General features: G+C 45.9%; 2 protein-coding genes and 1 non-coding gene across 3 annotated transcripts in view; 1 reads left to right on the forward strand and 2 right to left on the reverse strand.

The window, feature by feature from the left end:
• The first annotated feature begins 5,768 nt into the window (after positions 1-5,768).
• On the forward strand, positions 5,769-43,479 carry LOC115895235 (RNA polymerase I-specific transcription initiation factor RRN3-like). The gene is given in 19 exon segments (XM_030925060.1): positions 5,769-5,857; positions 7,813-7,918; positions 9,404-9,460; positions 16,580-16,669; positions 16,771-16,900; positions 17,365-17,424; positions 18,665-18,686; positions 18,688-18,726; positions 20,422-20,491; positions 23,794-23,892; positions 26,952-27,044; positions 29,996-30,134; positions 31,767-31,897; positions 33,556-33,686; positions 34,554-34,738; positions 36,504-36,612; positions 39,413-39,565; positions 41,184-41,271; positions 42,563-43,479. Coding segments are annotated over 19 exon segments (1,953 nt in total). The 3' UTR covers positions 42,725-43,479.
• A 16,465-nt stretch (positions 43,480-59,944) lies between these two features.
• Positions 59,945-60,047, reverse strand: LOC115895415. The gene has a single exon (XR_004055609.1). It is a non-coding gene; the product is annotated as a U6 spliceosomal RNA (small nuclear RNA).
• Positions 60,048-62,583: 2,536 nt separating this feature from the next.
• Positions 62,584-71,128, reverse strand: part of LOC104682161 (nuclear pore complex-interacting protein family member B13-like) — a 9,135-nt gene continuing 590 nt past the window's right edge. The window contains 3 exon segments of the mRNA XM_030924497.1: positions 62,584-65,517; positions 67,273-67,343; positions 70,579-70,666. Coding sequence (XP_030780357.1) covers positions 63,955-65,517; positions 67,273-67,343; positions 70,579-70,666 — 1,722 coding nt within the window. The 3' untranslated portion in view covers positions 62,584-63,954.

Below are 71,128 nucleotides of genomic sequence, written 5' to 3' on the forward strand. Positions count from 1 at the left end.
TGGCAGTGTCTGATAGGAGGACTTCAAATTTGACCATTTACAATAAGGTATGTTGAGGCAGATCCTAGCCCTGGATCTTCCAGGCCAATGGACTGCTCACTTCTGAAATAGTCCAGCATTCAGGTTTTGATCATGTCTTTGTCTTCTTGTATCTGAGGGGAAGAATGGTTTTTTCTGGATGTTATCAGAGGTCAAAGCTTTTTCTTTTTTTGTTTTTTGAGACGGAGTCTGATTCTGTCACCCAGACTGGAGTACAGTGGCGAGATCTCGGCACACTGCAACCTCTGCCTCTCGGGTTCCAGCGATTCTCCTGCCTCAGCCTCCCAAGTAGCTGGGATTACAGGTGCCCGCCACCACGCCTGGCTAATTTTTGTATTTGTAGTTAGAGACAGGGTTTCACCATGTTGGCCAGACTGGTCTCGAACTCCTGACCTCAGGTGATCTGCCTGCCTCGGCCTCCCAAAGTGCTGGGATTACAGGTGTAAGCCACCGTGCCTGGCCCAAAGCTTTTTCGAATGTGCATGCCCAGGCATATGACTTGAAGTTTTTGGTTATGTTACACCTAAGAATTAACTGGACATTTTTTTATCAACAGAGAAGGTCCAGGTTGGGCTAATCCCATGGTTACAAGTTCATTTTTAGGGAACCTTTAGAGGGTGGAGGAAAAGTTTTCTTTTGGCCCCTACAGTAGCAGAGCAGAAAGAGAAAGAACTTGAGCACCTGATAGCATCAATGAGCTGCCACGCCCGCCGCGAGATGCCTTACTAGTAAAAACGCCCTGTGGTTAAGCTGGGTATTCTCTTAATTGCAAATGAAAACATTCCTAATACAAACTTCTTAGAAGAATTTATTTATTTTATTTTTTTGAGATGAAGTCTTGCTCTTGTTGCTCAGGCTGGAGTGCAGTGGCACGATCTTGGCTCACTGCAACCTCTGCCTCACAGGTTCAAGCGATTCTCCTGCCTCAGCCTCCCAAGTAGCTGGGACTACAGGCACGCGCCACCACGCCCGGCCAATTTTTTAATATTTTTAATAGATACAGGGTTTCACCATGTTAGCCAGGATGGTCTCGATCTCCTGACTTGGCGATCTGCCTGCCTCGGCCTCCCAAAGTCCTGGGATTACAGATGTGAGCCACCATGCCCGGTCAATTTATTCTTATAGACATACTAGCACTCACACAGATGTCTTCTCCTCATGCGGTAACATATATGGGAAAATTCTAGAATCCTTTATGAAAATGTCTCCCAAACGTGATTAAAAATGTGAACACAGGATGGGAGTGGTGGCTTATGCTTGTAATAGCAGCATTTTGGGAGGTAGAAGCAGAAGGATTGATGGAACCCTGAAGCTTGAGACCAGCCTGGGCAACAAATTAAGACCCTGTGTCTACAGAATTTTTTTCCTTTCCTCGATTTCCTGACCTCGAGATCTACCCGCCTTGGCCTCCCAAAGTGCTGGGATTTTTTTTTTTTAGCCCCACCCCTGATCCCTGGAGAGGGGAGACAGGCTGGAAGTTTAGTTCAATTACCAATGGCCAGTGAATTTAACCAGTTGTGCCTACATAATGGAAGCGCCATAAAAACCCTAAACTATTTGAAGAGCTCCTGGATTAGTGAGCACACGGAGGTGTTGCAGGGGTGCCTAGAGAGGGCATGGAAGGTCCACGCCCCTTCCCCATACCTTGGCCTATGCCTCTCTTCCTCCCGCTGCTCATTTGTACCCTTCATAACAAACCAGTAAACGTAATTCAAGTGTTTCCCTGAGCTCTGTGAGCTGTTTTAGCAAATTATCAAGCCTGAAGAGAGGGTCATGGGAACCTCCAATTTGTAGCCGCGTCAGTCAGAAGCACTGGAGGCGTAGGCTCACTGCAACCTCTGCCTCCCAGGTTCAAGTGAGTCTCATGCCTCAGCCTCCTGTGTAGTTGGAATAACAGACATGCTAATTTTTGTATTTTTAGTAGAGATGTGGTTTCACCATGTTGACCAGGCTGGTCTTGAACTCCTGACCTCAGGCGATCCGCCCGCCTTGGCTTCCCAAAGTGCTGGGATTACAGGCTGAGCCACTGTGCCTGGCTTGAGATCTGGTTGTTTAAAAGTGTGTGGCACCTTCCCATTCTCTGCCTCTTCCTCCCGCTCCAGCCATGTGAGACATCTCATTCCCCTCTTGCCTTCTGCCTTGATTGTAAGTTTCCTAAGACCTCCTCTGCCATGCTTCCTGTACAACCTGCAGAATCGTGAGCCAATGCAACCTCTTTTCTTTATAAATTACCCCATCTCAGGTATTTCTTTATAGATAGGCGAGGATGGACTAATACAGTTGGTGTGAGGAAAAAACCCACACACACATTTGGTGTCAGAAGTGTTGTGAGAGGAACCGATCGTTTCCTTTGGTGTGTCCAGTACCCTCTCCTTTGGTCCATTTTGCAATCCCACAATGATTTTTTTTTTTTTTTTTTTTTTTTTTTTTGAGACAGAGTTTTGCTCTTGTCACCCAGGCTGGAATGCAATGGCGTGATCTCGGCTCACTGCAACCTCCGTCTCCTGGGTTCAAGTGATTCTCCTGCCTCAGCCTCTCAAGTAGCTGGGACTATAGGCACGTGCCATCACTCCTGGCTAATTTTTTTGTATTCTTCGTAGAGATAGGGTTTTACCGTGTTAGCCAGGATGGTCTCCATCTCCTGAACTAATCATCCGCCCACCTCGGCCTCTCAAAGTGCTGGGATTACAGGTGTGACTTTTTTTAAGTGAAAGAATGGGGGTGTAGGTGGGGAGACACACTTTGGGGGGCCAAGGCGGGAGGATTACTTAGGCCAGGAGTTCGAGATCAGCCTGGGCAACAAAGTGAGATCTTGTATTTATCAAAAATACAAAAAATTAGCTGGCCTTGGTGGTGTGGGTTTGGGAGGCTGAGATGAGAGGATTGCTTAAGCTGTAGGAGCCTGAGGCTGCAGTGAGCTGCGATCGCGTCATTGCACTCTAACTTGGGCGAGACAATGAGATCCTGTCTCAAACCAAACCAGATAATTGTCAAATTGCTGTTTTGCTGTTGTTGTTTTTTGTTTTTGCTTTGCTTTGGAATTGAAGAAGAGATTCTCATTGAAACAGCTATCTTGAAGTATCTTTGTGAGCTAGTGTGCAATTATTTCCCCTGTCCTTGAGACACAGATGATTCCTGTCCAACATTCCCAAGAAACTCAGTAAGGACCAAACAGAGACTCAGGAAAGACAGTCACTGATTTTACACTGTTGCAAAACAGAGCTATGGTTTATGTTTAACAAATTGCTGGCGGGGTGTGGTGGCTCATGCCTGTAATCTCAGCACTTTGGGATGCAGGTGGATCACTTGAGGTCAAGAATTCGAGACCAGCCTGGCCAACATGGTGAAACCCCATCTCTACTAAAAATACATACAAAAATAGCTGGGCATGGTGGTGCGTGCCTGTAATCCTAGCTACTGGGAAGGCTGAGGCACAAGAATCACTGGAACCTGGGAAGCGGAGGTTGCAGTGAGCCGAGATCACGACACTGTACTCCAGCCTGGGTGATAGAGCGAGACTGTGTCTCAAAAAACCAAACAAAAAAAACCCCAAATTGCTGTATTTTATTTTGTGAAATAGGGTCTAGCTCTGTCGCCCAGGCTGGAGTGCAGTGGTGCAATCACAGCTCACTGCAGCCATGACCTACAGGGTTCAAGCGATCCTCTCACCTCAGTTTCCAAGTAGCTGGGACTACAGGTATGCACCATCTTATGTTGCCCAGGCTGGTCTTGAACTCCTGGAGAGAGATACATATAAACACACACACACACACACACACACACACACACACACACACACACACACACACACACCTTTTTTTTTTTTCTTTTGAGACACAGTTTCGCTCTTGTTGCCCAGGCTAGAGTGCAATGGCACGATCTTGGCTCACTGCAACCTCTGCCTCCCGGGTTCAAGCGGTTCTCCTCCTGCCTCAGCCTCCCAAGTAGCTGGGATTACAGGCACCACCACCATGCCCAGCTAATTTTGTATTTTTAGTAGAGACAGGGTTTCGTCATGGCCAGGCTGGTCTCAAACTCCTGGCCTCAGGTGATCCACCTGCCTCAGCCTTCCAAAGTGTTGGGATAACAGGCGTGAGCCCATACATGTGAGCCTATACGTGTGCTCGGCCCATACATATGCATTTTTAAAAATTTATTTATTTATTTCGAGACAGGGTCTCGCTCTGTTGCCCAAGTGGGAGTGCAGTGATGCCATCTCCCCAGCTCAAGCAATCCTCAGTCTCATGAGTAGCTGGGACTACAGGTGTGTGCCACCACACCCAGATAATTTTTATTGTTTTTATTTTTTAAAATTTTTTGTAGAGATGGGGTTTCACCGTGTCACCCAGCCTGGATATTTTTGTATTTTTGATAGGCCTGTACAGTTTCCAAAGTTGCAACCTTTTCCCCTCCCTGAGGGTAGGCGCAGCCTCTGCTCTCCCTCTACATCCCCCACAGTCCCGAGGTTTTGGCCTCTGCTGTTTCCTGTTTCCTATGCTTGGATCACCAGTCGCTCTTTTGTTGGTCTGGCTGACTCCTGTTCCTCTTTTAAAAATTTAAGTTTGGCCAGGCACGGTGGCTCACGCTTGTAATCCCAGCACTTTGGGAGGCCGAGGCGGGTGGATGGCCTGAGGTCAGGAGTTCGAGACCAGTTTGGCCAACATAGTGCAACCCCGTCTCTACTAAAAATACAAAAATTAGCCGGGTGTGGTGGCATGCGCCTGTAATCCCAGCTACTTGGGAGGCTGAGGCACAAGAATTGTTTTAACCCAGGAGGCAGAGGTTGCGGTGAGCTGAGATCACGCCACTGCACTCCACCTGGGCAACAGAGACGGAGGTTGCAGTGAGCTGAGATCACGCCACTGCACTCCACCTGGACAACAGAGACGGAGGTTGCAGTGAGCTGAGATCACGCCACTGCACTCCACCTGGGCAACAGAGACGGAGGTTGCAGTGAGCTGAGATCACGCCACTGCACTCCACCTGGACAACAGAGACGGAGGTTGCAGTGAGCTGAGATCACGCCACTGCACTCCACCTGGGCAACAGAGACGGAGATTGCAGTGAGCTCAGATCACGCCACTGCACTCCAGCCTGGGCAACAGGGCAAGACTAGGTCTCAAAAGAAAAAAAAAAAGTCAAGGTGGTAACACCTCTTGGAAACTCTCCTGCTGTTTCTCATTCCAGCATCATCACAGCCTTGAGGCTCTGGGGTAGATCACTTCGTCGAGCTCGTTTACGTGAGGATAACGTTATCTTGGTGGTCTGTAAGAATGTTGCGTTGAGTACAGAGCCCAGGCTCCTGGGTCAGCCGGATTCAAATCCCCTTTCCTCCGTGAGGATCTGGGTCAATCACAGTGCTTCAGTTTCTTTGATTTAACTGAGGGAGGCTTTGACTCCAAAAAATTAACACTCGAGTGTACCCGGCCACAGCTTAGCACATCCAGGGTATTTCCACCCTTTCTTTGGGATCCCTGGGCCTGGATGGAGCAGGACCTTCCTAACTCTCCTTACTCTCGCATTCGCGCTGAGTGGAACAAGCGGTCCAAGTAGAATGAGGGGCGGGGTTTGGCGGCGCTCTCGCTCGCGGAGAGCACAAGCTGTCCCCACGCGGGGTCCCTGATTGGCTGAAGGTTGCGCCGGCAAGCGCAACTTCCGGGACAGAGGGCTGAGGCTGGAAGGAGCAGGGCATCCGGCCTGAGGCGCAGCGGTCGTGTTAGTTCGGCCCAATGGCGGCACCGCTGCGTCACACGCGGTTGCCGGGAGATGCGGCTGCTTCGGCCTCTGCAGTCAAGACGCTGGGCGCGTCGAGGACTGGGTAAGATTCAGGCCGCTTCCTTCTGCGCGTCGGAGACCAAAGCTCAGGACTGCGCTTAGGGGAGCGGATTGAAAGGGTCTGGGACAAAGCTAATGGCGTGTGGTAGGAGCACGGGGTCGAGGGTCATCTCATGTTGGCAGGAATGAGCTCATTCCTCCTAACTGGGTAATAGATGTTTGGACGAACGGAGGCAAGATGGCACAGTTCCGGGTTCTTCACCGTCAACTTTCCCCGCACCCGGGAAAGACACGGGTCGACTGCGCAGGCGCAACCCGACTTCCTACGGAACCCGCCTAGCCACGCCTACCGCCCCGCCCCCGACCCGCCTATGTCCCGCCCACTGCCCTCCGACTCCCGGGCCCAGGACATAAAAGCCGCTCCCGGCGGGCGCGCGGAGCGAACTTCCTTGGCCCCTCCTCGTGCGCGGGACCCAGGAATCTCGTCGGAGAACGCCGGAGCGACTTCGTCAGCCTGCACCGCTGGAGACCGGTGAACCTCGCTCCCTCCTTCACATTGGCTTGTAAATAAAGTTTTTTTTTTGCCTTGCCTACTTGCCTTTTCTCTGGCATTTGCTCTGGGGGTCGCATTAAAGCAAATCAATAGACATGGGTGGGGCCCGGAAAAGTGAGTATATTCTCTGTTCTGGAGGCCCCCTTTCCCGACTGTGTTTCTTCGTGATTTCCCAGGCCTCGGTACTGCCTTCTGCGCCTTGACTCTTCTTCCTTCCCGCTTTTTCGTCCAAATTTGGAAGGTATTCCCTGGGCTATTTGGTTTATCAGCCGCATGTTGTCACTCATGGCAAATTGAATATTACATTTTTTTTGTTTGAAATTTGTTTCGACACACGTATTTGTTTAACAGTCTTTATTTTGCTCCACTTTTAAATGCCTAACCCCCATAGCACACTTGGCGTTTAACCTTCAGAGTCATTAGGATGCATGTTTTTTCATTAATTTACTCTGTGTAAGTGAAGCAGACCTTGTAAAACAATTAGCATAATATGATTCATAATATTTATCGAGCTCCTGCTTACTGTGTTAAACACTGGGGACAGTAGTGTATCCAAAGACACTAATGTCCCTGCTTTCTACAGAGCTTACAGCCTAGGGGGGAAAGGCAGTACATAGGCCAATAAATTACGATGATTTCAGTTATACAACAGGGTAATGGGGGAGGGAGAAGGGAGAGAAGGAGTTCTTGAGATTTCTCGTGGGGAAGACATCTGACATTTGAGCTTCCACTTGAATGAAGACAAAAATCTAGGCCGGGAGTAATTGCTCACGCCTGTAATCACAGCACTTTGGGATGCCGAGGTGGGCGGATCACCTGAAGTCAGGAGATCGAGACCAGCCTGGCCAACATGCGGAAACCCCATCTCTACTAAAAATACAAAAATTAGCTGAGCGTGGTGGCGGGTGCCTGTAATCCCAGCTACTCAGGAGGCTGAGGCAGGAGAATTGTTTGAACCCGGGAGATGGAGGTTGCAGTTAAGTCGAGATCACACCACTGCACTCCAGCCTGGGCAGCAGAGCAAGACTCCATCTCAAAAAAAAAAGAAAAACCAGCCACGTAGAGATTTGGGAAAAGAGTATTTCCAATAGAGTGAACAGTAAGAGAAATGAGAACCAGCTTGGCATGTCGAAGAGCAGAAAACACATTATGGCTGTAGTAAAACAAGGTGTTGGAGATGAGGTGAGAGAGGTAGGCAGGGGCCAGATTAATGTAGGATCTTAAATACCACACTGAGAGATTTGAATTTTTACTGTAAGTGCAGTGGGAAGAGAGTTTTCAGTTGCTGAGCAAAGGAGGGATTGTTGGTTAGGAGTGGAAGCAGGGAGACCAGTAAAGAGGCTGTAACAATAGTCCCACTGAATGATGTTGGTTCAATAAATGTTGGCTATTACAATTTTTAATATTTTCATGAACTTAATAGCTTGTTAATTTTGGTTCCACAGGGTTTGAAATATGCGTGCATTAGAGAATGATTTTTTCAATTCTCCCCCAAGAAAAACTGTTGGGTTTGGTGGAACTGTGACAGAAGTCTTGCTGAAGTATAAAAAGGTAAGAGGAGATAATGTATGAGGTTTGCTTTTGGTCAGGTCAGAATACAACTATTGCTGTTATACTAAAGACCGATAGAAATAGCAAGCTTAATTAAGATACCAGTTGAAATCAAATATTTAATAAAAGCATGATGCCGTCAGTGCAAAATTAGAGTAATAGTGTCCTTTTTTTCCCGCACCTTGGCCCGTTTCACAGGTAATAATGAGAGAGTAATAATGTCTTTACTGAGGTTTCACCTCTTCACATGCTTTATTTACAAAGCATCTTTTAGCTTTAGCAAGTGCTAGAATTAAAAACAATTACAGAGTTTTATTTACATATTTATTTTTATTTTTTTAATTTTGTGAGCTGGAATCTTACTCTGTTGCCCAGGCTGGAGTGCAGTGGCATGATCTCAGCTCATGGCATCCTTCACCTCCCAGGTTGAAGCAATTCTCCTGCCTCAGTCTCCTGAATAGCTGGGATTACAGACACGCACCGCCACACCTGGCTAATTTTTTTTTTTTTTTTTTTTTTTTTTTTTTTTTTTTTGAGACGGAGTCTTGCTCTGTCACCCAGGCTGGAGTCCTATGGCCGGATCTCAGCTCACTGTAAGCTCCGCCTCCCGGGTTCACGCCATTCTCCTGTCTCAGCCTCCCGGGTAGCTGGGACTACAGGCGCCGCCACGTCGCCTGGCTAGTTTTTTGTATTTTTTAGTAGAGACGGGGTTTCACGGTGTTAGCCAGGATGGTCTCGATCTCCTGACCTCGTGATCCACCCGTCTCGGCCTCCCAAAGTGCTGGGATTACAGGCTTGAGCCACCGCGCCCGGCCACACCTGGCTAATTTTTTTAAATTTTTTTAGTAGAGATGGGGTTTCGCCATGTTGGCCAGGCTGGTCTGGAACTCCTGACCTTGTGATCCACCCACCTCGGCCTCCAAAAGTGCTGGGATTACAGGCGTGAGCCACTGTGCCTGGCCTACAGCATTTTATTTGTTGAGGAACTTACCTAAGCATTACTTTGGGAGAGTAAACCATCATCTGACTAGAGATTTTTGTTTTTGTGGTAGTTCAGAAGCATCTCCACTATATCTCAGGAGTAGAGGGAAAATGTTAAGTAACCGTATGTTTATATGTAATATCCGTTTGTATCCATATTTGCGTGAATACTTTTTTAGATCCTCCTGAATAGATCATTATAGCTGGCTGTTTTTTTCCCTCATGCTTTTTGAGAATTCGCAGGAGTATCAATTGTTATATTCAAATGTCAATATAGAAGTATAGCCAAATGTAGTGTATCATTTTCCTTTTTTCAAGCCCTCTGGCTGCATTAACATGAGTGTTTAAATTTTTGTAGTCATGATTTTATAATCCGCAATTGACATGTGAAAGTTAGTGTTCCTTTTATAATTTCATCTGATGTGAAGGTATGGTTAAAAGTCTTGCTGTTGCTACTAAACAGGAAACAAAAGCATAACTTAATTCTTTCCCCTTCTTGTTAAGGGTGAAACAAGTGACTTTGAGTTGTTGAAGAACCAGCTGTTAGATCCAGACGTAAAGGTAATTAATTTTGTGTTTGATCATTAGCAAAATTATTGCCACTTTATACAGACATAGTTTGTTCTTTGTCTCCCGGTCTGTCCTCCAGAACTTGCTGTCTCCATGGTCCTCCCTTACTTTAATCTGGTGGTTCTCAACCAGGGACAGTTTTACTCCCTAGGAGACATTTGGTAATGGCTGCAGATATTTTTGTTTGTCACAATTGGGAGGAAGGGGTGCTACTGGCATCTAGTGGGTGAATGACAGAGATACTGCTAAACATCTCACAGTGCACAGGGCAACCTCCCATAACCCAGAGTGATCCAGCCCCAAATGACAACAGTGTTGAGGCTGGGAAACCCTGTTCTAATGCTTCCTTTCTATTAGATTACTACGTCTTTCCTCCCTGCTGCATGCAACTCTCTTGTCTCTTTAAAGCTGTTTTAGCCAAAAAACAACCACTGATTCAGCATTTCCAGGTTCGAGATACACCTATCATGTAGTAAAACCTTGATACATTGTGTTTCACCATTCTTCCTTTATTGCCCAATTTTGAAGAGAATGGTTTATTACCATGGCAACAGTAGTTAGATTGCCTGGAATAAAATTCCAATTTTATTATCCAGTGCGTGATCTTGAGCAAATTGTTTTAACCTCTCTGCCTCTATTTTTCACTGTGTAAAACCAAGAAAACAATAGAGAGTTCAAAAATATGGAGTGTTTTGTTTTTTAAGAGATGAGGTCTTGCTGTGTTGCCCCGGCTATTCACAGGTGTCATCATAGCACACCACAGCCTTGAATTTCTGGCCTCAAATGATCCTTTCTCTTCAGCCTCCTAAGAAGCTGGGACTATAGGTGCATGCCACTGTGCCTGGCTTTCAACATGGAAATATTTAACAAGGATTCAATGAGCTAATATGCAGGAAGCACTTAGAACAGTCTCTGATTCAAAATAAGGGCAGTAATTGTCATCTGTCGGTTTTGTTCCAGCTGACTTCGCTGTATCATTTCTCACTCACATTTAAGTCCACTGTTCTTATCACTGTAGTAATGAGAGGTGACAGCGTGCTGGCAGCCCTCGCAGCCCTCGCTCACTCTCGCTCACTCCTTGGCCTCGGCGCCCACTCTGGCCGCTTCAGCCCGCCGCTGCACTGTGGGAGCCCTTCTCTGGGCTGACCAAGGCCGGAGCCGGCTCCTTCTGGGGAGGTGTGGAGGGAGAGGCGCAGGAGGGAACCGGGGCTGCAAGCAGAGCTCGCTGGCCAGCGCGAGTTCCTGGTGGGCGTGGGCTCGTCTTGGCTGGCCCCCGCACTTGGAGCGGCCGGCTGGAGTGAGAGGCTTATTAGCATCCGGGCTAGCAGCTGCAGAGGGTGCGCCGGGTCCCCAGCAGTGCCGGCCCGCTGGTGCTGCACTCGAATTCTCACAGGGCCTCAGCTGCCTCCCCGCGTGGCAGGGCTGGAGACCTACAGCCCACCATGCCGGAGCCCCCCTCCCCCCAGGGTGGACTCCTGCGCAGCCCAAGCCTCCGACGGCACCGCCCCCTGCTCCGTGGCGCCCGGTCCCATCGACTGCCCAAGGGCTGAGGAGTGCAGGTGTGGCGTGGACTGGAGGGCTGCTCTGCCCGCGGCCCTAGCACAGGATTCAGTAGGTGAAGCCAGCTGGGCTCCTGAGTCTAGTGGGGACTTGGAGAACCTTTATGTCTAGCTAAGGGATTGTAAATACACCAATCAGTACCCTGTATCTAGCTCAAGGTTTGTAAATACACCAATCAGTACTCTGTGTCTACCTGATCTAGTGAAGACTTGGAGAACTTTTCTGCCTAGCACTGTGTGTCTAGCTAAAAGTATTGTAAATGCACCAGTCAGCACTCTGTCGAAACGGATGAATCAGCTGTCTGTAAAATGGACCAATCAGCAGGATGTGGGTGGGGTCAGATAAGTGAATAAAGGCAGGCTGCCGGAGCGCCAGTGGCAACCCGCTGGGGTCAGCTTCCACACTGTGGGTGGTTTGTTCTTTCACTCTTTACAATAAATCTTGCTGCTGCCCACTCTTTGGGTCCCCGCCGCCTTCACCGCAAAGGTCTGCAGCTTCACTTCTGAAGCCAGGGAGATCAGGAACCCACCAGAAGGAAGAAACTCCGAACATCAGAAGGAACAACTCCAGATGCGCCGCCTTTAAGAGCTGTAACACTTTCCGTGTTGGTCTGCAGCTTCATTCTTGAAGTCAGTGAGACCAAGAACCCACCAATTCCAGACACAGTAATTACCCTGACAGGTTACCCATTGTTTTTAGATGTTGATTTCAGTGGACTCTTTTTGAGACAAAGTCTCAATTCTTGTGGCCCACGCTGGAGTGCAGTGGTGCGATCTGGGCTCACTGCAACTTTTGCCTCCCGGGTTCAGGCAGTTCTCCTGCCTCAGCCTCCCAAATAGCTGGGATTACAGGCACCGGCCACCATGCCTGGTTGATTTTTTTATTATTAGTAGAGACAGGGTTTCACCATGTTGGCCAGGCTAGTCTCAAACTCCTGACCTCAGGTGACCTGCCCGCCTCGGCCTCCCAAAGTGCTGAGATTACAAGTGTGAGCCACTGAGCCCAGCCTCAGTGTACTTATTTTTTTAAGCCTTGAATCAGCCGACACTGTTGGCCACCCACTTCTTAAAACAGTGTTTCTGGGCTGGGCGCGGTGGCTCACGCCAGTAATCCCAGCACTTTGGGAGGCTGAGGCGGGTGGATCGTGAGGTCAGGAGATCAAGACCATCCTGGCTAACAGTGAAACTCCATCTCTACTAAACATAGGAAAAAATTAGCCGGGTGTGGTGATGGGCGCCTGTAGTCCCAGCTGCTTGGGAGGCTGACAGCAGAATGACGTGAACCTGGGAGGCAGAGCTTGCAGTGAGCCGAGATCGCGCCACTGCACTGCAGCCTGGGTGACAGAGTGAGGCTCCGCCTCAAAATAAATAAATAAATAAATAAAACAGTGTTTCTGATCCTCCTGTCTTGTGATCCTTTAATCTCTAATCTCTCTCCATAGGTTCTTGATCTTAAATTTGTTGTTGATTGGGCTTCAAAACTCGACTGTTTCCTCACTCTGTAGATTCTTCTGTGTGATCTCTTCATCTCCCTTCATGGCTTTGAAATCTACCTGTGTCCTAATATATTTGTGTCTGTAGCCAAGATTGCTCTTGTGGGCTCCAGACTTGTTTCATTTTCGTTTTTGGGGGCAGGGGCAGACCAGAGTCTTGCTCTATAACCTAGGCTGTAGTGTAGTGGGATGATCTTGGCTCACTGCAACCTCTGCCTCCTGGGTTCAAGCCATCCTCCCTCCTCAGCCTCCTCAGTAGCTATGCTGCCACGCCCAGCTAATTTTTTTGTTTTTTCAGTAGATTTGGGATTTCACCATGCTCGCCAGGCTGGTCTTGAACTCCTGACCTCAAGTGATCCACCCACCTCAGCCTCCCACAGTGCTGGGATTATAGGCATGAGCCACTGCACCCGGCCTAGACTTGTTTCTTAACTGTCTGTTATATGCATTTACCCAGAATCATCATAGGTGCTCCAAACTTAGCACGTCTTAAAATAAACTCTTGGCCGGGTGTGGTGGCTTGCGCCTATAATTCCAGCACTTTGGGAGGCCGAGGCGGGAGGATCACGAGGTCAGGAGATCAAGACCATCCTGGCTAACACAGTGAAATGCTGTCTCTACTAAAAATACAAAAAAATTAGCTGGGCGAGGTGGCGGGCGCCTGTAGTCCCAGCTACCCAGGAGACTGAGGCAGGAGAATGGCGTGAACCCCGGAGGCAGAGCTTGCAGTGAGCTGAGATCGCATCACTGCACTCCAGCCTGGGCGACAGAGCAAGACTCCACCTCAAATAAATAAATAAATAAATAAATAAATAAATAAATAAATAAACTCTTAACCTTTCTCTCACACCTACCACTTCTGCACACTTCTTGATGTGCTTAACTGTTTATTACTTCCCTCATTATTGAGCTAGCAACCTTGGGATCTTTAGTACCCCTCAAATCCGTTCACTGATCAAGCCCTTAGGGAGAAAAGAAAATCTTTCAAGCCTTCCTGTTTTGTTGGTTCTCTCTTGTATGGATTCCGGTAACCTCTTTAGCGGGTCTCTATGTTCCCAGTCCTCCTCTATCTCATACCTGTGTGGCCCCCACAACCACCATTTATCCTCAACAGTGTAGCCTAAATTATCTCTGGAAAGCACGTGTCTAGGCATGTCATTCCCCTACTAAAAAACTTCATGCCTATGGAAAATGAAGATCAGTGTGGCCTGCAACCTTTTTTATGTTTCGTCTTGCTAGATACTTTATTCCTGGAATTTGCCACTTTGCATCTTTATGCCTTTGCCTGTGCCTTTTTTCCCTGGCTGGAGGAGGTCCCTGTATGTACTTTATTTGCTACCTATTTGAGCACCGGCTATAGTTACATTGCCTCCCTTCTTGCCAGCTGTGTGACCAGGGACAAGTTGCTGCGCTTCTGTTCAGTGTCCTCATCTGTAAAATGGGAATCGGTAGTAGTACCTACTTCATGGAGTAAGGATGACATGAGTTACTGTATGTTAAAGTCTTAGAGCAGTGCTTGGCATACAGTAAGTGCTATATTAGTGTTTACTGTTGTTATTACTGTAGTTTAAAAAGCTCCTGCTCACCGTTTAAACTGAGTTGAAGTGTCTTTAATGGAGCTTTCCCTGGTTCTCTAAGCACATGGTTGCTCCTTCATTGAGTCCGTTTCCCACACTTCCAGATCTCTCTAATTACAGACCTGGTTTACAAGGCCCTCCATGATCTATTTGGTGCTTCTTTGTTCCCCAGATTTATTATCTGTTAGCTTGCTCACTATACATGCCAGCCATACTGAACGCCTTTCAGTTTTCTGAAAACATACTTTTCCTTCTGTAAGAAGTAGAACTTCCAGAAAAGACTCAACTGTGTTACTGCTTAAAGACCGCCCTGCCTTCTTTCCCAGTTACAAAGAGACATCTTCTTGGTGTTCCACTGTATTTTGTATCAGCAGTTCTCATTCTTGGTATTTGAACATACCAAGAATTGCACTAGTTGTGTGGAGTGTTGCAAGTAGAACTTTTTTCATCTTGAGACAGGGTTGTGCTCTGTCACCCAGGCTGGAGTGTAGTGGGCCCGATCATGGCTCACTGCAGCCTCAACCTCCCAGGCTCAAGCAGTCTTCCCACCTCAGGCTCGCGAGCACCTGGGATCACAGGCATGTACTACCATGCCAGGCTAATTTTTCTAGAGACTGGGTCTCCCTGTGTTGCCCAGGCTGGTCTCAAATTCCTGGGCTCAAGCAGTCTCCTCCTGCCTTGGCCTCTCAAAAGTGCTGGGATTACAGGCATGAGCCACTGTTCCTGGCTGCTAGTAGAAATAATAATAGTTCAGTACTAACGCATCAAAGCCTGCGACTGATTTACTTTTTTTTTTTTTTTTCCTTTTCGAGACGGAGTTTTGCTCTTGTTGCCCAGGCTGGAGTGCAATGGCATGATCTTGGCTCACTGCAATCTCCGCCTCTGGGGTTCAAGCGATTTTCCTGCCTCAGCGTCCCTAGTAGCTGGGATTACGGGAATGCACTACCACACCCGGCTGATTTTGTATTTTTAGTAGAGACAAGATTTCTCCACGTTGGTCAGGCTGGTCTTGAACTCTCAACCTCAGGTGGTCCACCCACCTTGGCCTCTCAAAGTGTTGGGATTACAGGCGTGAGCCACCACGCCTGGCCTGATTTACTTTTAAAAATGGTACAGTTTAAATGTTATCCTTATAGTTTTGTTGCAGTCTTTTTAGTGGAAAAGAGATGGGATAGATTTTTTTATTTGCACACTAACTTAGCTTGCTTTCTAGGTGCCTTTGGCCTTAGCGAGCTACCATTAATGTTATCCTTAACAGTTGTGGATGTTATGAAATTACCATAGTACACATGAGTTATGGTTTTACTTTATTTTACTGCCAGGCTACTTGGGATTTCATCAGAAAATGGTTGATCTGTGGGAGTTTGTCACATGGCATATTAAGCACTCAGTAGCTGAATTACGGTGGGGAAAAGGTGACAGCTCCTTCTCCACATACAGGGAGGCGTGTGGGACAGTGGATGGAGGATAACCTTGACTGAGACAGACAGGTTTGGACCTGCTTCTTTACTGGCTTCTTGGTTGGGCAGATTGCTTATTAATCTCTCTTAGTCTCAGCTTCCTGAACAGCAAAATGGGAATAACTAAACATCTTGCAGAGTTTTTAGGATTAGAAGAAGATATGTATGTAGAGTGTCAGACACCGTGCCTGGCATATGGTGTGTTCTCACTAAATGATAACTCCCTATGAATATCCCTGTAGGTATGACCTTGTGTTCCTTTTATTTATATGTCTAACCCTTCCACAAATTAGGGGCTTTTTCTTAATGTTTGTATGTATGTATATATGCATGAATATAATTAATACAGTAATATTTTACATAATTGACACTGTATTTTATACATTGCCTTTCAAATTTAGCCGTTCTTCTCATGTCACTAACAATTATTGTGAATAGTAATTTGATTTGCCTGAAAAATATTTCATGGAGGAATGGGATTATCATTTATACAGAACAAACACATCATAATATATTTAAACTCAGCCACAGTTTAGAAAACAGTTTCTAAACAGTTTGGTTTAGAAAAGTTATGTTTATTCATGACCCCAATTGATGAGCCTAGACTGAGTTTTATCAGCTTGCTTTCTGGTCAGCTTGAATGTAGAGGAAATAGAGGCAGCTATTGTTCCTTTGTGATCCTCTAATATTTGAATCTGCTAGAATTCTGCAATTTTTAAAAGTCCCAGGTGTCAACATTTGAGGTGATTTTGTGTTTTCAGGGCAAACAAAAGTGATCAGGCGGAAGTATTGCATTTAAGTCTTTTTCCTACATTTTAGAGTTACTGGATTGCTTTTTTAAAACAGGAAAGTTTATTGTGACATATTTTTCTGTTTTGATACCCAGTTTCGATTTCCTTCCAAGTTTGTGACCTTTTCCCCCCAACCTATTCTTGATAGATGATTGATAAAGATAGCTGTAAATTTCTGTTATCTTAGAGGATTTGTGATTTTGAAGGTACTCTTCTTTGTTTAACTTAAGGATGACCAGATCATCAACTGGCTGCTGGAATTCCGTTCTTCTATCATGTACTTGACAAAAGACTTTGAGCAGCTTATCAGTATTATATTGGTAAGTTCACCATTTATTTCACTGTCTAGTATGTAATTCAGAACTTTATAATAGTACATATTTTATTAATAACATGCTGTTTTTATCTTTCCCAACTCTAGAGATTGCCTTGGTTGAATAGAAGTCAAACAGTAGTGGAAGAGTATTTGGCTTTTCTTGGTAATCTTGTATCAGCACAGACTGTTTTCCTCAGACCGTGTCTCAGCATGATTGCTTCTCATTTTGTGCCTCGTAAGTCATTACTCTTTGCTTGCTTGGAATTTTCTTTTGTTTTTGTTTTTTTAATACTTCTTTATTAAAATACCACCTTCCCCTTGTATATGAGAGATATTGCTACCATGGAAGATTCCAGATGGATATTGGCACCAGGACTGGTAGACATGTGTTCCCCGTAATGACCCCTGTGGAGGTGTCTAGATTCATTTGTTGCTGTGAGTTTTATGAATTGTAATTTGCTTTATTGAACTCCTGGTGAAGTCTTAGAACTCATCTAGGAATGTTTAGCCGTTTAAAAACTATAGCTGCTTTACATTTTTTTCAGACTGTGCTTTTAATTAATCATTGGGATAACTTTGGATTATGGAAAAATAACTTTTCTATATAGCTGTTAATTCTCTACGTCACTAACTTTTTTGTATAGCTGTTTATTGTCTAGATCAATGACAAAATAACATACTTTCTTTTTCCCTCAAAAGCCCGAGTGATCGTTAAGGAAGGTGATGTAGGTGTTTCAGATTCTGAGGATGAAGATGATAGTAAGTATGAAAAGCTTTAAAGCCTGGGCACAGTAGCTTACACTCATAATCCCAGCACTTTGGGTGGCCAAGACGGGAGGATCACTTGAGGCCAAGAGTTTGAGACCAGCCTGGGCAACATAGTGAGACTTTGTCTCTACAAAAAACCATTTTTTTCAAAGATTTTCTTAAAAAAGGCTTAAAGTGGCCGGGCGCGGTGGCTCAAGCCTGTAATCCCAGCACTTTGGGAGGCCGAGACGGGCGGATCACGAGGTCAGGAGATCAAGACCATCCTGGCTAACATGGTGAAAGCCCGTCTCTACTAAAAAATACAAAAATCTAGCCGGGCGAGGTGGCAGGCGCCTGTAGTCCCAGCTACTTGGGAGGCTGAGGCAGGAGAATGGCATAAACCCGGGAGGCGGAGCTTGCAGTGAGCTGAGATCCGGCCACTGCACTCCAGCCTAGGCGACAGAGTGAGACTCCGTCTCAAAAAAAAAAAAAAGGCTTAAAGTAGAACGAGGCAGGGTGGTGTGTCTCTTTAGTCACAGCTACCTGGGAGGCTTAGGTGGGTGGATTGCTTGAGCCAGGAGTTCCAGCCCTGTCTGGACAAGATGGCAAGACACTATCTCTTTAAAAAAAAAAAAAAAAAAAGCACAGAACACCTGGCACCTATTCTAATAAGTAGACTGCAACAAATGACAACCATTGATAAAATGTTTTTGTTATATTTAGCGTTGATATGCAGTCAGTTGTCTTGAATGCATTGTTTATATAATTAGTCCATTTAGTTTTCATTGATGGTTGTGGAGAAAAAATCTTGAAATTATTATTTCTGTGATTAATTATTCTGTTTTGGTTAGCATGTGTTTTTAGCTTCAAGTATGTCACTTTTTTTTTTTTTGAGACAGAGTCTTGCTCTGTCACCCAGGCTGGAGTACAGTGGTATGATCTCAGCTCACTGCAGCCTTTACCTCCCGGGTTCAAGTGATTCTCCTGCTTCAGCCTCCTGAGTAGATGAAACTACAGGCATGTGCCACCATGCCCGGCTAGTTTTTGTATTTTTAGTAGAGATGGGGTTTCACCATGTTGGTCAGGCTGGTCTTGAACTCCTGACCTCAGGTGATCCACCCGCCTCAGCCTCCCAAAGTGCTGGGATGACAGGCGTGAGCCACCGCGCCCGCCCAGCATGTATTTTTAGCTTCAAGTGCGTCGCCCTTTGGTTTCGTTTTGATGCTCATACTCTCAACTTTTCTCCTTGCAGGTCTTCCTGCAAATTTTGACACGTCACAGAGCCTTGCAAATAATAGCAAGATATGTCCCATCGTGAGTATACTTTTCCTTAATTTGAATGTTCAGTTCACAAGAAAATTGTAATCAATTAGTAAAAATTATAAACTCTTTTTTTTTTTTTTTTTTTTTTTTGTTTTTTTTTTGTTTTTTTTTTTTGGGACGGAGTCTTGCTCTGTCGCCCGGGCTGTAGTGGAGTGCAGTGGCCGGATCTCAGCTCACTGCAAGCTCCGCCTCCCGGGTTTAGGCCATTCTCCTGCCTCAGCCTCCAGAGTAGCAGGGACTACAGGCGCCCGCCACCTCGCCCGGCTAGTTTTTTGTATTTTTAGTAGAGACGGGGTTTCACCGTGTTAGCCAGGATGGTCTCGATCTCCTGACCTCGTGATCCGCCCGCCTCGGCCTCCCAAAGTGCTGGGATTACAGGCTTGAGCCACCGCGCCCGGCCAAATTATAAACTCTTAATAGCATTAAAGCTTGAATCTTACATTGCATGTTTTTTTTTTTGTATCCACTTGAGGAAACTTTACGTTCTACCAAAAGTGGCATTTCCATTTTCTATGTATTGTCTTTGATTGTTTTTCAAAGTTTATATGCAGATTCTCCCCCAGTGTCGTATGGTGGTTGGAATTTTGCTTTTATCTTCAACAGATACACTATCCAAACATTTTCAGTGAGAAACCCCTGTGTGTGTTTGTGTCATGCCATATGAATAAAAATTGCACTTCTTTTTTTTTTTTTTTTTTTTTTTTTGAGACGGAGTCTGGCTCTGTCGCCCAGGCTGGAGTGCAGTGGCCGGATCTCAGCTCACTGCAAGCTCCGCCTCCCGGGTTTACGCCATTCTCCTGCCTCAGCCTCCCGAGTAGCTGGGACTACAAGCGCCCACCACCTCGCCCGGCTAGTTTTTTATATTTTTTTAGTAGAGACGGGGTTTCACCGGGTTAGCCAGGATGGTCTCGATCTCCTGACCTTGTGATCCGCCCGTCTCGGCCTCCCAAAGTGCTGGGATTACAGGCTTGAGCCACCGCGCCCGGCCTAAAAATTGCACTTCTAAGAAAAGCTTTTCAGGTCTGTGGGTTTCTTTTGGAAGGGTGGACTTCTAGTTCCCTCTGTCCGTTGATTATTTGTTAACTTGAAACAATCCAACTTGGTAATTTTTTCTTCTTTTAAAAATAATATACATGTGTAGTGGGAAATGTCAGCAAAAAGCTCCCTCTTCAATTTGCTGTCGATATCAGAGTTAACGGAAGCTTATTTTCTCTAAGTCGTTATAGATTTTCTCAGAAGCTATATAATGTAAATTCCAGTTCTGGCCGGGCGCGGTGGCTCACGCCTGTAATCCCAGCACTTTGGGAGGCTGAGGCGGGCGGATCACCTGAGGTTGGGAGTTTGAGATCACCCTGACCAACACGGAGAAACCCCGTCTCTACTGAAAATACAAAATTAGCCGGGCGTGGTGGTGCATGCCTATAATCCCAGCTGCTTGGGAGGCTGAGGCAGGAGAATCGCTTGAACCCGGGAGGCGGAGGTTGCAGTGAGCTGAGATTGCACCACTGCACTCCAGCCTGGGCAGCAAGAGTGAAACTCCGTCTCAAAAAAAAAAAAAAGTTCCATTTCTTTGAGGTAGGGGTTCTTGTTTGCCTCCTATATCTATCCATATTTGCTTTTAGAATGGTAGTATTACTTTTCTAGAAAGTAAAGTTAACATGGATTGATTTAATTTTTTAAAAATAGGACACCGTGGTTTCTTATGCCGATACTGGTGGAAAAGTTTCCATTTGTTCGAAAATCAGAGAGAACACTGGTAAGAAATCTTTTCATTGAGAAAATCATGGAAAAGTTGTTTGCATGGTTTCATTTGAGATGATGTTTGGTCTTTTTGTTTCTTTCTTTTTTTGAGACAGAGTCTTGCTCTGTCACCCAAGCTGGAGTACAATGGCATCATCTAGGCTCACTGCAACCTCCGCCTCTCGGGTTCAAGCAATTCTCCTGCCTCAGCCTCCTGAGTAGCTGGCACTATAGGCGTGCGCCACCATACCCAGCTAATTTTTGTGTTTTTAGTAGAGATGGGGTTTCACCGTATTGGCCAGACTGGTCTCGAACTCCTGACCTTGTGATCTGCCCGCCTTGGCCTCCCAAAGTGCTGGGATTAGTGAACCACCGTGCCCGGCCGATGTTAGGTCTTTTTCTTTTAAAGGTTACTTTGTCTTCTAGACTTTAAACTGATGTCTAAGAATTTGACTCAGATTTCTTTCTTCTCAAGCGGCTACTGGAGATTCCCAGTGCCTTTTTCTGTTATTAGTATGTGCAAGTCAAGGTGTGAGTTCATTTCAGGAATATCTGTAGTGGCTTGATGCTTATACAAGAATTACTAGAAGATAATAGTTCTTGTATTACTAATTGTAAATATGCCTTATTTTAACCTGAAAGCAAAGCCTTCTGTAGAAGCATTCTGCTTAAGTTTTTGTATAATGTTCAGATCATCTGTGCAGTTTTTAATAATTAATGGTGGTTGCCTTAGTATAAAACCGAATCTAGTAGCATACAAAAATAATTATGTGCGATTGATGCTAGGAATGCAAGATTGACTTTTTTTTTTTTCCGGGGAGGGGACAGTCTCTCTCTGTCACCCAGGCTGGAGTGCAGTGGCACCGTCTCGGCTCGCTGCAACTTCTGCCTCCCCAGGGTTCTAGTGAGTCTCCCACCTCAGCCTCCCGAGTAGGTGGGACTACAGGCATGGGACACCACACCCCACTAATTTTTGTATTTTTGGTAGAGACGGGGTTTTGCCGCATTGTCCAGGCTGGTCTTGAACTCCTGACCTTAAGTGATCCACCTGTCTCCACCTTGCAAAGTGTTGGGATTAGAGATGTGAACCACCGTGACCGACTGAGATTGATTTAGTACTTGAAAATGAATTAATAAAACATTTTGTAGCAATAGAACAAAGGACAAAAACCACATAATCATCTCAGTAGATGCCGAAGTGTGTGACGAACACCAATATCCTTTTATGACAAAAACAGAAGGGAATTTTCTCAACCTGATAAAGGGCATCTGAAAAACCCACAGCTAACATCATATTCGATGGTGAAAGACTAAAAGTTTTTTCCGAAGAATAAGAACAAAACAAGGATGTCCGCTCTTGCTGCTTGTCTAGCCAAGGCAGTTAGGCAAGAAAAAGAATTAAAGGCATCCAGATGGAATGGAAGGCATAAACTCTTGCAAGATGATTTTATATGTCATCCTAAGGAGTTCACACACACACAAGACATTTTAGAGCTAATAAATGAGTTCAGCATGGTTACGGGACAGAAGACCAACATACAGTAACCACTTGTCCAAGACAATTGAATAGGGGAGAATAGACTTTTCAACAGATGCTGCTGGCAGAAGTGGATATGAACATGCAAAAGAATGAAGCATATGGATATCCATGTACAAAAATGAACTCAAAATCCATAAAAGCCCTACATGAAGAGTAAAAACTGTAAAATTCTGAGAAGAAAATAGGGGTACATGTTGGATTAGGCAATAATTTCCAGATTTGATGCCTGAGCACAAGCGACCAAAGAAAAAATACATCAATTGTACTTCAAAATTAAAAATTGTTATGCTTCCTAGTACATCTTCAGGAAGATGAAAAGAATCCCAAATAATGGGAGAAAATATTTCTAAATTTTATGTCTGGTAATGGACTTGTGTATGTAAAGAACTCTTATAATGGAATAATAAAAGGGCAAATAACCCAATTGAAATGGGTAAAGGATCCGAATAGGCATTTCTGCAAAAAAGCACATGAAAAGAAGCTCAACATCATTAGCCATCAGGGAAATAGTTTCACTTCATGCCCACAAGGATGGTTATATTCAGAATGAGAAGACAGTAACAAGTGTTGACAAGGTTGTGGAGAAATGGGAACATTGGAACTGTCATATGTTGCTGTGGGAATGTAAAATGGTGCAGCTGTTTTGGAAAATAGCCTGGCATTTCTTAAAGGTTAAATATAGAATTACCATGTGACTTAGCAGTTCCATTTCTGGGTTTATACCCAAGAGAAATGAAAATATATGTCCACAGAAAAACTTGTACATGAATGTTCATAGCAGCATCATTCGTAATAGCCTCAAGTAGAAGCAACTCAAATGTCTGTCAGCTGATGAACAGATGACAAAACGTAGTACAATGAAATATTAGCAATGAAAAGGAATGTTTTATATGTTACAACATGATTGGACCCTAAAAACATGCCAGAAGACTGTATTATATGATTCCATTTATATGAAAGGAATGGTTTACATGTTACAACATGATTGAACCCTAAAAACATGTATTATATGACTCCATTTATAGGAAATGTCTCAAAGAGGCAGATTCATAGAAAGACTAGTGGTTGCCAAGGTCTTCATTTTTTAGGGTTGCACTACTAATGGATATGGGATTTCTTTTTAGAGTGATTAAAATGTTATAAAATTGCTGGCTGAGCACAGTGGCTTATGCCTGTAATCACAGCACTTCGGGAGGCTGAAGTGAGAAGATCCAGGAGGTGAAGACTAGCCTGGGCAACATAGCGAGAACCTGTCTCTCTAAGAGGAAAAATTAACCAGATGTGGTGGTGTACACCTGTAGTTCTAGCTACTAGGGAGGCTGAGGAGGAAGGCTTGCTTATCCCGGGAATTCAGGGTTACAGTGAGCTATGATTGCACCACTGCACCCCAGCCTGAGAGAGAGCCAGACCCTGTCTCTAAAAGAAAATGTTCTGAAATTGATTATGTTGATGGTCACATAACTCAATATATCAATATATTAAAAACTTAAATTGTATACTTTAAGTTGGTGATTGTATGATTTATGAGTTTTATCAATACAGCTACTTAAACATCTATAGTTATGCAAATTAAAAATGTCATTTACTGAGGATAATTGAAATGATTATACTGAACATGATATGTATGTAGAAACAGTATAGTTTTTGTATTGCTGGATAGTCTGTTTTTTTCTGTTTAAATATTTGAAACTAAAGGTTGTGTAATTGATGTTTCGCTTACATAATTGTGAAACATTTATTCTCTGTTGAAATGTTTTATCTTATGTTTTCTGCTTTAGGAATGTTACGTTCATAACTTACTAAGGATTAGTGTGTATTTTCCAACCTTGAGGCATGAAATTCTGGAGCTTATTATTGAAAAGCTACTCAAGTTGGATGTAAGTATTGAGCAATCTATTTTTATTTTCATTTACTGACTTGAATTTGTTATAATCACAGTATGTGGAAACAATAGTCAGTGATATAAAAGAATCCACTTGGCCAGGCGTGGTGGTTCACACCTGTATTCCCAGCACTTTGGGAGGCCAAGGCAGGCAGATCACCTGAGGTTAGGAGTTGGAGACCAGCCTGGCCAACATGGTGAAACCCCATCTCTATAAAAATAAAAAAAAATTAGCCAGGCATGATGGCGAGTGCCTGTAATCCCAGCTACTCAGGAGACTGAGGTGGGAGAATTGGTTGAACTCGGGAGGCAGATCTTGCCGTGAGCCAAGACTGTGCCACTACACTCCAGCCTGGGTGACAGAGTGAGACTCCGTCTCAAAAAAAAAAAAAAAAAAGAAACCACTTGCACCGTTCTTTGCTTCCTTTCTTTAAATGTGTCTTGAACTCCATCTGTGTATGTGCTGGGAGTTGTAGACAGTTCCTTCTCATGATTGGAGAACAAGGCATTAAATACATAGTTAGCCAAATGTAAAAGTATGGTTGTGGAAAATGCTATGAATGAAACATACATTATGAGTTAGAGAAACTGATAGAATCGCAGTGGGGTCAGGAAGGGATTCCTAAGGAAGTGATTTTTCCTGTGTGGCCTTTCTTAAGGGCAGATTCTAATTATAAGCAGCTAAAACTTTGTTTCAGGAAGCCCGCACTAAGGTGCAGTGGGAATGAAAGGAAGTGGTGGATTCTGGTGACATTGTGAGGAAAGGTGAACTGGTCCTTGAGACTGGTTTGGAGGAGGGGAGGCAGACAGTAAGAGAAAGGAATCCTTCAGAGGTTGCTCCTTGTGGAGTCGAATCTTGGTGTTGCATTCATGGCAGTTAGAAATATCAGCAGGAGGCAGCTGGGAGAGGAGTTCCGTCTTGGCCAGGTTCAGTTGCTGGTGGACAGCCTACTAGAGAATACTCACCGGCAGTCGTGGCTGCAGGTGGGGACCTGAGCATAAACCTTTGGAAAGATACAGTTTAGGACGGGAGGAGAAGGGTGATCAGAAGTATGAGGAAAACCATGAGTCCAGATGCTCAGGAAGGATCTGCTGGAAGGAGGAGTTTGGTCAGCAACATCAGATACTGCTGTCATTTTTTTGGAAGGATGAAAAGAGCAACAGTCCTTGGATTTAGTGGTTAGAAGGTAGTCTTTGTTGCTTTCTGGAGGACCATGTCAGTGAAGAGGCAGAAACTGCATTTCAGGAGGGGATGTGGATGGTGGGGAAGCAGAAGTAGGGCTGTTGGAGACCTTGGTGCAGGATTGTGGTAGAAGGAGGGGACAGAGCAGGGCTAAGAGGCGTGGTTCAGGAGTGGGGAGATGTGAGCAGGTTTGTGGACTGAGGGGAGAGGAGCTTTGGTGGAGGAAAACATTGATGCTATACGGAAGCAGGAAAATGGAACGAGGTCTTAGAAGAGCTGGAGCTTGGGCCCATTGGTGCAGTGTTCACTTAGAGTTGCACCTCTCTGGCCAACTGTATGTGTACTCTTTATAGTGTTTCTCTGGTATATACTTAAGGAGCATTTTAGAATGTTTACAAAGAAGGTCAAGCATGGATAATAAAAAATGGCATGGTTTGAGTGGTATGTTAAGATATTTGAATGGTGATATACCAAAATAAATATTGAATAATTCACATTTGGCTTGCAGTTCATCATTTTTCTGCTCAGTTGATTGATGATATGTTTATTACACGATGTGTCTGTGAGTGTCTTGTACATAGAGGTGTTATTAGTCCATTTTCATGCTGCTGATAAAGACACAACTGAGCCTGGGAAGAAAAAGAAGTGTTTTATTTGTTTGTTTGTTTGTTTTTTTGAGACGGTGTCTTGCCCTGTTGCCCAGGCTGGAGTGCAGTGGCGCGATCTCGGCTCACTGCATCCTCCACCTCTTGGGTTCAAGCAATTCTCCTGCCTCAGCCTCCTGAGCAGCTGGGATTACAGGTGCATGCCACCGTGCCCGGCTGATTTTTTGTATTTTTAGTAGAGACGGGATTTCACTGTGTTAGCCAGGATGGTCTTGATGTCCTGACCTCATGATCCACCCACCTCAGCCTCCCAAAGTGCTGGGATTACAGGCGTGAGCCACCACACCTGGCTAAAAAAGAGGTTTAATTGGACTTACAGTTCCATATGGCTGGGGAGGCCTCAGAATCATGGCGGGAGGTGAAAGGCACTTCTTACATGGTGGCGGCAAGAGAAAATGAGGAAGATGTAAAAGTGGAAACCCCTGATAAAACCATCAGATCTCATGAGACTTATTCACTATCAGGAGAACAGTATGGAGGAAACCGACCCCATGATTCAAATTATCTCCCACTGGTCCCTCTCACAACGTGTTGGGATTATAGGAGTACAATTCAAGATGAGATTTGGGGCCGGGTGCAGTGGCTCACGCCTGTAATCCCAGCACTTTGGGGAGCTTAGGCGTGTGGATCACCTGAGGTCAGGAGTTCGAGACCAGCCTGACTAACATGGAGAAACCCCGTCTCTACTAAAAATACAAAATTAGCTGGGCACAGTGGCGCATGCCTATAATCCCAGCTACTTGGGAGGCTGAGGCAGGAGAATCGCTTGGACCTGGGAGGCGGAGGATGCGGTGAGCTGAGATCTTGCTATTGCACTCCAGCCTGAGCAACAAGAGTGAAACTCTGCCTCAAAAAAAAAAAAAAAAAAAAAGATGAAATTTGGGTGAGGACACAGAGCCAGACCATATCAGAGCTAGAATAAATGCTGAATTTGTTGAGGCTACCTGGCATAGAGCATCATGTGATAGTTCTTGTCGATTTTATATAAGTATGTGGTAAAAGGGGCTTGGTTTATTATATTTAAATTCCTTCATGACCTGGGTCAATTTACAGGCTTGCCCCATAATTGTGTATTGTGTTGGAGTGCAATATAAGGCACTAATCTGGACACCTTGAACTTGTTTATATCAGATGAATTTCCATCCCAAAGCAACGTAGTTGTATTTTTAAAATCCTTTAATTTTTTTTTTTTCCACTTTGTTATAGGTGAATGCATCCCGGCAGGATATTGAAGACACTGAAGAAACAGCAACTCAAACTTGTGGTGGGACAGATTCCACAGAAGGATTGTTTAATATGGTTAGCATTTTTTTTTTTTTTTTTTTTTTTTTTTTTTCTGAGACGGAGTCTCGCTCTGTCGCCCAGGCTGGAGTGCAGTGGCCGGATCTCGGCTCACTGCAAGCTCCGCCTCCCGGGTCCACGCCATTCTCCTGCCTCAGCCTCCCGAGTAGCTGGGACTACAGGCGCCCGCCACCTTGCCTGGCTCGTTTTTTTTTTGTATTTTTTAGTAGAGACGGGGTTTCACCATGTTAGCCAGGATGGTCTGGATCTCCTGACCTTGTGATCTGCCCGTCTCGGCCTCCCAAAGTGCTGGGATTACAGGCTTGAGCCACCGCGCCCGGCCAGGTTAGCATTTTATTAATGAAATTGACATGAGGTTTATCATAATCAAAGGGTAGAAACAGCTAGTGCTGCTTATCTTTGTTAAGGCTTTAGATCGAAAGAATTAAAGTAGTTTAGCAAACTTGAAAACGATTCCTTATATGAGTAATTTGCTGCCATGTCATTTAGCACTTAGCATAATTAGTTTATTTGGAAGGCTTTGAATTTGGGTTTGGTGAAGTACGTTTCCCTTTTGTTCTTATAACTTTAAGTGTTTTTTTTTTTTTTTTTTTTTTTTTTTTTTTTGAGACGGCGTCTCGCTTTGTCGCCTGGGCTGGAGTGCAGTGGCCGGATCTCAGCTCACTGCAAGCTCTGCCTCCCGGGTTTATGCCATTCTCCTGCCTCAGCCTCCTGAGTAGCTGGGACTACAGGCACCCGCCACCTCGCCCGGCTAGTTTTTTGTATTTTTTAGTAGAGACGGGGTTTCACCGTGTTAGCCAGGATGGTCTCGATCTCCTGACCTCGTGATCCGCCCGTCTCGGCCTCCCAAAGTGCTGGGATTACAGGCTGGAGCCACTGCGCCCGGCCAAGTGTTTGTTTTTGTAAGCCAGATGCTGTTTGTGAGGGCGTGGTTAATAGAAAAGCACACCTGTGTAATTTCTACATTTTACCACTTGTACGCTTTATAGCATTACTTGTTTGGGTGGTATCTGAAGTTGGGTACAGTGGAAGGAGAGTCTGAGACAGGGATTCAGGTGCCCTTGGGACAGAGGGTGTCAAGGAGCAGAAGAAGGCAGGGGAGCTTCAGGGCTGGGTCTTACTTGGGAGGTCGCTACAGCCTGATCCCACCAGGCACTCTGGGGCATGGATTGCTCTGCAGAGTTTGGTCCCAGCTTGAGACCAAGGAGATGTCCTTTTCTGACGCCTTGTCCATCAGTCATTGGTTCTAGGGGGAGGGCTGGAAAGAGTACAGCGGTGGTCCTGGCTCCTTTCTGCTCAGGGCAGCTCTTTGGAGAAAGTAGGCAGCTGTGAGCTGTTGGCCACTCGTTCTCACAGCAGTGGGGAGGTGGATATCCTGACCTGGAAAAGGGGGCCTGGCTCCAAAAGCACCCGCTATGGTGGGCACCAGGAGCAGAGGTAGGGGACATCTGTAACGTTTGCATGGCTAGCTCTCATTGGGTTTTCTCAATGAGAATCAGAAGCTGGTGCTGTGAGTCTTGGCTTTTATTTTAAATTTCACAGGTGGTTCTGATTCACATTCCTGAATGAGACCGCTGCCTGGAAAGGTGTCTGCATTTCTTTCTTTTTTTTCTTTTCTTTTTTAAATTTTTAAAAAAATTTTTATTTTTTTGAGATGGAGTCTTGCTCTGTTGCCCAGGCTAGAGTGCAGTGGCACATTCTCAGCTCACTGCAAGTTCTGCCTCCCTGGTTCAAGCAATTCTCCTGCCTCAGCCTCCTGAGTAGCTGGGATTACAGGCACCTGCCACCATGCCTGACTAATTTTTGCATTTTTAGTAGAGACGGGGTTTCACCATCTTGGCCTGCTGGCTTCGAACTCCTGACCTCGTGATCCACCCACCTTGGCCTCCCAAAGTGCTGGGATTACAGGCATGAGCCACCACGCCCGGGCCTTTTTTTTTTTTTTTTTTTTTGATTTGAGACAGGGTCTTGCTCTGTTGCCCCAGCTGGAGTGCAGTGTTGTGTGATCTTGGCCCATGCCAGCCTCGACCTCCTGGGCCCAAGTGATCTGCCCACCTCAGCCTCCCGAGTAGCTGGGACTACAGTACTGCCGCACCTGGCTGCGTTGTTTTGTATGTTTGTAGAGAGGTCTCACTATGTTGCCCAGGCTGGTCTTAAGCTCCTGAGCTCAAGTGATCCTCCTACCTCGGCCTCCCAAAATTTTGGTCATCACAGGCCTGGTCCATTTCTTTGTTTTACTTTTTTTTTTTTTTTGGTGGGGGACGGAGTCTTGCTCTGTTGCCCAGGCTGGAGTGCATGAACTCGGCTCACTGCAGCCTCTTCCACCTCCTGGTTGAAGCTATTCTCCTGCCCCTGCCTCCCGAGTAACTGGAATTATAGGCGTGCGCCACCACGCCTGGCTAATTTTTGTATTTTTAGTAGAGATGGAGTTTTACGATGTTGACCAGGCTGGTCTCAAACTCCTGACCTCAAGTGATCCCCCCCACCTCTGCCTCCCAAAGTGCTGGGATTATAGATGTGAGCTGCTTTGCCCAGCCTCTTTGTTTTATCTTTTAAGGGAAATAATCACCTATCATGGTTTTCCTACTAAACCACTTTCACATTTAATTTTTTTTTTTTTTTGAGACGGAGTCTCACTCTGTCGCCCAGGTTGGAGTGCAGTGGCGCAATCTCGGCTCACTGCAAGCTCCGCCTCCTGGGTTCACGCCATTCTCCTGCCTCAGCCTCCGGAGTAGCTGGGACAACAGGCACCTGCCACCACACCCAGCTAATTTTTTGTATTTTTAGTAGAGATGGGGTTTCACCATGTTAGCAAAGATGGTCTCGATCTCCTGACCTCATGATCCGCCCACCTCGGCCTCCCAAAGTGCTGGGATTACAGGTGTGAGCCACTGCGCCCGGCCCACATTGAATTTTTTAATGTTAGTATTTACTTTTTGTCTTCAAAGGATGAAGATGAAGAAACTGAACATGAAACAAAGATTGGTCCTGCACGGCTCGACCACATGGTGCATCCTGTAGCTGAGCGCCTGGACATCCTGATGTCTTTGGTTTTGTCCTACATGAAGGACGTCTGCTATGTAGATGGTAAATCACACTAGCTACTGTATATTGAACACCTGCAGTGTACCTGGCTTTGTGCTGGGCATTTTCCATCCATTATCTCTAGTACTAATAAAAATCCTGTAAAAATATCTATTGAGGATGAGTTTAAGATGGTTTAAAGAGGTCAAGTTACTTGCCAGTCACATAGCTTGAAAATGGGACTGGGATTCCGGCTGAGTTATATTTGTCTTCCGTCTTTTCACTGATTGTTGTATTGAAAGATTATGGAGTTTGGCCAGTTTTAGATCAAATTATGCTGAGGTTGCTGAATGCATTTAAGAATAGTGTAGAGGGCACTAATACATGGTGTTCTGTTACGTATTGAGTCTAGAGGGTCTTTCCCTGGCACCGTTGTGGTGCCGGTGTTAGTACTATATGTGCTTCTTGCCTTCATGGAACTTGAAAGGCTTTGCCATGCAAAAACAGAATTTTTTCCCATTCACATTGCTAAGATTTAAGATGAGCCGGGTGAGTCAGAATAATAGAACTGGAATCTGAATTGACTGCATTACTGTTGTAACGGTCTTGCTGCTATGAAAATAATACATGTTGGTTAGAGAACATTTGGAAACTACAGGAAAGGATAGAAACAATTTAAATGGCCACATTTCTTCTATTCAGAGAACCGCTATGAGCATTTTGAAGTTTGACGTTTTTCCCTTTTCTGTTAGCGTGTGTATATGTAGGAGTGAAGTTTTTAGTGGATTTGGGGGTCACACTAAACATAAATGTTTCATAATCTGCCCTTTACATGGATGCTGAAGGTGAACATTTTCTCACATCATTGCCTATTTTAAAATAATTGTTGTTGAATCCCAACACCTAGGCCAAGGTGGGAGAATCACCTGAGGCCAGCAGTTCAAGACTAACTAGCCTGGGCAACATAACAAGACCCCATCTCTAAAAAAAAAAATTTAATAATGAATGTTACTGATCACGTGGGTTTAACTGTCTCTTACTGTTTTCACCATTATAAGTGACAGTTATAATGAACATCCTTGTGCCATTATATTCAGTTGTCTACTAGCAGTAAAATGATTGGATCAGAGGTCTTTTGCTACACGAATTGTAGAATTGCCCTTCAGAAGGGTTTGCATTTCTGACCTTGCCACAGTGTGTGAGGTGAGGACCTGCTTCCTTGCAGGCGTTAGATTATTATACTTGGAAAATCTGTGCAAATTAAAAGTAGCATTTTGTTTTAATCCTATTTTAATGGCTAACGTCTTTTTTTTTTCTTTAATAGACACAGTCTTACTCTGTAACCCAGGCTGGAATGCATTGGTGGCACAAACATGGCTTAGTGCAGCCTTGACCTCCTGGGCTCAAGCGGTTCATCTGCCTCAGCCTTCCATGTAGCTGGGATCACAGGCATGCCACCATAATGTTTTGATTTTTTGTAGAGACAGAGCCTCACTATGTTGCCCAGGCTGCCCTTGAACTCCTGGGCTCCCTCCCATTTTGGCCTGCCAAACTGCTGGGATTGCAGGCAGGAGCCACTGTGCCTGGCTGGATAATGTTGTTTTTTAATGGTATTGTGTTTCTTATGAAAAATCTGGCAGATGAAACTTGAAAATATGCCTTTGTAAAAACTGAGATGACAAATTTTCTCCGTAGGTAAGGTTGATAACAACAAAACAAAGGATCTGTATCGTGACCTGATAAACATCTTTGACAAACTCCTGTTGCCCACCCATGCCTCCTGCCATGTGCAGTTTTTCATGTTTTACCTCTGTAGTTTCAAATTGGTGAGTAAGAATGTGATTAACATTATCTTAACTTATTTTGGTTTTGCTCGAAATTTTTCCCTAAAAACTGGGGTGGATGGAGACCTTGAAGTAAATAATTCTTTTCCGTGAGCTTACTTGCTAGTCTGCTTAATAAAATCGCATACTCTTTTCTTTTTTTTCCTTTCTTTTTTGTGAGACAGTCTCGCTCTGCTGCCCACTGCTGCAACCTCTGCCTCTTGGGCTCAAATGACTCTCAGGCCTTACCCTCTCGAGTAGCTAGGACCACAGGTTACCACACCTGGCTAATTTTTGTATTTTTAGTAGAGGCGGGGTTTCACCACGTTGGCCAGGCTGGTCTGGAACTCCTGACCGCAAGTGATCTGCCCGCCTCCTGCCCCCTAAAGCATTGGGATTACAAGTGTGAACCACTGTGTCCGGCTCACATCCCTTCCCATTACACTTGGAGAGAAAACAGATTGCTGCCTCCCGGCCCAGCTGGGTGCTCCGAAAATGTCATCCTGCCTTTTGGTCACTAGGTGGTGCTCTTCCCTTAAGCCTTTATTAAAATCTCATGGGGTAATTATCTGTATTTCCTTTATTCTTTCCAAGGGTTAAGTTGGAAAGAATAGCCCAAACCAACTTATTAATCTAGAATTTTAAAAACATTAGGCTGTGGATTTTTTTTTTTTTTGGTAGGGGAGAGAATATAGGAAGTTTTTCCTTCTCTGCAGTGGTTTTGTGGCTTCCTAGAGGTCGGGAGAGTGTTGGTTATGGGAAAGGAGGTTGAATTCTGTCTGCCCCCATGGGCGCGCCTAGCCTTAGAACAGCGCTGTTTAGGAGAAGTTGGAAGTTACACTCTTTGGTGAGAAGCTGTGTGTTTTTTTCCGTGATTGGTGGAATTACTGGAATACCAGCTGTACGTTAGTCCGTGTTTCTGTTCATGGTTGAGTTCAGTGTGTGCAGAGACCGGAAGGGAGCTTTGCACTCACAGGAGTGCCCCTGTGGAGCTCCATGGGATGTGGGTTATTGTTGATCACCAGTTCTGGCTGACATTGGAATCACTTGAAGAGCTTTTATAATATGCAGATTCCAAAGCCCTGTCACAAACCTATTGAATTTGTACCTCCCAGGTTGAATTTTGTTGTTGTTATTTTTTATTTTCTTTTGTTTTGTTTGGAGACGGAGTCTCACTCTGTCACCCAGGCTGGAGTGCAATGGCATGATCTCGGCTCACTGCAACCTCTGCTTCCTGGGTTCAAGTGATTATCCTGCCTCAGCCTCCCAAGTAGCTGGGATTGCAGGCACCTGCCACCATGCCTGGCTAATTTTTGTATTCTTAGTAGAGACAGGGTTTCTCCCTGTTGGCCAGGCTGGTCTCGAACTCCTGACCTCGGTGATCCACCCGCCTCGGCCTCCCACAGTGCTGGGATTACAGGTGTGAGCCACTGCGCCCGGCACCAGGTTGATTTTGATGCTTAGCTAGGTTTGGGATCCATTGAATTAACACCTGAGATGCCTTTTGTTTTTAATGTTATTCTCTCAACGTGTTTAAAAAATGAAGACCATGACATACTAGAACTTTTCCCTACATTGGTGAAGTAAAAATCTTAGGATTTTGATAGCCAGATTATCTTAGGCATTAAAAAAGATCACACCGACACCCTCTCTTTTTATAGGGATTCGCAGAGGCATTTTTGGAACATCTCTGGAAAAAATTGCAGGATCCAAGTAATCCTGCCATCATCAGGCAGGCTGCTGGAAATTATATTGGAAGCTTTTTGGCAAGAGCTAAATTTATTCCTCTTATGTAAGTAGCCTAATTTTCCAAGTACTTTTTAATATCATGCTTTAAAAAGAGTATAGCATTGTCTCCAGTCAGAAATATCTCCCTTTTTTTTGGTATGTTTTTAAAGTGAATAAAATTCCTACTCTGTGCAAGATGTTTATATTTCTAAGCAGTGATTTTAGAATAAAGTGTCTCCTTTTTTTATATATAAAACCCCATATGTAAGGCTTTTGTCATCTCTTCTGTGTGGTTGCACTTAAAGATCCATTTGTTTTTGTGGATAGAGAACAGTGTTGTATACTGTTTTGATTCTTTTTGTAGGTTTATCATTTTTTTCATTTGCGTTCCGAATCCATTGTATCTGTTAAAGCTGAAGAAAAACCCTTTTAAAGGTAATAGATCTCTCTAGAAGGCCAGTTTCTTCCAGTGGCCCGTGAAGGTATCTTTGGACAAGGATGCTGTTGAAACCCTTCCCCGACCACAAAATGGTTGACCATAGGACTTGACTAGGATGCATCAGGGAATACTGAAGTCCACCAGACTATCTTTCTCTTAGGAGATGTTGGTGAACTTGTCCTATTTGGCCAGTCACCCTAAGAGGGTGCCTTTGAGATGGTTAGGAGAACCTGCTTTCCATCCCTTGGGACGTCCTTAGGGGCTCACCTGTTCCTAGAAGGTCAGAGCTACTTTGCCTTGTAACTGGAAGGTTGTCTTCCTACGCACCCATCCATATCCTTCCTTTCTTTGCTTTTCCTCTATGCCCATGGGTATTATTTAAAGAAACCTATGAACTTAGCGTGGTTTGTAATGAAAGGCAGTTGTGTGTTTTTATGTTATTCTGGTTTTTTTATGAAGTATAAAGTTGACTTGAATTTTTCTTTTCTCTAGTACTGTAAAATCGTGCCTAGATCTTTTGGTTAACTGGCTGCACATATACCTTAATAACCAGGATTTGGGAACAAAGGCATTCTGCGACGTTGCTCTTCATGGACCATTTTACTCAGCCTGCCAAGCTGTGTTCTACACCTTTGTTTTTAGACACAAGCAGCTTTTGAGCGGAAACCTGAAAGAAGGTCAGTGTTGTGGGAGTGTGGGACTCGATTTTCCTTGTGTTCTTGTCACCCTTAGAATGGTGATTCTTTACTTTTTTGAGATTTTTATTAAAAACTCTGGATGCAGAAAACTGCATGTACACTCAAACTTTTAATAATAATTTCAAGCAGCTCATAGGCCCCTGCAAACCCCTTAAGATGGATTTGAGGTTAAGAAAGAGGTTTTTGGTTTTGAAGGTTTGAAATGCGAAGATGTCTCCAGAGGTGAGGCTGAGCCCTGGGCTCTGCCAGCGCCCTGTACAAAGCTTCAGGTGGATGCACCTTCTCTTTGTTGTCCTTGTAACAGCCCAGTAAATGGCAGGTATTCTCCCTTTACAGATGGCACCAAAGCGCAGGGAAGTCATTTTCCCAAGATCACATGGTTATGGGCAGGATTAGAAAACCGAAGGCAGGTTCAGCTGAGCCTAAAGTTTGGGTTTATATAGATTAAACTCTGCCTGAAGCCTTGAGACTTAATTCACCAGTATTGCTTTGCTAATTTCTAATAGTTACTTATAATTCAAATCTCTCAGTTGAAACTTACTAGATTAGTGTATTTTAGTTGAAGAGAGTCTCCAAGAACAGTGTTTATAAGTCATTGTAAATTGTTCTGTTTATGTTTATGAATAATTCACATGGTTTTGTGGGCCACTTCCTCTCAAGCAGGGTCCCTCAACCTCACACGATTGACATTTGGGTGCATCATTCTTCACTGTTGGGGGCTGTCCTCTGCACTGTAGGATGTTTAAAAGCCTCTGCCTACTAGCTGCCAACAGCAGTCCCCGACCACCCCCAGTTGTGACAACTAAAACTATCTCCAGACACTGCCATGTGTCCTCTGCGGGGAACACAGTCTCCTTGGGTTAACAGCCAGAGCTCTAAACTGAAAGTTGTACGTGTTGCATTATATATATTTACCTACATTCTACATGCTTCTAAAAAGATGTTGTATGAACTAGTCGGATGAGGTTTTATCACAAGATAAGTAAATATAAGCTCTGCTTTTCTTTGTATAAATTAATGCCAGGAATCTGAATTGAAGATCTTGTTTTTGTAAGCTGTGACATCCCATTTAGGTAATTTTTATCAAAATATGCATCAAAGAAACTCCTAAGAAAATACATTTAAGTATAAGTTGGTCACCTTGACTCTTAAAATAAATGTGATGTCTTTCTTTTACTCATGTAGGAGAGAATTTATTCATTAAGAAAGTGGTTTCTGTCTAAATTTGCCTTCTGTTGAGGTAGAAGGCACATTTGGAGTTCTCTTGTTTAGAAAAAAAAAAATAAAAAAAAAACTACAAATGACTACTGTGTACCTGAAAACAGCGTTCAGCTTCACTAATGAGACGTGCTAGCTAGAATCAAATTGCTGTTTTGTTTTGTTGCCTGTAATGATCGTTAGTTGAAACCAAATCACAAGGTGTTTTTTCCCCTCTGTATTAACTCAGCGTATACGGAGCTTACAAACGTATGAACTTCCAGTTGTCATGGAATCTTACAGCCTGCTACTTCCTGAGTTTTCTTTAGAGAAGCTGCCTTGGTGATCAATGAATGTGGTTAGCCTAGTGAGACTCTTCTGGGCCATACACGGTGTGACTATCTGCATGGACCTTTATTTAAAGCATTTCTGCAAATTTTTTTTTTTTTTTAATGTGTGGTAATTTGTGCTTTTAAAGATATCTTACACTTTTCACTTATATTTGTACCTCTAAAAAAATCTTTTTTTTTTTTTTTTTTAACCAAAGGTTTGCGGTATCTTCAGAGTCTGAATTTTGAGCGGATAGTGATGAGCCAGCTAAATCCCCTGAAGGTTTGCCTGCCCTCCGTGGTTAACTTTTTTGCTGCAATCACAAAGTAAGTTATTTACACTTTCTTGATGGGAGTTATTTAAAATATTTTTATTTATGTTTATCTAGTATTATAAGAGTCTGTTAAATTTCTGTGAAATTAGTAACATTCTAAAAGGCCAGGCGTGGTGGCTGACGCCTATAATCTCAACATTTTGGGAGGCTGAGGTGGGAGGATTGCTTGAGGCCAGAAGTTAAAGACCAGCCTGAACAACATAGTGAGACCCTGTCTCTACAAAACATTTTAAAAAATTAGCTGGGTGTGGTGGCCTGTGCCCGTAGTCCCCACTACTCAGGAGGCTGAGGTAGGAGGATCACTTGATCCCAGGAGGTCAAGGATGCCGTGAGCCCTGATAATACCACTGCACTCCAGTCTGGGCTCCAGAATGAGACCCTGTCTCTTAAACAAAAACAACCCAGTCCTTGCAGGAAATATTGTAATGCAGCTATTGTTTTTGTACTTTAATGGCATTGGAAATTGCTGCTACTTCTTATCCAAAGGGCATAATTCAGCAGAAGCCTAGGCCCTTTGAAATAAGTGAGGCAGCCAGTAAGCTGAGAGGGGCAAAGCCATAGATGCTTATTAGAGTGACTCCTGTAATTATAACAGAAATAAACTGGACGTGAGGCAAATGTTGACCAGTAAGAGATTGGTTTAGAGAGTACTGTTCTCTCAGGTCTGGTAGCTATGGTTAATTCCTAGCCTTTCCTCTGTGCCAGGCAGTTCTCAGCACTTTATATAGAACTCATTTGATCCTCAAACAACCCTCTAGGATGAAACCCTGTTTATCAGTGGGGAGGTGGAGGTACAGAGAGGTGAAATCACTTACCTGAAGTCATAGAGCTAGACTGGCGGCACAGATTTAAATGTAGTCTGGTTCCTTTGTAAGCTTTCACTAAGTTATTCTGCTTTATGGAGAAAGCGAATTGGAGAATTGAATATTTAATGAGGCTATTCAGGCCGGATCATAGCCTATAATCTTCAACAGGTAAGGGCCAGCAGCTTGCTGAGATCCTTCAGCCTCTTTAGTTCTCCTTTGCTAGGCATCTGGTTCAAGGTACCCTCTCTTCTGAGATCTCAGTGATAGTAAAGGATCCATAGGAAAAGGCATCAAGAGACCGACAAGCAGCAGCGGTGAGTGGTGGAGGCTTCAGCACGTTGGTTAAGATGGTGAGCAGCTCGAAGAGCGAGGATGGATGAAGAAAGCAGAGGCCGCTGCCCTAGTATATTCTCGGGGTGGGGACAGAGGACTGCATTTGTGAACCAGCTGGTCCAGGGGCTCTCGATTTGGGGTTGGCATGCGCATTGGAGATACAGAGTGTGATGCCATGTGAGGCTGAGAGCAAGGGAATGAAATAAAGGTCTCTGCCTAGGTACAGATATGGTAAATAAAGGTGTGTACTGTTCTGTAGGTGTTGCTTTTGCCTGCTTGACGGTTTTGAGATGGAACCATATTGACACAAAGCTTTATTTTGATTTTAACTGCTATGTTATGTTCTGGGAATCTTTTTAATTGAGTCTTTGTTGGGATTTCATCTGTTAGTTTTTGTCTTTTTTTTTTTTTTCTGAGACAAGGTCTTGCTCTGTCACCCAGACTGGAGTGCAGTGGCGCGATCTTAGCTCACTACAAGCACCGCCTCCTAGGCTCATGCAGTTCTCATGCCTCAGCCTCCCGAGTAGCTGGGTCTACAGGCACCTGCCACCACGCCCAGCTAATTTTTGTATTTTTAGTAGAGATGGGGTTTCACCCTGTTGACCAGGCGGGTCTCAAACTCCTGAGCTCAAGTGAACTGCCTGCCTCAGCCTCCCAAAGTGCTGGGATTACAGGTGTGAGCCACCGTGCCCGGCTGGCTGTGTTCGTGTTTTAGCACTCAGGAACATTCTTGTGTGTGTGTCCTTGTGTGTGGACACATGCTTCCTTGTCACACACCCGGAAGTGCGGTCAGCTGCGGGGTTGTAGGAGATGCAGATCTTCAACTTAACCTGATAGTGCAAACCACCCTCCAGTGTGGTTTTGCTGATGTGGCCTCCACCAGGAGGAGGGGTCAAGGGCCATGAGCCTCGGCTAACAGGACAGAAATCGAAGTATGTGGCTTGAAGTTGCCATGGTGACCTGAGAACCTGAGGTGGAGAGTGACAGAAGCGAGATCTAAGTCCTCATCTTGGAGAAGCCGTCCAATAAATAATTTTTCAAGTTGCTCAATCATTTAGAGACAACTACCAGAAAAACTAAAAACATAATTGTCTTTTTTAATTTTATGCTTTTTTCTATGCATTTAACTGTTCTCGCTCAGCATGTCTAGTCCTTTCTCTGCCTGTTTCTGAGGTCATGACTTAGTCAACCCCATACCCCTCCTTCAGTAAAGGCTTATCTTCAGTGCTTCTTCAGCAAGTCTCCTCACCAACCACTATTTCCTCCTGAGTAACTCCTGAATCCCTTTTCCACCAACCCTTTAATTCTTTTGCAAACAGTAAAAATAAAGACACCTAGAGTTATGGAATCTAAGAGTTTTGCCTTGCAAACAGTTATTTTTAATGAGTAATAGCTATTACTCAGTAAAATCTAAGCCCAGTTTTGCATTCTGAGTGATAGCCACATTTTCTTTCTCCTTAGCAAACTTGAAAATAGAAGACCCAGAGAACAGTACCCTAGAAGTGTTACTTTCTGCTTTATATTGTTATTTTTACTAGCACTTGTTATGTTCAGCAGTTTCTCTGTGGTGGGTATAGTTGTCACACACAGCTCACATCTGCACAGAGTCACTCCAGCGTGTTAATGCCTCTGTGTTGTTGTTTTGTTCCACAGTAAGTACCAGCTCGTCTTCTGCTACACCATCATTGAGAGGAACAATCGCCAGATGCTGCCAGTCATTGGAAGTACCGCTGGAGGAGACTCAGTGCAGACCTGCACAAACCCGCTGGATACCTTCTTCCCCTTTGATCCCTGTGTGTTGAAGAGGTAGGTACTTTAAACCTTGACACTGGAGGAGGTGGATTTATACGTGATACATGTTTGCTTTTCCCAAGATTGGGATTTAGGGCTCTTCGCTGGAAGTGGCCCTTCCTCGCTGTTGATGAGCGTCTCGTGGTCTCCCTGCGTCTGTTTCACAGGCCCAAAGTAGAGGATGCCTCGCGGGACTTGCCGAGTGGCGCAGGCACCCCAGAGTGGGTAGATCTTTGCCTCACTAGGAGCCAGATTGACACCAAGGGTTTTTGTTTTATTTTTTATGTTTACTTAAACTGTTATTTAAACATATAAGGTCATGGGGATAACAGTGCCAGGATAGGGGAGGGTGCTGTCTTTTCCTGCTGCATGATTTTCTGTCAAGTGCCTTGTTCCTTCCTCTAGAGACCACATCCCATTCTGTTGCGCAGGATAAACAAAAACCAAACGACTGGCTGAGCGCAATGGCTCACGCTTGTAATCCCAGCACTTAGGGAGGCTGAGGCATGCAGATCACTTGAGGTTAGGAGTTCGAGACCAGCCTAGCCAAGATGGTGAAACCCTGTCTCTACTAAAAATACAAAAATGAGCCGGGTGTGTCGGCAGGTGCCTGTAATCCCAGCTACTCAGGAGGCTGAGGCAGGAGAATCACTTGAACACGGGAGGTGTAGGTTGCAGTGAGCTCAGATTGCGCCATTGCACTCCAGCCTGCAGCCTGGGCAACAGAGTGAGACTCTGTCTCAGAAAAAAAAACAAAAGAAACAAAAAAACCACGATTTAGGTAGATGAATTATTCTAGAAAACCACTGGGCCAGCCTTAACTTGGCACTTGTATAAGGAAGCAGGATTTTTGCTTATTATGGTTTCTAAAATAACTAGCAGCATCATGACCATCTGGGATTGTCTGGTCCCTGAAGTCTTGATTGACTGAAACCAGATTAGTTGTTTTTCCTAGACTTACTTTTCAGCAAATTACTACAGAAATATAAAAAAGAGAGTTCCAGAATATTAGTTTCATTTTCATTTGGATATACTATATATAACTGACTTGTCAGTCTTTGTAAAGTTTAGAAACAATTTCACTTGAAAATGGAAAGATGAAAAACGGCAGTTCAATACTCCATCGGCGTGAGTGAATGAACTCTTATACAGAAAGAGCCACATTAGTTACAGCATTTACATAGAGGGTTTTTGTTTGTTTGTTTTTGTTTTTTGAGATGGAGTCTTGCTCTGTTGCCCAGGCTGGAGTGCAGTGGCGTGATCTCAGCTCACTGCAAGCTCTGCCTCCCAGGTTCATGCCATTCTGCTGCAGCCTCCCAAGTAGCTGTGACTACAGGCACCCGCCACCAAGCCTGGCTAATTGTTTGTATTTTTGGTAGAGACAGGGTTTCACCGTGTTAGCTAGGATGGTCTCGATCTCCTGACCTTGTGATCCGCCTGCCTCGGCCTCCCAAAGTGCTGGGATTACGGGCGTGAGCCACCGCGCCCGGCCGGGTTTTTTTAATGTAATTATTTGAGCTGTAGTTTTCACTTCTTGGTTTTGGGTAATAGGTGTTGTGAGAAAAGATCCAAACTAGTTTTGACTTCTGCTGAAGTGTTTAACTTGACTTTGAAATGTGATCTTTGTTGACAGGTCAAAGCAATTCATTGATCCTATTTATCAGATATGGGAAGGCATGAGTGCTGAAGAGCTACAGGAATTCAAGAAACCCATGAAAAAGGTCAGTTTGTGATTGAGCACACTCTCTCGGAATCTCCTGGTTTCAGGTCACAGTCAGACAGTAAGTGGCAAGTCGCTCATGCGTGTAATTCCCTCACTTTAGGGGGTCAAGGCCAGAGGATTGCTTGAGACCAGCCTGGGCAACGCAGTGATACCCTGTTTCTACAAAAAAATTTTAAATTAGCTGGGTGTGGTGATGCACACCTGTAGTCCCAGCTCCTCTGGAGGCTGAGGTGGGAGGTCAAGGCTGCAGTGAGCTGTAAATGCAGTTCGGCACTGCAGCCTGGGTGACAGAGCAAGACCCTGTTTTCTTTAAAAAAGCACCCCGAAACCGTGTCTTACTCCTTCTGCCTTTAAGAAATTCCAAACCCAGGTTTTGTTGTTATGTAGCGTCTGTGGCTTTTTTTGATAAGTTGCTTAAACGAGACACCTCACATACTGACGTGTGAGAAGTGAAGGTTAATTACAAATTAGCTGACCAAATTTAGATCTTTGCTACTTGCGCATTCTCACCAAGTAACAATCTCCAGTTGACTCATATTAAAATTGCCCCAGCAGTTTCCATTGATTTTGTAGATCTTCATGGATGGGTGGCGAAGACGCAGGTTGCAACATACCCTCCAGGTCACATGAGGCGGAGCTGAGACGGTTACAGTTAGAGAGGAAAGTTAGAATCCAGTGATGAAGAATTTTGCTGCTCTGTTGCTTGGGAGCACATTTGTTTTTGCGTTAAAAGCAGCTTCAAGATGGCTTTTTTGTTGTTGTTTTTAATAAGGAGCCATTGGAAAGCTCATTTCGTCTTTTTCTTTATGTTTTGCGTTTGTCGAGGGGCGTGTAATTCATTCACATTGTGTTAGGTACAAGAGCTCTAACACTGGGCAAGAATGACTCGTCATGTTTCCTGCCCCCATTGAGCTTCAAATCTGTTTGCAAGTCAGACTTTAAACAAATGATTACAACATGTGATGAGCAGGTATGTGGGTATGCTGGTAAGAAGGAAGTGCTTCTCCGAGGGAGCTTTTTTCTGTTCTGTTTTGTTTGTTTTTTTTAGAGACATGGTCCCGCTATGTTGCCCAGGCTGGATTCGGAACTCTTGAACTCAAGCAGTCCTCCCACCTCAGCCTCCCAAGTAGCTGGGGCTACAGGCGTGTGCCACTACACTGGCTTTCTTTTGAAATTAAGATACTTTCTTCACCATCTGTACAGACCTAACACCTTCCTGAGGAAGGAATTGTTGAAAGCTTTTCAGTCAGCACTGGTGATCTTACTGATGATTTCTGATGTTTCTACAGGAGATAGTGGAAGATGAAGATGATGACTTTCTGAAAGGTGAAGTGCCCCAGAATGATACCGTGATTGGGATCACACCGAGCTCCTTCGACGCGCATTTCCGAAGTCCTTCAAGTAGTGTGGGCTCCCCACCCATGTTGTACATGCAACCCAGTCCCCTCTGACCGCAGAGATTTGTGACTGAGATGTGACATTTGGGATTCCCCATCACCCGTCATGCCCTCAGCACCCAGCTTGTGCCATTGGGCATTGATGGCACTGAACTAGAATGAGGGCCTGCCTTGGCTGTGGCATCGCCAGCTTAGACTGAATCAGGCATCGGAAGACTGGGTGTTTTTTTTTTTTGTTCCCCTTACAGACAAAATGAAAAGACTGACTGTCATGTGCAATATTTTACAGTGGGGTTGATGATACATTTGGAAGGATTTGCTTGTTTAATATGTACATTTTTTGTGTTAACAGCTTTTTGACACAGTTACCAGGTAATTTCTAATATAGGCAGCAGACTGTTTTCATGGGTCACTGTTCTGACATGGGTTTTGTCAGATCCGTGGTCCTGGGATTTTGCTGATCAGCTTTCAGTGAAGAATCCTCTAGGATAAAACTCCTATTTAAAGACTTTAACTCGAAAGTGTTTATTTTGGCTACATTGTTCACCTTCTGCTGTATTGGCATTTGTCTGTTGGGATTTCAAGGGAGTGTAGAGAAGATAGAAGGAAAGCGGAGAGCTGGCGTGACGTGGTCTGGGACACGGTTGAAGCTGGCACTGAAGGAGATCTTGTGGGACTTCAGAGACCAACAGAAGCCCATGGGGGGCCGGGCGCGGTGGCTCAAGCCTGTAATCCCAGCACTTTGGGAGGCCGAGACGGGCGGATCACGAGGTCAGGAGATCGAGACCATCCTGGCTAACATGGTGAAACCCCGTCTCTACTAAAAATACAAAAAACTAGCCGGGCGACGTGGCGGGCGCCTGTAGTCCCAGCTACTTGGGAGGCTGAGGCAGGTGAATGGCGTGAACCCGGGAGGCGGAGCTTGCAGTGAGCTGAGATCCGGCCACTGCACTCCAGCCTGGGCGGCAGAGCGAGACTCCGTCTCAAAAAAAAAAAAAAAAAAAAAAGCCCATAGGGAAGAGAGAGAAGATTTAGGGAAACAGAATCAGACGTGTAATATACTTGGCACAGCGAAAACATGGATTTAAAAGACAAAAAATGGAGGTCCAGGTAGATGTAATTCACATGGACTGAAAGTGAGCCTGGGCTTGTGTAAAACACACGAGATTGTATTTGACCCCTTGGCTCTCAGGCGTCCCCGTTAGATCTAGAACTGCTCCTTGTAGCCATTAGATCGAGTCGGTTTTGATCTGCATAAGTTGGTTATTGAGATTTCTTTGTCCCAACAGGAACGTTTGTTTAGATTATTTGGTGTTACGGTTTTGCTCACAACAGTAGGTGGAAGTTCCTAGTGCGGTGTTCATCTGATGGCTGTGCGTATCGTAGATCCGGCCTGGTGAAATCCTTCTCGAAGCCTCCTTTTGTGTTTTTATGACTAAACAGAGGAAGTCTTCAGAAGACCTCGCTTTGTAACAAACGTGTGCAAAACGCTGCTAGAGTCATTTTGAAGCTCCAGCATTTTCACTTGGTTTCTTACATGTGTATTTTTGTTTACTGGTGAAAATGGCCACCTTTAAGCATATTTATTTTCTGCCACTTCTATTTATTTAAAGGCAAGCAATATTTTCTTGATCATAATATTTTGTAATGAAATACTTCCTCTTTCCCAGGGCTTTGTATGCACTTGTATGATTACGTTGAGGGAAATGTAGAGTTTGAATTTCAGTCTGTAAATACTTTTTTGGAAAATAGAAATTTGATTGCTTTAAAGTTTTGGATATGGGTGGTTTTCTTTTGGGGGCTTGGTGGAAAGTCATTTGAGAACGTTAAGGTTCTCTTTTTAACTGCTGGTAAAATGTGGATTTTTGTATGTTAGATAAAATGAGTAAATGAAATTCCCCAGAAAGTAATAGTAAGTGGGGTCTTTGTGGGTTGGGAAGTAGTTTTAATGTGGAAAGACATTTACAAATAAGTCTGTTGAATTTCAACGGAGTTTGTGAAAAAAAATCCATGGTGAAAATAAAACAATGACATGGTTAATCTGGAACTTCCATTCTTATACCAATAAAAGGAGGTACCTCAAATACATGTTCTTTCAGTTGCTGTGTTTTGTTTTTTTTAATTTAATGTATGAAAGCATTTTGCAGTGGGAAACTCCTGAGGCAATGCTGTTGAAGAGGGAGAAATAGTGCTGGCCTGGCGGGGAGCTTGATGAGCTTCACTGGATGCCGGGCTGAGGATGCTTCCATGTGCACCAATGAAGTATCCGCGACTCTCCCTAATCACACCCAGCCAAGAGTGATTGAGGCTTAAGCAGGTCCAAGGGAAGGAGACACTTGCAAAAAGTTACATGCTTTGAAGGGACATCTATGGGGAAAAATACTGTAAAATCTCCTTCTAAATTACACGCCAACAATGGGAATTTTCCCTTTCACTAAAAAGTAGTATGTCAGTTGTAGCAGTCTCCAGGGTCTGTCCTTTTGTCTGTGTGCTCTGGTTTGGTCTTTCTTGATGAGAGGTGGCTGAATTTTTACAAGTCAACTTACCGAGTGCCACGGGCTTCCTTTCCTAACCAGCTGTTTGACCTTGAGCAAGTTACCTAACCTCTCCGAGCGCTAATTAAACTGTAAAATGGGAATAAGATACTAGTGTAAGGCTTTAATAATTCGATTCATGTGCAATTTAATGGCCGTTGTTTTCTGGTAAGAAGGGAAGCACCTTCATGGGAAGCTTTTTTTGGTTAAAGGTAACTTCCGGGCGGGTGCGGTGGCTCACACCTGTAATCCCAGCACTTTGAGAGGCCGAGGTGGCCGGATCACGAGGTCAGGAGCTCGAGACCACCCTGGCTAACACGATGAAACCCCGTCTCTGCTAAAAATACAAAAAAATTCGCCGGGTGTGGTGGCGAGTGCCTGTAGCCCCAGCTACTCGGGAGGCTGAGGCAGGAGAATGGCGTGAATGTGGGAGGCGGAGCTTGCAGTGAGCTGAGATCACGCCAGCCTGGGCAACAGAGTGAGACTCTATCTCAAAAAAAAAAAAAGATAACTTCCATTTCTTCCACAATACCTACCTCCCTGGTACCAACTTAGATCTGAACTGGAGAGGAGGAACCAGCATGTTTCCCTTGCCGGGCAGTGCTTATGATGGTGGTTCTTAACCCTGGGTCCTAGAATCAATCCCTCGGAGTGCTGAGAAACTAAGGATGCCCAGGCTCACATCACACACCAATTCAACCTCTGATTGAATCAGTCTCCAGAAGAGGGATCTGGACATGGATGGTTTTTTTTTTTTTTTTTTTTTTTTTTTGAGACGGAGTCTCGCTCTGCTGCCCAGGCTGGAGTGCAGTGGCCGGATCTCAGCTCACTGCAAGCTCCGCCTCCCGGGTTCACGCCATTCTCCTGCCTCAGCCTCGCGAGTAGCTGGGACTACAGGCGCCCGCCACCTCGCCCGGCTAGTTTTTTGTATTTTTAGTAGAGACGGGGTTTCACCGTGTTAGCCAGGATGGTCTCGATCTCCTGACCTCGTGATCCGCCCGTCTCGGCCTCCCAAAGTGCTGGGATTACAGGCTTGAGCCACCGCGCCGGGCCACATGGATGGTTTTTAAAGTCCCCTGGTGATTTGAAGGTGCAGGCTGCCTTGAGAACTGTTCACTGGTTTACAACTGCAAGTGTTTTTGTTTTAACGAATTGAACATCCAAAGCTCCACCATGTTTTCTTGCATCAAATGCTTTCCTTTTGTGTGTTTCGGTCTGACTGGATCGCTGAGTAGGATTTATAATGTATGTAATAATTTGGGGCCAGGTGTGGTAGCTCATGCCTGTAATCTGAGCACTTGGAGAGGCGAGCAAAAGCATCTCTTGCAGCCAGGAGTTTGAGATCAGCCGGAGCAACATCATGAGACCCCCATCTCTATGTTAAAAATTTTGAAAAACAAATTGAGATTCTTTCACTAAATATTTACTAAGGTTCTATATAATGTTCCATCATTTTTTTTTTTTTTTTTGAGACAGAGTCTCACTCTGTCACCCAGGCTGGAGTGCAGTGGTGCAATCACAGTTCAACTGCAACCTCCACCTCCTGGGTTCAAGTGATCCGCCCCCTCAGCCTCCTGAGTAGCTGGGACTACAGGTACGCACAACCACGCCTGGCTAATTTTTGTATCTTTAGGTAGAGATGGCATTTCACTATGTTGGCCAGGCTGGTCTTGAACTCCTGACCTCAAGCAATCTGTCCGCCTTGGCCTCCCCAAGGGCTGGGATTACAGGCGTGAGCCACCATGTCTGGCCTCAAAAAATTGTAATTTAAAAAATACTTACCTGTGTATATTCTTTGAACCTTGCCATCAGCCTTTTTGTGAGGTAGGCAGGTTGGTTTCCTATCTTGAAGCAGACTTTCCAACATTGTAATTAGTGCTTTCTTTTTCTTTTTCTTTTTTTTGTTTTTGAGACAGGGTCTTGCTCTAATCAGCCAGGCAGGAGTGCAATGGCGCAGTCGTGCCTCGTAGCGGGGACTACAGGCCCCCCACCATGCCCAGCTAATTTTTGTATTTGTTGGAGAGGCAGGGTTCCCTGTGTTGTCCAGCCTGGTCTCGAACTTCTGGGCTCAAGTGAGTCCTCCTTCGTCCTTTCAAAGTGCTGGGGTTACAAGCATGAGCTGCAGTGCTGGCCACACAGCTGCTATTGCTTCCTCATTGCCTGTAGACCAAAATTTGTGGAGCTGGGGTGGGAAGAGAGGTAGGGAGTGGTTTCTTGCTTGTTATCTGGCTCATTTAGCCCTTTAGCGCAGGACTCAGCCTAGGAGACTGATAACCTGAGATTACTTGAAAAAAGATCACCCAAAAGTGAAAAACCAGTTAGGCAAATTGCACCAGCCCCAGGCAGAACCCATAGACCCTTGTTCTTCACCTTTGCACTTCCAAATGCCTCACTTTCATTGACTACTCTTTGCTCTGCAATTCCAATAATAGCTCTCTTTAGAGTGTTTAGTATGTACCAGGTAAAACAAACATGCTATTCTACAAAACCAGTTCAGGGAAGTTAAGTAGCTTGCTCCAGGCCAGCCTGCTCGTCATTGATCACCCTGGATTCAAACCCTGTTTTTAGCTCCGATTTTCCTAGTTGGGACATACTTCTTGTCACCTGCGTTAGAATGAGCTTTTTTTTTTTTTTTTTTTTTTTTTTTTTTTTTTGAGACGGAGTCTTGCTCTGTCGCCCAGGCTGGAGCGCAGTGGCCGGATCTCAGCTCACTGCAAGCTCCGCCTCCAGGGTTCCTGCCATTCTCCTGCCTCAGCCTCCCCAGTAGCTGGGACTACAGGCGCCCGCCACCGCGCCCGGCTAATTTTTTGTATTTTTAGTAGAGACGGGGTTTCACCGTGTTAGCCAGGATGGTCTCGATCTCCTGACCTCGTGATCCGCCCGTCTCGGCCTCCCAAAGTGCTGGGATTACAGGCGTGAGCCACCGCGTCCGGCCTAGAATGAGTTGTTTACAGTCTAAGAGCATCTTTCAGTGATGGAGAGCACTGCCTTTGGAATCATGCAAAGCTGGGTACTGTCTTGGTGCTACTACTTATTTCTACCACCTTGAGCAAGTTACTGTATCTGTTATAAGGGAGGTGTTGATAGTAGCTCCTGGATTTGTGAGGACAAATGACAAATGAGGTGTTGATAGTAGCTCCTACATTTGTGAGGACAAACGAGAAATGTAGGTGTAATACAGAGAAATAATTTCCTGGTAGCTAGAAATAGAGTTATTTTGGGTGGGAAGTTGGATAACCTGGCGATGGGAACACCATCTTCTGCAGTCACTTCTTTACTGTAGTAAATTTCCTGGTATTTTTGTTGAATGGGGTGTGTAAGCTGAAGGGGAGATTTATGAAAGACGATGAATACAGATGATAAAATTCTAATCAAGTTTCTGCTCTATCACATGGCTCCTCTGTGTCTTCTGTAAACTCACCACTGTATCTTTTGTAAAACTACTTTTTGTTAATGTGCTGCATAGTCGGATGAATTTGAACAATAATTCCAGATTTGAGAAGAGAGCTCCACGGTGAGACGCCTCTCACCTTGGGGACCAGTCCTCAGATTAGGGGCTGTGCAGTCAGTATCCGCAAATCCTTCCCCCACGATTCCCAGCCCACCTGTGAGTGGCCTATTGGATTCCAACCACGAAGTGTTATCGATGATCTCTTTAGTACCTGGGGCTAGCACAGTTCAGCATATATTTTCCCAGTTTAAGACTCTTTACGTTTATTTTTATTATTATTTTTAGAGACAGAGTCTCCCTCTGCAGTGCCCAAACATAGCTCATTGCAGCCTCCCACTCCTGGGGTCAAGAGATCCTCCTGCCTCAGTCTACAGAGTGGCTGGGATTACAGGTGCATGCCACCATGCCCAGTTAATGTTTAAATTTTTGGCAGAGACGAGGGTATGGGGGAGGGTGGGTCTCGCTATGTTGCTCAGGCTGGTCTCGAACTCCTGGCCTCAATCGATCCTCCTGCCTCGGCACCCCAAAGCGCTGGGATTACAGGCGTGAGCCACTGTGCCCGCCCGATTAGGTTTATTACTCATTGAATACAATCCTACGGAGCTGCACAGCAGGGTCCCAAACTCAAGCTTGTGGAAGGTCACACACCTGGGAAGCGTGGAGCAATGACCTAAAGCGCAGTAGCCGGAGCCAGAACCCGCCCCGGGAACTCGCCCGGAGGCTTTCTTGGCTCGCACAGCTGCTCCCTGGCAGCTCCCCTTTCCCCGCTTCCTTCACTCCCACGCTTTTGGAATTACACTTCCCAGCGCCCCTTGCGGAGGAGGCGGGCCGCGGGCTGCTTCCGGGGCCGCTTCCTGACTTTGGACTACATTTCCCGTGAGGCCTTGCGGCCCAGTCCTGGATTTCTCCAGACTCTCAGGCCAGCGCCGCCTCCGCCTGGACTCCACTTCCCGGCAGCCCCCCGCGGCGGGGCGGGGCAGGACGAGGCGGGACCCGCGGCCCGAGGGGCGGGGGTGGCGGGCGGCCCGGGGCTGAGGGTGGGGGGGCGACCGCCTCCGCGATGCCGCTGCTCGTCGAGGGGAGGCGAGTGCGGCTGCCGCAGTCCGCCGGGGACCTCGTCGGAGCCCACCCGCCTTTGGAGGTGAGCGGGGCGCGGCGCGGGGCTTCGGGGCGGGCCCGAGGGGAAGCTGCAGGGCGGGCGAGCGCCCTCCTCACGCAGCCGCCGCCCGTCTCACGCGACACAGACTTGAAACTTGGCGCTGTCCGCACATCCGGAGCCCCGGCTGTTGGCTGGCGCCTTCCCCTTGAGGGGTCCGGGAGCTTTTGCCTTCTTGAGACTTCAGCGGACTGCTGCGGAAGCCACTCTCTGGGGGGGGAGGGGACGGGTGCCCAGAGAGGTTAGGTGACTTGCCCAAGGTCGCACAGCACTGCGGCTTGAGGACACACCGGGACCCTCATTCCCAGACGGGGCGGCTGCAGCCCCCAGAGGGGCCGGTCCGTTTAGGCAAATCCGGCCGCCCGCCTTCGGGGACCGGCAGCCTGCGGTGAACGTTGCCTCGTCCTTGCGTCCCCATGAAGCAGGAGGTTATTCCAGGGCGGGCTTCGGAGAGCGTTTGGGCCGGGGGATCTTGGCGGGGACCCGCATTCCTTCCTCCTCTCTCCCCTACCCCCGGGGCGTAGGGCGCCCAGTTATTTTTAGCCGGAAGAGAGAGCCTTGCTTTCCCCAGCTGGGCCATAGGACCACGCCCTGATGCACGGGTTTTGTTTGTTTTTTCTGCTTTTGTGCTCAAATAGATCTCTCAACTCTTGTCCACGCTTCTGCAGGGGCTGTTGGCAAGGGGGTTCTTAGTTTTTAAAAAGAGCGGGGCGTGGAGCGGGGGAGGCAAACGTCCTACTCGCCATAGATCCTGTTAAAGGGGACTCAATCAGTTCGTTGATTTGAGAATCAAATATCGAGCCCCTAATATCTGTTGGGCACCGTACTTATCACTGTCCCTACCCTCGGAGTGTTTATAGTCTAGAAGGGAGAATGGTTTCTGATGGAAGAAGGCTCAGATACTGTGAACTGTTAAGTGCCATAAAGAAAAAGCGTCTCCTTTCACTCTGAGATTTGAAGCACAGGAGCCTGACCAAGTGTGTGAGGTTGGGGAAGGCATTTAGAGGTTTCATCTGTCACAGCTGTAGAGTTTGTGATTATTTTGTTTGCTCGTTCTCTATTTGATCTGTCCCCAGAATGTAAGCCTCCTGAAGGCAGATAAGAGTAGTATCCTCACTTTTGTATCCTCAGAGCGTAGGACGGTCCCTGGCATAGAATTGGCGCTCAGTAAAGATGTGTTGCATAAATGAGGGCACAAAATAACCCCTGAACGTGATCTGAAGGGTGAGAAGTACTTACTGACGGGAGAAGACAGACAGCTCTGTGTGATTGTCAGCTTGCATTTCAGGACCGACCATCGTCCGTTAGCCAACATGCACCGAGCTAGGTGTGGTGGTGTGTCATTTTATCCTTGCATTGTGTCACTGTCCTGTTAACTAGTGAAGTCAGGAGTAGGACTCACGAAGGAAAAATAATTTCAGCAGCCTGAAGAATTTAGGGGACGCTCTACTTTTATGTCTGTTTGAAAATGTTCGTGATAGAAAGTTAGATGGGTGTCCCGGGCTGCACACTTAAGTGTGGAGGGGGATTTGGTGACATAGCGGGGCGGCTCCTCTGGAAGGAAGGTTTTGGCCTATTTAAGAAGACATGTCCTAGAAAGACTGTGTACTGGGGACCAGTTTGTGTTACAGGAACTTTGGAAGGGGCCGATCACCTTGATTTGCAGCCGTGTAAGTGAAGAAGGATGCAGGCACGAGAGAGATTTGAAAAGAAGGGTGAAGGCATCGCAGCTGGGCAAGCCGCCTGGGTCGCGGTGGGCAGGAGGGGAAGGGCTCAGTGGGTGGGTGGCCTGGCCAGTTTCCCCAGAGCAGCCAGGGTAGGAGGGGAAACATGGAAAGTAAACCTACAGAGGTGGGTTGTACCCAGATGACCAAATGACCAAGGGGCTTAGATGGACTTTTCACCTACTTAGCAATAGGGAGACATTAAAGGTGGGAATCTTTTTTTTTTTTTTTTTTTTGGAGACTGAGTTTCGCTCTGTGGCCCAGGCTGGAGTGCTGTGGCGCAATCTCGGCTCACTGCAACCTCCGCCTCCCAGGTTCAAGTGATTCTTGTGCCTCAGCCTCCCAAGTAGCTGGGATTACAGGTGCGCACCACCACGCCCAGGTAATTTTTTTATTTTTGGTAGAGACGGGGTTTCACCGTGGTTGGCCAGGCTGGTCTCGAACTCCCGACCTCAAGTGATCTGCCCGTCTCGGCCTCCCAAAGTGCTGGGATTACCGGTGTGAGCCACTCTGCCGGCCTGGATTATTTTTATGTAATAAAGCAGGGTGTCCTCTTTGTAGGAAAGCAAAATATAATAATATAGAGAAGGAAAAAAAGTAATGTATGACTACGACCATTCTTCAGTCTGGTGAAAGTCCTAATGGAGGTTTTTCTTTGTATATAATTCGCTTTTTTTAAGCAATGATAGCTTGCTATATGTTGTTTTATGTGGCTTTTTCATATAACGTTGTGCTCTGAGTGTGGAGTACCAACAGTTCGAAGCCTGTGTGTAGCTGTGACTAGCAAATAACAATAACAGTAATACAGTGGAAGCTGCCAAGCACCACAGCAAGAGTTACTGCTATTCCCATTTTACAGATGAGAACTGTGAGGCACAGAGAGGCTGGGAAACTGGCCCCAGGCCCCCCATCCTGGGAATGGTGAAGCCAGGCTTGGAACCGTGGCAGCCTGCCCTTAACTCTGGAGCCGCGCTATTCAGTACAGTAGCCATGAGCCATGTGGTTACTTACGATTTAAATCAAAAATCAATTAAAATTAGACAGAATTGAAAACTCATTTCTTCAGTAGCAGTAGCCACATTTCAAGTGCTGAGCAGACAGAGTGGCTCCTAATGAGACAGTATGAATATAGACTGACCATCCCTGTACAAAGTTCCTTTGGCCAGAGCTGTTTAGAGCCCTCCCTTAGTCACTCTTAACCAGTCACTGGGTACGCGGTAACCAGTCCTGCAACATCTTGGGGGGTACCGTTCCATAGAGTCTACAAGATGCTCACAGCATAGCTTAGTTCCTGCTTTTATTATTTATTTATTTTTGAGAGACGCAGCCTTGCTCTGTCACCCAGGCTGGAATGCAATGGCGCGATCTTGGCTCACCACAACCTCTGCCTCCCACGTTCAAGCGATTCTCCTGCCTCAGCGTCCCAAGTATCTGGGATACCAGACATCCGCCACCACACCCGGCTACTTTTTGTATTTTTAGTAGAGATGGGGCTTCAATATGTTGGCCAGGCTGGTCTGAAACTCCTGACCTCAAGTGATCCTCCTGCCTCGGCCTCCGAAGTGCTGGGATTACAGGCGTGAGCCACTGTGTTGGGCCTCAGAATTTCTTATATACCATTGTGCTTTACGGTTCACAAATCACTTTCATGCCCCTCTCCTGTTTGTAAAGGAAGAATTGACAAACAGGACAGTGGGGGTGAGGGCCACGTGATCATCCCCTAGGTCACAGCTCGGTGATTGGCTAAGACACAGGTCAACAATCCACAGCTCATGGGCCAGACCCTGTTTGTGTATAGCCTGTGGGCCAAGAGTGGTCTTTATACTTCTCAAAGGTTGAAAATCAAAATAATATTTTGTAACATGTTCAATTGTATTGAAATTAAAACTTCGGTGTCATCTATAAAGTTTTATTGGAACACAGCCACATCTGTATTGTCTGTGGCTGCTTTCACTTCGTAACAGCAGAGTTGAGCAGTTGTGACAGGGACTGCGGCCTTGCAGAACCCCAAATATTTACTGTCTGGCCTTTTTCAGAAAATCTGCTGGTCACTGGGTTAAGAGAATACTGCCATTGAATAGGAATTGGGAAATAGGGATGAGGGACTGAGGGAAAAGTTTTTTTTTTTAAAGCAAATATTAGTGTCTAGAGAATATTAGAGGTTAAGAAAACTGGAACTATTTGTATATGAATTTATAAAGTAGGACTGTGTGTTTTTCCAAAGAAGGGAAGTTTGGCTAAATTCTTTTCACTACTTAAAAGAGCAAAAGTTAGCCAAGTGTGGTGGCGTGTGCCTGTGGTTCCAGCTACTCCAAAGGAGGCTGAGGTGGGAGGATTGCTTGAGCCCAGGAGTTGGAGGCTGCAGTGAGCTATGATGGCGCCACAGCACTTCAGCCTGGGCAACAGAGTGAGGCCTTGTCTCTTAAAAAAAAAAAAAAAAGAAAGAAAGAAAAATAAAGTAGAGGCTGGGCACAGTGACTCATGCCTATAATCCTAGCACTTTGGGAGGCTGAAGCAGAAGGATCACCTGAGGCCAGGAGTTCCAGACCAGCCTGGGCAACACAGGGAGCCCTCCCATCTCTACAAAAAATACAAAAATTAGCCCGGTGTGGTGGCTCATGCCTGTAGCTCCCAGCTCCTAGGGAGGCTGAGGTGGGAGGATTGCTTGAGGCCAGAGGCTGCAGTAAGGCATGATCTTGCCACTGCACTCCAGCCTGGGAGACAGTAAGACCCTGTCTAAAAAAAGAAATTAAATAGAGCAAAGTGGTCTGCTGCGTTAGTTTTCTGGCTTTCTCTCTTCCGATAATGTTTGCTTTTATTTCTTTGGGAAATCATAGGAGCTGTGTTGAAGAGAGACATGCTTTCTGGTCTCTGTGAAGGGAATAATTAATTTCTCACAAATAGCTTTGCTTTTGAGTGGTGACCTAATTGTGAAAACGAGTGTTAAAAATTCGCCTCCGCGCCCTCCCCTCCCCTCCCCTCCCCTCCCCTCCCCTCCCCTCCAAGAGCAAAGCAGAAGGTAAGTATTTCAGGAGTAATCAAGAGGGAATTCTGAATTCTCCCCTATGTTATTGTGAATGAAGGTGAGGTAGGAAGTGGAATGAGAATGAGAGGCTTTCACCTGTAGAGGTGTTCCGAGTTAGAGCGCAGTCAGTCACACCCGTTTCTCATTGACTTCTGGAGCAAGCGAGGCTGTCTTGCCAATCTAATTTCACACTGCAGTTCATTTAATCTTTAGTTTGTTTCTTAAATTGAGGGGCTTGTCTCGTTTTCATTGACACCTTGCTTCCGGTTAATGGAAGTGTATAGACAGAAGAAAACGCCGTGTAAGTAATCAAGCTGATCGTTATGTTTATTACATGTCTTCTTTTAGTTTAATCTTATTTCTTTATTTATTTTTTTGAGGCAGGGTCTTGGTCCGTCACCCAGGCTGGAGTGCAGTGGTACAATCATGGTTCACTGCAGCCTCCACCTCCTGGCTGCAAGTGATCCTCCCACCTGAGCCTCCAGAGTAGCTGGGACTACAGGCACACGCCACCACACCCAGCTAATTTTTTTTTTTTTTTTTTTTTTTTTTTGTAGAGACAGGATCTTCCTTGTTGCCCAGGCTGGTTTTGAACTCCAAGGCTCAAGTCGTTCTCCCTCCTCAGCCTCCCAAAGTGTTGGGATTACAGTTGGGAGCCATGGCACCCAGCTGCTCTTATGTTTTCTTAAGCGAGCACTAACCTAAATTAGGACCACTCATGCGAAATGGCAGGAAATTGATAGACTGAGACTGCAAAACTGTCCTCCCGTGTAGGCAATACATACATACGTTGCCTAGACATTTGAGGAAGATTTTGTTCATCTAGGAGTTTGTTGCAAGTAAGAAGGAAGTGATGATACATTGTAGTGTGATATCAATTTAACATTTTAGAAAAAGTTTTCATTAAATAATTTAACCACTTGAATTTTTAACCACTTAATTTTTTTTGCAAGCTTACTAAATAAGTTTGTACAAATATTCAATTAGATTATTGACAGTATTAACATATCTTTCGTGCGCGGTGGCTCGAGCCTGTAATCCCAGCACTTTGGGAGGCCGAGATGGGCGGATCACAAGGTCAGGAGATCAAGACCATCCTGGCTAACATGGTGAAACCCCGTCTCTACTAAAAAATACAAAAAACTAGCCGGGCGAGGTGGCAGGCGCCTGTAGTCCCAGCTACTCGGGAGGCTGAGGCAGGAGAATGGCATAAACCCAGGAGGCGGAGCTTGCAGTGAGCTGAGATCCGGCCACTGCACTCCAGCCTGGGCGACAGAGCGAGACTCCGTCTCAAAAAAAAAAAAAAAAAAAAACATATCTTTCGTACATTTGCCTTATCCATTTGGTTTTTATATTCTAATAATAACTATGTGATAGAACATTGAGAGAAGAGAGGACAGCAGCACCAGGAAATCACTCATGTTTGCTCTTTCTGGCACAGCCGTGGTTGTATTGGTGAAATTTCCTTCCAGTATTTTTCTCTATGGGTATAAGCATTTAATCATTGTCATATTAATGGCACATTTATAGCTCTTCAGAACATTTTTTATACTTCTATAGCTTGCTTTTCAATTAGCATTTCGAAACTCTTTTTCCCATAGTTTTCATTTCTGATGACTGTGTAGTTAGTGATTGTGACTTGGTTCTGTGCATAATGTACTTACCTTTATTTACCATTGTTGCTCCCAGCTTTTCCCCATTACAAATTACACAGGGGGCAGGGCACGGTGGCTCATGCTATAATCCCAGCACCTTGGGAGGCCAAGGCGGGCGGATCACTTGAGGCCAGGAGTTTGATACCAGTGTGCCCAACATGGCGAAACCCGGTTTCTATTAAAAATACAAAAAGCCGGGCGTGGTGGCACCTGCCTGTAATCCCAGCTACTGGGGAGGCTGAGGATGAGAATCACTTGAACCTGGGAGGTGGAGATAGCAGTGAGCTGAGATCATGCCACTGCACTCCAGCCTGGGCAACAGAGCAAGACTCTGTCTCAAAAAAAAAAAAAAAAAAAAAGAGACAAAACAAATAACACAGAGATGAACACATTTTGAGTTATTTCCTTAGGACAGATTTCCAGAATTGAAATGACTAGGTTAGGGACTAAGGTAAAAAAGAGGAGGCCAGGTATGGTGGCTCATGCCTGTAATCCCAGTATAGTAGGAGGCCAAGGTGGGTGGATCACTTGAGTCCAAGAGTTTGAGACCAGCCTGGGCATCATAGGGAGGCCCCATCTCTACAAAAAGTATAAAAATCAGCTGGGTGTGGTGGTGCAGGCCTGTCGTCCCAGCTACTTAGGAGGCTGAGGCGGGAGGATCGCTTGAACCTGGGAGGCAGAGGTTGTGGTGAGCCAAGATTGCGCCATTGCACTCCAGCCTGGGCAATAAGAATGAAACTCCATCTCAAAAAAAAACAAAAATCTTGTATTAATAGAATTGGAAGTTGGTTGGTTAATTCAAATGGCTTCCCACTAGTAACCTACTAGACATAGTAGTCAGTGGACTGTTAGCATCACTCATATATTTTATAGGGAAATGGAAGGTAAATAAGTGTTGCTTACATCAGGCTCAGTTAAGAGAATTGCTCCTGCACTTGGACTTTTCTTTTTTAAAGAGGATGAATTTCTCCTATCTCATTGCATAACAATAACATTTATTGAACACTTACTATGGGTCAAGCATTGTCTTAAGTGCTTTAAATTATCAATTCCTTTAATCATCAACAACCCTATGAATGAGTACCATTAGTATCTCCTTTTATAGATGAGGAAACTGAGGTATACAGGGAAGAAAATTAAATTGTTCACAAGTATGCACACTGTGGGTGGTAGAGTTTGAATTCAAACCCAGTCTGGTTGTTAGAACCCATTCTTTTTTTTTTTTTTTTTTTTTGAGGTGGAGTCTTGCTCTGTTGCCCAGGCTGGAGTGCACTGGCACGATCTCAGCTCACTGCAACTTCCACCTCCTGGGTTCAAGTGATTCTCCTGCCTCAGCCTCCTGAGTAGCTGGGACTATAGGCGTGTGCCACCATGCCCAGCTAATTTTTGTGTTTTTAGTAGAGATGGAGTTTCACCATATTGGTCAGGCTGGTCTTGAACTCCTAACCTCGTGATCCACCCGCCTTGGCCTCCCAAAGTGCTGGGATTACAGGCATGAGACACTGCAGCCAGCCTCATGTCATAGTCTATTAATCACTTATTCTAAGAAAAAAAATTCGCCAGGTACAGTGACTCACTCCTGTAATCTCAGCCCTTCGGGAGGCCAAGGTGGCCGGATTACCTGAGGTCTGGAGTTTGAGACCAGCCTGGCCAACATGGCAAAATCCCGTCTCTACTAAAAATATAAAAACATTAACTGGGTGTGGTGGCACATGCCTGTAATCTCAGCTACTTGGCAGGCTGCGGCAGGAGCATCGGTTGAACCCGGGAGGCAGAGGTTGCAGTGAGTGGAGATTGCACCACTTCACGCCAGCCTGGGCAACAGAGTGAGACTCTGTCTCAAAAAAAAAAAAAAAAGAAAATTCCTTAAGCTTTCTCAATTATAAATATTCCCTTTGTATAGAAATCTCTCTACAGGTAATGGTACATGCCTGTAATCCCAGCACTTTGAAAGGCCAACGCAGAAGCATTGTGGGAGGCCACGAATTTCAAGACTAGCCTGGGCAACAAAGCGAGAACCCGTCTCTAGGAAAAATAAAATAAAAAATTAGGCCGGGCGCGGTGGCTCAAGCCTGTAATCCCAGCACTTTGGGAGGCCGAGACGGGTGGATCACGAGGTCAGGAGATCGAGACCATCCTGGCTAACACGGTGAAACCCCGTCTCTACTAAAAAAAATACAAAAAAAAAAAACTGGCCGGGCGAGGTGGCGGGCGCCTGTAGTCCCGGTTACTTGGGAGGCTGAGGCAGGAGAATGTCGTAAACCCGGGAAGCGAAGCTTGCAGTGAGCTGAGATCCGGCCACTGCACTCCAGCCCGGGCTACAGAGCGAGACTCTGTCTCAAAAAAAAAAAAAAAAAAAAATTAGTCAGGCATGGTGGTGGCCACCTACAGTACAAGCTACTCAGGAGGCTGAGATCAGAGGATCACTTGAGCCCAGCAGTTCAAGGCTGAGTGAGCTATGATTGAGCCACTGCCCTCCAGCTTGGGTGACAGGGTGAGACCCTGTCTCAAAAAAAAGTTTTTTTTCAAGGTCTGGGTGAGAATGGAAACACCACCCATACACCTCCCCCACCTCAACACACACACGCACACACGCACACGCACAAACGCGCACACACACACAGACACGCGCGCGCACACACACACACACGCTAAACGTCGTCCTTTCTTCCTGCCTCTGGATTTGATGCCTTCTATGGGGAGAGGTGCTCTCAGCAGGACGTCTCTGTAGGTTCCGTGGGGCTCATCCTAAGGCACGTGCTGGAAGGCAGAATGCCAAGGTGCTTGCACACAGGCCCACAGGGGCAGGTGGGGAAGCCAGAGCCGGATCAGCTATGCGTCAGAAAGGGCTGGGGAAATGAGAGGAAAACCTCACAGCTTTTTCCCTCCCTCCCCAGGGAAGACACACACAATGCCGGGAGCCCAGAGCAACCTGGGGAGACTCCCCAGGCTCTCCTGGACCTCCTACAGCTCACAAGGGAGGAGGGCACTCAGGGCCGGCCTTGGGCCCTCCCTGTCACTATGTCCTACTTAGATCTCCACCAGGAAAGAATGAGGCCTTGAGCTAGTTGGAAGAGGAGCAACGAAGGTTCAACGTAAGACCTGGTTCTAGAACAGAGCTCTCCTCTGGCAGGAGGGAGGTCAGGGGAGACCTGGAAAGACAGAGGCTGGGGTGGCCAATGGTACAACTCTGAGAACAGAGCAGAGAAAGGAAACTGATCCCCAGAAAGCAAGCAGCCTCTGTATGGAAAACTGCCCTTCCGCCTCACTGCTTACACAGGGTTCGACCTCCTGGACCCTGCATAGGGAGATCTGGTGATCGCAGCAGACTGTCGGGAAAGCACCCTGATTCCTGGTCTTGTGCAGAAGGCTATCACTAGCTTTGCTGATTTTATATGAGGACGACGATGATGATTTTTTTTTTTTTTTTTTTTTCTGAGACAAAAGTCTCTCTCTCTCCCAGGCTGGAGTGCAGTGGCAGCAATCTCTGCTCATTGCAACCTCCACCTCCCGGGTTTAAGTGATCCTCCTGCCCCAGCCTCCCGAGTAGCTAGGATTATAGGCACCTGCCACTACAGCTGGCTAATTTTATATTTTTAGTAGAGACAGGGTTTTGCCATGTTGCCCAGGCTGGCCTCAAACTCCTGATCTCAAATGATCCGCCCACCTTGGTTGCCCAAAGTACTGGGATTACAGGTGTGAGCCACCGCGCACCTGGCCTATTATTAGTTTTATATGGAACACTTCAAAAACTGGCGTGCCATCCTTGCACAGAGGACTGCTAATCTCTGTATCGTTCGAGTTTTAGTGTATGTGCTGCGCAAGCGAGCACAACTAGATTTGCTGATTTTGAGCAGCTCTTCCTATTGGCTACTGGAAATTGGACTGGAGGAGGCAGCCGGCTCAACCAGCGCTCCTCCCGCAGTCCTGCTGTGCTCAAGGTCAAGGTGAGGCCATTGACAGGGTTGAGGACCTGGGAAAGCCCTGGAGTCTGAGCCAAGCACGAGACCTTTGCTCTTTTTTGTGTTTTTGAGACGGAGTCTCGCTCTGTTGCCCAGGCTGGAGTGCAGTGGCCGGATCTCAGCTCACTGCAAGCTCCACCTCCCGGGTTCACGCCTTTCTCCTGCCTCAGCCTCCCGAGTAGCTGGGACTACAGGCGCCCACCACCTCGCCCGGCTAGTTTTTTTGTATTTTTTAGTAGAGACGGGGTTTCATCGTGTTAGCCAGGATGGTCTCCATTTCCTGACCTCGTGATCCGCCCGTCTCGGCCTCCCAAAGTGGTGGGATTACAGGCTTGAGCCACCGCACCCGGCCCTGACTATTATTATTAGTTTTGAAACTGAGTCTCGCTCTGTCACCCAGCCTGGAGTGCAGTGGCACAGTCTCAGCTCCCTGCAACCTCCCTCTCCAGAGTTCAAGGGTTGAGGTCGCATAGGACACCCGAGTGAAGTAGGTGAAGTCCCAGAGGACACTGCAGTGGTAGAGGTGTCTGTGGTCTCAGAAAATCATCAGCTAGAGGAGATGGTAGAGGTACCAGAGTACGCTCGAGTAAAATAGGAGGTTGAGATGCCAGGGGACACGCAAGTGGTGGAGCTGGAGAAGATGGTAGAGGTACCAGAAGACACTGGAGGGAAGGTGTCTTTGATCTTAGAAAATCAACTGGGAGATCCGTGTTTCCACCAAGATGGTGGCGCTGGGCTCGGGGTGACTAGAGGAGACGACAGGGCCTTTTCCCTTCCCCAGGACCCAACACACCACCCTTCGCTCGCGCACCCCTCTGCCGTCAAGCTATCTGCCAGCCTGGGCGCCCGCTGTCCGCCGCCGAGTTCCACTTCACCTCTGCGGACAGGCGCGCTGGGCTGTGGGCGGCGGCGCCTCCTTCGGGTCCTCCACGGAGTACCTCGCGGCCTGTAGCCCCTGCCAGGAGGGCCCCGCAGCCCCGCGATGTGGATAGGCAGCGACCGCTGGGAATGAAAGCCGGGATTTCCCGGGGGCTCCGGCGCCCCCTTTCCCCGCCTCGGTTTCTGGATAAGGAAGGGCGGGTCCCGCGTGAACCCCGCGGAGGGTGGCAGCGAAAGGGAACGAGGCGGTGGCGGGCGGAGGGCGAGGGTGACGATGACCCGTGAGGCGGCCGCCACAGCCCAGGCGCGGGGGCGACGACAGAGGGGAGGTACGGTGTCAAGAAAACATGGTCCCCATTATTATTTAAAATTAGAATATGGAAGAGATGATCCCTACCATCAACCAGCTTACAACCAGAGGCACTGACAAATGTATACAGATGGCTGTAATGTTAAAAATCTCTAAGAGCCTGATTTTAGAACTCACCAGCTCCTCAGAAGTTTGGCGAAATATGAGTTGTTAAGCCTACGCTCAGATCAAGGTAGCAGCAAGACTGGTGTGGCAACCTGTTTTTAATCAGTGACTCTAAGCTGTGATCACCCTGATGTCACCGAGTGGCCACAGCCTGTAACAGATCACCAGGAGAACCTCAGTCTGAGGACATTGAAGCTAACTGAATGAAGCGAGCAGCTGCAAAGCATCTAATGCAATGCCTCATTACCACCTGTGGAAATGAGGCCTGCACGAATGAGTTTTGTGCTTCCTGTCCAACTTTTCTTCGTATGGATAATAATGTAGCAGTTATTAAAGCCCTCGAGCTTTATAAGATTAATGCAAAACTCTGTGGTCCTGAGAACTCGAAAGGTGCCCCCAACAACTCCTGCTCTGAGATAAAAATGAACAAGAAAGGTGCTAGAATTGATTTTAAAGATGTGACTTACGCCCCTTCTCGGGGTCATGATGGGCAGCAAGATGGCGTCTGCCAGTAGGGTCGTTCAGGTTTATTGCCCCAGAGAAGTGAATGCACACATACTATCTGTACCTAAATGTTCATAGAAAAAAAGAGTTACTAGCAAAGAACTGGGGTCCAGAGCTGAGGGATTCCAGCCTGGCAGCAGGAGTGTGGCATCTCAGCAGGCAGTGAAACCACACACTCTTTTTTTTTTTTTTTTTTTTTTTGAGACGGAGTCTCGCTCTGTCACCCAGGCTGGAGTGCAGTGGCCGGATCTCAGCTCACTGCAAGCTCCACCTCCCGGGTTTACGCCATTCTCCTGCCTCAGCCTCCCGAGTAGCTGGGACTGCAGGTGCCTGCCACCTCGCCCGGCTAGTTTTTTTTTTTTGTACTTTTTAGTAGAGACGGGGTTTCACCGTGTTAGGTGAAACGTCAGGATGGTCTCGATCTCCTGACCTCGTGATCCGCCCGTCTCGTCCTCCCAAAGTGCTGGATTACAGGCTTGAGCCACCGCGCCCAGCCAAAGAGAGATTCTTGAAGGCCATCATGTATGCCAAAGGATTTGGCATGCTGTAAAACAAAATGAAACAAGGAAGAAAAAATATAAAATTTTAAAAATATAACGAGGGATAAATTTTTGGTGGTGATAGTGTCCCAGTACAAAAATGCTGTAAGTTAGTGAACCACAGTAGTCACCTATGTCTGTGCCTCCGTTCTTTACTGGGGGCATGTGGGATGGAATAGCAGATTTCAGCTACATAGATGAACAAATCCTTTATTATTATTATATTTTGTGTGTGAAAGTGTTACATATTTTTTCACTTGTATATACAGAGGTTACATATTTCTTCACTTGTATATACACAGAGGTTTTTCTGAATATTTATTTTAAGGGTAAAATCACTTTTGCTTGTGTTTATTACTGCTTGAGGTTGAGCGTTTTGAGTATTTAAAAAATAAATGCCAACAGAACTACTCTCCCAAGGAAAATATTGCCACCATTTGTAGCAATGTAACCTTCAAGCCTGGGCTACTTTTTATCCCTGTATCTAAATCAAATCAGGAACTGTATTTTTTTTTTAATGATTTGCTTTTGAAACTTGAAGTCTTGAAAACAGTGTGATACAATTACTACTGTTCTAGCCCCTAGAGAGTTTTCTGTGCAAAATCTTGAGAATCAATAAAGATGGAAGGGAGAAACTGGAATGTTTTAACTGCAGCCCTCAGAACTTCAGTAACAGCACAACAAATTAAAAACTCATGCCACAGTATGTCGTCTTCGTGTGTCTTGCAGTGAACTGTTTCAGTAGCCAATCCTCTTTCTTAGTATACGAAAGGACAGGGATTTTTGTTCTTGCTGTTATTTTAAGCGTACTGGGGAAAGCGCAGTTGGTAAAATGAAATGCTAGTCAAGCCTACTGCAACAAAGTTAGGAAGTTTCTTGTTTATTATAAACAAATAGCATGTGAAGGTGTACTTAAGATAGATTTTTTATTAATTACTTATTACCTAGATTTTAAATAGACAATCCAAAGTCTCCCCTTCCTGTTGCCATCATCTTGTTAAATCAGCCATTTTATCGAGGCACGTGGTGAGTGTTGCAACATAATGACAAAGATGGCTACTGTGCCTTGTGTTAATTAATCCTACAGTCAGCTAACCTGAAAATGAATGAAACTATTACTCCGAAGAATTACATTGTAAAGCCCCACCAGTAAAATTAAATTCAAAACATGTTAAACATTACTTTCATGTGGACAGGTACAAATAGGATTAAATTACTGCATTTTCAGAAGTAAGTAGTTTTCCCTTTCCTAGTCTTCTGTGTACAAGATGTTAATTTCTTTTATTGCATTAAGAAGTCAAAGAATTATGTATTTTACTTAAAAAAGTAAAAACACCAACAAAAACAAAATAAAACAAACGAAAGACAGAAAATAATGACCTAGAGAAAATAGTACAGGTTCCAGGGAACACGAGATTGGAAGTGTCTGTCGTTGAAGAAAACCGTCAACTGGAGAAGGCGAAAGAGTACCGGAAGACACTTCAGGAGACGTGTCTGTGGTCCCAGAAAATCATCGGCTTGAGAAACTGGTAGGTGTCCCAGGGAACACTGAACTGCAGGCGTCTGTGGTCTCAGAAAATCATCCCCTGGACACAGTGGTTGAGGTGCCAGAACACACTCGAGGGGAGGTGTCTGTGGTCTCAGAAAATCATTAGCTGGAGAAAATGGTTGAGGTCCCAGGGGACAGTCAACTGGAGGGGTCTGTGGTCTTAGAAAATCATCAACTGGAGAAGGTGGAAGAGGTACCAGAAGACACTCGGGAGGTGTCTGCAGTGTCAGAGAGTCATCAGCTGGAGAAAATGGGCGAGGTCCCAGGGGACAGTCTGTGGGACGTGGTCTTAGAAACTCATCAGCTGGAGAAGGTGGAAGAGGTGCCCGAAGACACTCAGGAGGTATCTGCAGTCTCAGAAAATCATCAGCTGGAGAAAATTGTCGAGGTCCCAGGGGACACTCAATGGGAGGTGTCTGTGGTCTCAGAAAATCATCAACTGGAGAAGGTGGAAGAGGTACCAGAAGACACTCGGGAGGCGTCTGCAGGCTCAGAAAATCATCAGGTGGAGAAGGTGGAAGAGGCACCAGAAGACACTCGGGAGGCGTCTGCAGGCTCAGAAAATCATCAGGTGGAGAAGGTGGAAGAGGCACCAGAAGACACTCGGGAGGCGTCTGCAGGCTCAGAAAATCATCAGGTGGAGAAGGTGGAAGAGGTACCAGAAGACACTCGGGAGGCGTCTGCAGGCTCAGAAAATCATCAGGTGGAGAAGGTGGAAGAGGTACCAGAAGACACTCGGGAGGCGTCTGCAGGCTCAGAAAATCATCAGGTGGAGAAGGTGGAAGAGGTACCAGAAGACACTCGGGAGGCGTCTGCAGGCTCAGAAAATCATCAGGTGGAGAAGGTGGAAGAGGTACCAGAAGACACTCGGGAGGTGTCTGCAGTGTCAGAAAATCATCAGGTGGAGAAGGTGGAAGAGGTACCAGAAGACACTCTGGAGGTGTCTGCAGGCTCTGAAAGTCATCAGCTGGAGAAAATGGTCGAGGTCCCAGGGGACAGTCGACTGGAGGAGTCTGTGGTCTCAGAAAATCATCAGGTGGAGAAGGTGGAAGAGGTACCGGAAGACACTCAAGGGGAAGTGTCTGTGGTTTCAGACAATCATCAGCTGGAGAATGTGGTAGAGGTCCCAGGGGACACTCGAATGGAGGTGTCTGTTGTCTCAGAAAATCATCAGTTGTAGAAGGTTCTTCAGGTCCTAGGGGACACTTGAGTTGAGAAATAGTCGGAGGTCCCAGAAAACCTTTAGCTGATGGAAGTGGTTGAGCTCCCAGATGATACTGAGATGGAGGAGGCAGCTGGTGGGCCATCCATTGTCTTAAAGGTTCAGCCATGAGGTAGGGCGGGTAGTAGGCCAATCCTGAGGAATGATCATGCTTCCCTGCAACCATACTGACCTGTAGGGCAGAAGGAGGAAATGTTTTCACATATATTCATTTGATGGACAGAATTACCACCACCAACACAGGCTGCACCTACTGTTGCTGGTGATAGTTTTTTGCACCTTTCCACCCTCCAAGTTTCAAAATAGCATTATCAGCGTTATAATATCACTCTTCCACTGAGTACTGCCGACAGCTGGGGAATAAAGAAGAGTCACTGGGACACACTGTTGTCTCCACATGCCACTGTGTCTGTCTGCAAATGTAGGCAGGCTGGGGTCCTGCCCCAGGGAAGACAGAGTCATAACAGAGTAATAAAGCAGCATGTTTGAGACACAGGAGTGTCTGTGTCTATCCTCATTCCTCCCTCACAGCCGTCACCAGAGCATTTTCCTTGCACCAGGTCAACAGACAGTAAGAGAAGCATGAAAAGCCCATTGTCCGCACGTGTTGCAGCTTCTTTTTGGAGAATGTTTTCCAGGCCTTTTATGTTCTGTCTCTGATTCTCAGAACTCTGCAAGCTCAGTGTGACCACCCTGCTCAAAATCTAAGAAAACAGAGGTTTGCAGAGGAAGGAGAAAATGTGCCCAGGGTCACAAAGCTTGCAAGAGGCCGAGTGGAAGTTGATTTCAGCTCTCCCTTCAGGACCCTCTCATTTCCCCTCTGTTTCCCTTCTTGACAAAGGATCTTCTTCACTCTGGAGGTGCCACCCATGAGAACAAAGAGTTCTGGGGAGATGTGGATTCCTGAAGAGCTGCAGGGGACCTGGGAGAGGGTTTTCTGACAGAACAATCCTACATCAAGAAGTCAGTTAGGCATGGCTGTAATACTTCTTTTCACTCCCAGGTAATACCAAATTGTAAGTGCATTATGATATAAAGAATACTTTTGTCCATGGAAAAATGAGGTGGGAATTCTAAACAAAGCAAGTTTTAAAAATGTGTTTGACTTCAAGTGTCCAAGTCCCATCATGTGTAATCATAGGACTCGGCAGCTGTTGAAGGTACAGAGGCCACACAAGAACCAGCTTAGCTGAGCATCATTTAAGGCCTTCATTTGGAATTGTCCCTTGGTAATAAGTTACATTCACTCTTCACTAACTCACACTCGGGGCTTATTTGCTATTACAAATATGGAACCTCTGACACTGAGAATATTAGATCAGGGGCACCACTGGGTGGGCATGAAGGTGTTTTTGCACCACACAGTTACCAAGAGGGATGGGACTGTGATGGACTATGGAATTGGCCTTGTCAAAGAGTATTCAAAATTGCACAAGGCACAAATTAATGTTGGATTTATGAGTTTTCACTATCTTCTGGGAATACAGCAGATATTTCAAATGTTAATCTCCTACCTTAGAGCAGAAAACAAACAAAATCACAGCAAAGAAAGGAAAACCCCACATATTTCAGAAATGAGACCTCATAACATCTTGAGTAAAGAGGGTCAGTGGGAGTTCACTGCACCATGAGACCTACAGTAGTGGAGGTCAGTGGCACCTCCTCGTGTTGGTTCTGGAAACAGGACAGTAAAAGCCCTTCAGCCGTCGACCCCTGAGCATTTATGGATTCTGGAGGTGCCACCAACGATGATCAGCCGGGAACGGAGAAGCCTGAAAGCTCATGGGGAAGATTTTGCTTCTGAAAAGGTCAAGACAGAAAAGGCACCACAGAACCCATAGAGCAGAGGCCAGGCCAGGAGAGGGCGTTGTAGGAAAAGACCAAAGTGTCCTGACGTAGGAAGAGTGAAAACCACCCCAGCATTTACCTTTGTCTTCTCTGTGTTTCCAGCTGGGATGCAGTGGCTGCTCCTCATGGGAACCGAATGAGGTCCTGAATCTGCTAAGGGCCAGAGAAGGGAATGGGGCCAAATCTGGCTTGCATGTTCTGTGCAGAGTAAGAAACCCTCCACACCCTCCACTGCCATCTCACTCTCTGCCAACAGGTCCCTTACCACAGGCGCAGGGTTTCTTGACCACATGCCTCAGAGGAATCTGGAGCCCTTGGGGCCCTCATCCTTGAGGAAGACACCACAGAGCCCTGGTCCAGGGCTATTCTTAACTCTCAACATGGCTGGTAGTGTTTTTAGGCATTGCAAATGTAGGGTGTCTTTTTTCTTGGTATAAAGCAGGGATATCCAATCTTTTGGCTTCTCTGGGCTATATTAAAAGAAGCAAAGTTGTCTTGGGCCACACATAACATACACTAACACTAACAATAGCTGATGATCTAAAAAAAAAAAACACTCTTTTTTTTTTCTCTGGAGACAGTCTCGCTCAGTCACCCAGACTGGAGTGCAGTGGTGCAGTCTCAGCTCACTGCAACCTCCAGCTCCTGGGCTCAAGCCATTCTCCTGCCTCAGCCTCCTGAGTAGCTGAGATTACAGGTCCTTGCCACCATGCCTGGCTAATTTTTGTATTTTATGTGGAGACGGGGTTTTGCCATGTTGGACAGGGTGGTCTCGAACTCCTGACGTCAGGTGATCTGCCTGCCTCGGCCTCCCAAAGTGCTGGGATTACAGGCATGAGCCATCGCACCTGGCCAAAATCTCATAACGTTTTCAGAAAGTTTACAAATTTGTGTTGAACTGCATTCAAAACTGTCCTGGGCCACATGCAGCCCATCACTCACGAGTAAGACAAGCTAAGTATATAAAGTCATTATCTTTTCTTTCTTTTCCTTTCTTTTTTTTTTTTTTATTTTGAGACAAAGTCTTGCTGTGTTGCCCAGTCTAGAGTGCAGTGGCACGATCTTAGCTCACTGCAACCTCCGCCGCCCAGGTTTAAGCGATTCTCCTGCCTCAGCCTACTGAGTAACTGGGATTACAGGCGCCTGCCACTGTGCTCCGCTAATTTTTGTATTTTTAGTAGAGACGGGGTTTCACCATCTTGGCCAGCTGGTATCGAACTCCCGACCTCATGATCCACCCACCTTGGCCTCTCAAAGTGCTGTGATTACAGCCTGGCCAGTAATTATCTTTTCTTTATTTACTTATTTTTTAAATGGATGTATAACATTGGTTGTATTTATCACATATCACATGATAAAAGAATCTCTCTGAATCATACTTCTCTCTTGGATTATGTGAATCTTTGTCATTTAAAACTCAGCATAAGTAAAAAAAAAAAAAAAAAAAAATACAATGAAGAGATGCCTTCATTCACAAATAAGTATCAAATTTCAGTGCTTAAAAATTACCAAGGTGGACCAGGCGCAGTGGCTCACGCCTGTAATCTCAGCACTTTGGGAGGCCAAGGCGGGTGGATCACAAGATCAGGAGATCAAGTCCATCCTAGCTAACACGGTGAAACCTCATCTCTACTAAAAATACAAAAAATTAGCAGGGCATGGTGGCACGCGCTTGTAGTTCCAGCTACTTGGGAGGCTGAGGCAGAAGAATCGCTTGAACCAGGGAGGCAGAGATTGCAGTGAGCCGAGATCATGCCACTGCACTTCAGCCTGGGTGACAGAGCAAGACTCTGTCTCAAAAAAAAAAAAAAAAAAAAAAAAAAAAAATTACCAAGGTGGAGATTATGAAAATGGCAAAATGGCATGAATAGTGTGGAATTTCTCTAAGATTGTTGATATTAATTCCATTAGACTCTTATGTGAATGAAGACAAAGACTTCCCCTGAGTAAGTTCAGACAGCTTGTGATAACATTTCTACATCGATACCTCAGGATTTAACTATATGTTCTTGAAAACATCTTAATTTTAAATGTTTCTTTCAAGATGGTGAATTAAACAGAGACAGCCCTTCAACAGGTTGAACTCAGCATATACTGAGTCTGAAATGGAAAGGATGGCATTAGGGAACTGTGCAACAATGATAACGATTTCAGAAACATTGTGTTGAGTAGAATAAGGCAGACACAAAAAAGTACCTATGGCATGGCATGCATCTATATACATGAAATTCCAGAATAAGCAAGCTAACCTATGATAAGAAAGAGATTGGCTGGGAAGAGGGAGAGTTCACTTTCTGGGGTGACATAATAGTGTAGATCTTGGCTGGGCACGGTGGTTCACACCTGTAATCCCAACACTTTGGGAGGCTGAGGTGGGAGGACCACTTGAGGTCGGGAGTTCAAAACCAGCCTGACCAACACAGAGAAACCCCATCTCTACTAAAAATACAAAATTAGCCGGGCGTGGTGGCACATGCCTGTAATCCCAGCTACTCAAGAGGCTTAGGCAGGAGAATCGCTTGAACCTGGGAGGTGGAGGTTGCGGGGAGTTGATATTGTGCCATTGCACTCCAGCCTGGGCAACAAGAGAGAAACTCCATCTCAAAACAAAACAAACAAACAAACAAATAGTGTAGATCTTGAAAGGGGGTTGGGTTATGCTGGTGTATGTACTTTTCAAAGTTAGTAAACTTACACTTAAGGTTATATATTTTGGCCTGGTGCTGTGGCTCACGCCTGTAATCCCAGCACTTTGGGAGGCTGAGGCAGGTGGATCACAAGGTCAAGAGATAGAGACTATCCGGGCGAAGATGGTGAAACCCGGTCTCTACTAAAAATACAAAAATTAGCCAGGCGTGGTGGTCTGTGCCTGTAATCCCAGCTACTCAGGAGGCTGAGGCAGGACAATTGCTTGAACCCGGGAGGCAGAGGTTGTAGTAAGCCAAGATCTTGCCACTGCACTCCAGCCTGGGCGACAGAGTGAGACTCTGTCTCAAAAAAAAAAAAAAAAACCAAGATGACACAAAACTCAAATGACATTTCACTTTGTTTTGATTCGTTGTGTTTGAGACAAGAGTGCAGCGGGGCAATCTCGGCTCACTGCAGCTTTCAACTCCTGGGCCGGAGCGATCCTCCCACTTCAGCCTTCCAGTAACTGGGACAACAGGTGCGCACCACCAGGCCCGACTAATCTTTTTTTGGCATTTTTTGTAGAGATGGGGTTTAGCTATGATGCCCCGGCTAGTCTTGAACTCCTGGACTCAAGTGATCTGCCCACCTCGGCTCCCTAAAGTGCTAGGATTACAGGCCCTAGGTGTGTAATTTCATGCCGCGTGACACGGCCCAATAACAAGGAAGAAACCCTGCGGGTCCAGCGTCTACTCACATAGTTTGACTGATGGCTGAAAAATCCCAGCAGGAGGAGCCAAAAGAGCAGCCACCGCACCCGCATGTCCCGGTCCTCTCAGGGCGCCCTGAGGTGGCCAGGACAGAGGTGGGGGTGGCTTAGGGCGGGGGCAGGGAAGGGGATGGGTATGGCCCGGATCTGACTTGGGGAGGGGGAGGGGAGGGGAGGGAAGGTAAAGGAGGAGAAGGGGGCTATTGGGGGGGAGGAGGAGGAGGAAGGGGTGTGGGAAAGGATCCGGTTCAAATTAAGTTCTCAAGTACTGGTGGAAGGTTTAGCTACAGGTCAGGGAGAAGGTCAATCAGAGAAGCAACAGGACGTGCGGGGCAAGGGAGCGGGAGGCTCAGGAGCAATTAGACGGGGACCAGGGCTCTGCTTTCCAGCAAACCGTCTTCCGTCTGGGCGCTGCCTTAGCAACCCTGGGGCTTTATACTCCCTCTCCACCAATCACCGGCCCCGGAACGTGCCGCCTCACAGTGGACATTCCACTGAGCCAGGGCGTCCTTCCAATGCCCGCTCCCCCATCTCAGCC

Source organism: Rhinopithecus roxellana, chromosome 20, assembly GCF_007565055.1.
Source record: "Rhinopithecus roxellana isolate Shanxi Qingling chromosome 20, ASM756505v1, whole genome shotgun sequence".
Classification (NCBI taxonomy): domain Eukaryota; kingdom Metazoa; phylum Chordata; class Mammalia; order Primates; family Cercopithecidae; genus Rhinopithecus; species Rhinopithecus roxellana.